This window comes from Parus major, chromosome 20 (genome assembly GCF_001522545.3).
Source record: "Parus major isolate Abel chromosome 20, Parus_major1.1, whole genome shotgun sequence".
NCBI lineage: Eukaryota > Metazoa > Chordata > Aves > Passeriformes > Paridae > Parus > Parus major.
In genome coordinates this window covers 8,703,568-8,759,993 of record NC_031788.1, presented here as the reverse complement: position 1 = coordinate 8,759,993, position 56,426 = coordinate 8,703,568, and the positions used below count along the sequence as shown (strand labels likewise).

At 47.1% G+C, this 56,426-nt stretch overlaps 1 protein-coding gene across 1 annotated transcript; it reads left to right on the top strand.

Moving 5' to 3' along the window:
* Nucleotides 1–2,241: 2,241 nt before the first annotated feature.
* On the top strand, nucleotides 2,242–52,301 carry COL20A1 (collagen type XX alpha 1 chain). The gene is made up of 40 exons (XM_015647221.2): nucleotides 2,242–2,317; nucleotides 5,763–5,847; nucleotides 8,194–8,304; nucleotides 9,842–9,985; nucleotides 10,207–10,365; nucleotides 11,222–11,422; nucleotides 12,643–12,798; nucleotides 13,756–13,875; nucleotides 14,041–14,205; nucleotides 15,448–15,612; nucleotides 16,554–16,726; nucleotides 17,313–17,442; nucleotides 17,931–18,076; nucleotides 19,678–19,801; nucleotides 20,257–20,396; nucleotides 20,993–21,122; nucleotides 21,643–21,785; nucleotides 22,851–22,983; nucleotides 28,010–28,152; nucleotides 28,740–28,869; nucleotides 29,390–29,446; nucleotides 32,412–32,450; nucleotides 34,215–34,353; nucleotides 36,021–36,163; nucleotides 36,510–36,619; nucleotides 37,310–37,468; nucleotides 39,335–39,412; nucleotides 40,030–40,116; nucleotides 42,269–42,322; nucleotides 43,162–43,257; nucleotides 43,767–43,820; nucleotides 44,156–44,209; nucleotides 44,533–44,586; nucleotides 45,960–46,031; nucleotides 46,729–46,764; nucleotides 48,039–48,105; nucleotides 48,945–49,133; nucleotides 50,443–50,520; nucleotides 51,328–51,483; nucleotides 51,968–52,301. The coding sequence occupies exons 2-40, from the start codon at nucleotides 5,775–5,777 to the stop codon at nucleotides 51,979–51,981; spliced, it is 4,422 nt and encodes a 1,473-aa protein (XP_015502707.1). The 5' UTR covers nucleotides 2,242–2,317; nucleotides 5,763–5,774; the 3' UTR covers nucleotides 51,982–52,301.
* Nucleotides 52,302–56,426: the final 4,125 nt, after the last annotated feature.

Below are 56,426 nucleotides of genomic sequence, written 5' to 3'. Positions count from 1 at the left end.
CTTTACCTCAGCAAGGAGGCAGGCAGAGATCCCCAACATCATAGGCTGCTACCAGCCTAATGGGGGGTGGTGGTAAAGGAGGGACCAAAACCAGAGAGTGCCCCAAAGGGAATGCATCCTAGTCTGAATCTGGCTCTGGGAAGGCACAAAAATGACTGAAAGCCACCAAAATCCAGCCCTCTGTTCCCTGCTGCTTTCAGGACAGCTATATCTGCAGCCAGTGCAAAATATGCCTTGCAAAGTACCCTGAAAGTGAACTAAATATAGAAAAACGGGTAATAACAAGATTTTTAGGGAGGTTTCCTTCTTTCCAGTTCACAGAGCATCCTGTTTGTGATTAGCCTGCCGTGCTGTGCATAGACAGGATGATTGCCAGCACTCCTGCTTAGGGCAGGGTCCTCAGGGCAGCCCTTCTGGCCACAAACCAAGCCTTAAAAAAAACCCCAAAAGTCCAAAAATAGTAATTTTGTTTTGTGTTAAAATGGGGTTGACTTTTTGGGGGAATCTGATGTCAGGTGTGTATCAGGTGTTGCCGTACTGCTGGCTGCCTTTTTCCCCTTGGTAAAAAGGGAGATCTGCTCCCCCCAGTGCTGGTGCTGAGGTAATGGAGCACAGAATTCCTGGAACAGATTCCAGGCAAAGATGTTTGCATTGATAATTGGGGTCCTTCCAGCCCTAAGTGGAACCAGACCATCTCCTCAGCTGTTTGTCAATAAACTCACAGTCGTTATTTGTAGCATTCAGTGCACGAGTTCAGCAAACTCCATCTGCCTTTCTGCCTTTCAAATTCTCTTTAGGGAGAGTTTGGGTGTCTGTGACGTCCCAAAAGTTTAACCCAAGGTGCTTGGCTTGCACTAAGGTCTAATCCAGAAAATTTAGGCATGGTGTGGTCACCTTGGGAAAGGCAGGTCAGGAAAGAACACCCTGAACATGAGCACTGAAAACAGCTTCAGATTTTTCTGTGTCAAAGCAGGAATTTTTAATTCTGTATCTGAATTCCTTGAAAGCTCAGGAGATAAGTGCTCATTTCTTTCTCTCCTATTTTTAAAGAAAACTGTAGCAGCTCTGAGCAACATCAGAAACCCATTAGGAGTTACAGAAAAGGTAATTAGTGGTATTTGCACATAGGGCAGTGACAACCCTCTCTCCATGGGGTACAAAATGCTCTGTGCTTTGCTTTATTAAGATTTGTTGCCCACTTTTGCCCAGGGAAGCTGTGGCTGCCTTATCCCTGGCAGTGTTCAAGGCTGTGTTGGATGGGGCTTGAAGCCACCTGGGATAATGGCATGAGTTCCTTCTACAGGGGTTGGAATAACATGCTCTCTTATGTCCCTCCCAACCTAAACCCTTCTGTAATTCGATTATTTAAGTGCTTCCTTTTGGTGTTATCCTTTGGTCTGTATTTTGTGATGCTTTTAAGTACTTACAAAATAATATAATAAAACTGCAAAGAGCTAACAAATGTTTGTTCATTGTGCAAAATATTTTGAAAACGATGACTTTTTTTTTTTTTTCCCATTTAACTCAACACTTCCAAAGGTATCCGTGTTTCCTGCTGAGTGGCGATGCAAATTGTGACAGGAGACTGATGCTGTCAGTCCCTGCAGACACAGCTGAAAATCTGGCCTCTGTAACGAGAAATGTCACTGTCAGTCATTCCATTCCTCGTGGCAACGAGGACAAAATCTGCCCACAAGAAGTTTTGGCAGGGAGCTGGGCGCCTCTCGCAGGTGCTCCTGGTGTTCGGATCCCCCCGGCAGGAGCTCGGGGCTGGATCCACAGCTGAGGAGCCCGCAGCACCGTCACGATGAGCTCCAGTTCACCACTCAGCCTCTGGCCCTGCAGAACCTACAGATGTGTTTCATTTCCTTCAGCAAAGGACGCACAGCTCCCCTTCAGCGCTCGCAGCCCTTCCATGGGATGTGATGAGGCTGCACTGACTCCATCCCGGGCAGCCCGAGCCTGGGAGGGAGCCAGCACTTGTTGCTACCCTCTAGGAAACCAGCCTGCAGCCTCCCAGACAGAGATTTTCTTTTATTTCATTAGCAAAGCCCCTAAAAGCCGTTCGCTCCTGCCCATAGAAGCAGCCTCTTGCCTTTCACGCTTTATTTGGCGGCGCGAAGGGGCCAAGCCGTGCATGTGGAGGGGGAGGTGGGGGAATCCCATCCCTCTCCCTCTGTTCTCCCTCCCCTTCCTTATCCCTCCTGACGTCTGGGAATTGAGATCTTTAATCTCGCCGAGGAGCGGATGAGGCGCCAGGGCAGCTTCTCGCACGGCTTCCCGATGTAGCCGGAGCCGTCCCGGCTGGCTCCGAGAGGTCTGTGCTCCTTCCCCTCCGGGCTGGGGTGGCAGGGATGCCGAGGAGGGGCTCTGCTGTTCTGGGGCATGTCTGCCTGTCCCAGAAAGGGCATTTCTGCAGGGTTTTGCTCTCCGGGAAGCTTGGAGCTGGTGCCGGGCAGCGGGGACAGGTCCCGTCCTCGTACGGTGAAGCGGCATCGGGACATTCCCTGCCCGTCTAAAAACTGCCAGGACTGCCTGGGCGACTCTTCAGGGGCTGTGGGCGTGAGAAATGCACTTTGTTTCTTGGTTTGATTTCTTTTTTCCCTTCTGTTTTGTGGCTGATGATATAAAACTGCAGGGTATTGCTGCCAGAGAGGATTTGGAAGGGTTTGTTACCTGTGTGGGTTTTTCCCACCTGGAGCTGTGGGTGAGTTCAGCCTGATGGGCTGGGGGAGCTGCAAAAGTTCAGCCTAGAAGTGAAACTTTTTCCTGACTTTTTTTTTAATGTTTCTGCTATGTTTGAGACCTTTTGTTCAACGGTGGAACTGAAATAGAGGAACTTTTCAGGAGAAAAACATAAAGGGGTGGATGAATTTGTGTTTTTTAGTCTGTTTTAGGTCCTTTAACCAGCAAAGCACTTGGGAAATGTGGGACAGATTTATTCCCTGCAGCTGGCTGCCTTGCTGGTCCCTGTCTCTTCTGCAGGGCTGTCCCTGGAGCTGCTCATGTGTGAGTGGGACATGAGGTGACATTGCTTCTGCCAGCACTTCTGTGCAGAGGCAGTGATGACTTCTGGCATCATGAAATGTCCCCAGACTGTGACTGTGGAAGATGGAAATAAATCACACTGCCTCCAAATCCTCACCTTTAGTTGTGCTGATTTAAATATGTGGCAGGCACATTTTTTTTTTCTTTAACTAAAGCGACTACTTGTAAAATTTCCTGTACAAAAAAGGAGATCTCTGACTGCCTTAACCTCCAAATCTCCTCTGAGCACACGGCTGGAGCAAGTGGAAAGTGGTGTGTCCCCCACACAGCCCTATTTTCCAGGCCCTGGAAATACTCACCACTTGCTCCATGTGCTGCTGTCTCCACATTCCTTCCCTGGGGTGAGTAACAGGAGAGAGGCTGCAGCGTGCTGTGGGCTCCCTGCCTGCCTGCCTGTCACCAGGGTCCCCTCAGCCCCAGGTCCACACTCAGCCTGGCTGGCTGGTGGCACCACTGATGGCAGAAGTGGATGGGGAGGGACCACAGAGTCCTGGGGTTTGGGATGTGGCAGGTGAGCTGTGGAGAGGGAGCTCCTCCAGATGTGTGTCTTCCACCACTTCAGACAGGTGCACTTGTTATCCCTGATTTAGGATTTAGGTAGGAAAATGAATGTTGGAGAAGAGGCAGAATGGTGATGGGTTTGCCTCTGAGATGGCAGAAGAGATGAAGACCCTGTTTCTGGCTTTAGTCACAGATCCACACCCTGGGGTCTAGCTGTGCCCAGTCTGGGTTAAAACCAGAATTAATGTGAGGGTGGGAGGTCCTGGCACAGGGTGCCCAGAGCAGCTGTGGCTGTCCCATCCCTGGCAGTGCCAAGGCCAGGCTGGAAGGGGCTTGCAGCAACCTGGGACAGTGGAAGGTGTCCCTGCCTGTGGCAGGAGGATGGAACACAACCCTGAAGGTCCCTTCCAACCCAAACCAGTCTGTGATTCCATAATATTGAACTCATCCTTACTGACAGGACAGGGTGGAAGCTCCTGCCTGAATCAGAGCCTGGATCAGTGCAGGCTGGAGGAGTTTATTTTTCTGGATTTTGGATCCCAAATAACTCTGGTTAACATGAAAAGATGGCACACTACCTTTTTGCCAGAATTTGGCATCCTGTTTGTCAGCAGAGCTGCACAGAAGGACCTCAGGAGCAGTTTGGTGGCATTGCAAAATGGCCAAAATGAAATTTTAGTTCAAGGAATTTGAGAAATGCTGACTTTTTGCTGCTGTTTGGCACACACACCTCTGCAGCCAGGGCAGGCTCTGCTTTCCTGGAGGTGACAGCCAGAGTCCTGAAACCCACCTATAAAATGTTTGCTCTTTTTTTATAAACAATGACCTCATTTTATTAGCTGGAAAAATAAAGCAAGTGTTTCCCATGGCTAAAGGCTTCGGTTACACTGCAGTTGTTCCATTCATCTTCAATAATCACAGACAGAAAAGGGTGGTTAACAACTCCCTGTTACAACTTGCATGTTTTTCCATTCATTCTTCCAGCAATTGAGATCTGCTTTCAACAGATCATGCCTGGGTCACTCATGTGCATATTTATTTTTTCATTGAAATCACTACAAAGCTGCTGTCCTTGAAGGGAAACAGGCATTTGCCAGGAGCCTCTGCATACCTGTCCATCAAGGTGAATAGAAAAGGTGAATGGAAGTGAAATGTCACTGCAGGAGGGGCAGGGGCTGGTTCTGCCAGAAGCAGTGAGGCTGAAATGTGGAGCATGGAGATGAAAAATGTCCAGCATTAAAACCTGGTTTGCTGAGACCCAGATGAGGTTGACAGTGCTTCCATCAGGGTGGTTTTCTGCTGACCTGAAGTTCCTGACCCAAACTGAACAGCACTGAAATCCAGGCTGGCAAAGCAAAGCCCACTACAGATGCTCAAGGTCCACGGGCTGAGGCTGGCAGTCAGCTGTGGCCATGCTGCAGAGGTCATTTCTGAGTCAAACTGATCCTCTGCCATGCTTAAATCTGCCCTGCCTGCTTTCAGTCTGTTCAGCTGAATGAATTAAAGCAAAATTATCCCAGCAAGTCCTGGATATAACTTCTTGGGAATGAAAGAAGTAATAAACCCCTTCTTTGTAAACTGTTCACATACAAACTCCACTGGGTCTGTGGATCCCTCCTGCTGCAAAATTGCTTTATCACAGCAACTGATGTCTTTAAATCTGTGCTTTGAGGAGCCTGGCTGCCACAGAGTGCTCCTCTCCATGATTTTCCCCTTATGACTGGTGTGTGCATCCCAGGAACACGAGAATCGTGCTGTCTGTATACCTGTAATGATCGTGGTCATGATAATCAGAACTAATTACTTCAGTACAGTTAAAACAAAAGTCACTCTGGGATCTATCTGTCCAATCATTGGCCAGTGTTGATGACTTCCATGATCAGAGCAGAGCCCATCACTGAGTTCCACTCCTGAGATTGTCCTGCCCAGAGAGCCCAGCCCCAGGCCCAGGCAGGAGGAGAGGAGTGTCCCCCACCAGGTTTGTAAACACAGTTTAGTCCAAGGCACTGAACAGCTATATTGGAGAGACCAAAAAGATTAAATAGTGTGTAGGGATTGCAGGAAAATCTGTGTGTTCTTCTCCACCCACCCTTTCAGTGCCATCAGTGATGTCCAGAGCTTGTGGTGCCTTAAACGAGGACAGAAAAAAACTGGATTTTGATGTGGTGAAGTACAACTTTTACTTCTCCTTCCTGACATTTGCACTTTTGTAGGTCCTGGTCACAATGCTGATTCACATTTGGTTCTTTCTTGCCTGCCTGCCTGTGGTGAGCCATGTCTGGGGACGAGTGGGCCAAGGTAAGGAGCCTGCCTGCCCTTGTGGGGCTGTTCCCTACGGTTTGTCTGTCCCCTGGGATACTCAGCCCTTCCCACTGGCAGTGGCAACACTGTGAGGGGCATTCCCAAAGCCAGGCAGGATTCCAGGGGGCTGCTCTGCTCTGCTGTCTGCTGGTGAAGCTCCAAACAGCCTTTCCCAAGCATGAAGAGATGAGGGGTCAGGGGGCCCATCTGGGGAGAGCCCCTCCATCCCTCCCCACCCCACCAGGCCTTTCCTCATCTCTGGCAGCAGTTCAGCCACTCCCTTGCATCAGGGATGCATTTCAGCCTGTGCAGGCAATGAGGGGCTTATGTGATCTGTGGGAGCCTGAGAAATAGGAAGGAAAAGGCTGTTACTTCTTTAGACACTGCACCTTCCTGCTTTGGGTGTTTGTGGTGAGACGTGGTGCAACATCTGTGTCATCCTCTATCATCATACCTGATTCCTCCTGTATCATCCTGCTCCCCAGAGGGACCAGACAATCCCTACAGCACCTCAGCACAGCCTTTCTGATGTGGAAGAACCACGTTTTTGTTATGTCTGAGCGCTCTATGGAAGAGCACAAGGGTTTCTAGAGAGGTGGTGGCCCTGCAGGGCTGGGACAGATGTGTCTCCCTGCTGTGTATCTTCCAGACTTCTACAGTTAAGCCTGGGCTTATCTCTCTGTGAGCTGGAGAGCAAGGTTACAGCATCAAATAGCACATCTAACGCAGGGCAAGGAAACAGTGGAGCTTTCATGGCACTGGGCATCATTTGCATCCAGCACATAATGGTGCTTTAGAGGATGATGTCCTTTCTGGTCTATCCGGGGACATTCTTGTCTTTTTAGCTTCTGGGCTCCTAGAGTGATGCCCAAGGAGCTGGACCACACTTGGCCAAAAGAAGACAGCTCCATGTTTAATCTAATGATGAATTCCCCTCTTTGTTCCATGATCTTTTACCATTTCTCTTAGGCATGATTTTGGGATTTGCTTTTTGCCCTTCACCCCTCTTTCCCCTGTTTTCTTTCTTCCTCTTCAGATTTGCCTGGGGTGAGATGTGAATCTGAGCTTTGTTTCCCCAAAATAGTTATCTGCTTGTTGGGCAGCCTGCAGGAAGTCTCTGCAAGGAAAGGCACAGATGTTGGGCTGAGACAAGCAGGAACCTCACTGCCAGCTCTCACTGCTTTCCTGGGTGGTGACATCATGGCAGGGATGCCAGGAGGTGTCTGGGCATCATGCAGGGCCAGATTAGGGAGCTGAGGAGCCCTGGGTGGTGACAGTTTGGCAGCACTGAGCAAAAAACTCCAGGTCACCCTAAGATTTATTTTTTTGTGAGTAACTGTAAAGGGAAAGAGATTGGTAACAGCTGCAAATGAGGGGGAGCTCTTGGGTGCAGATGTTTACATCTTGCTCACTCACTGCAAATTAGGGCATCCTGCTGGAAAGGCAGCTCTGGGCACAGTGTCAGAAGGAGGGGAGAGAAATCTGCTGAGTTGCCATCCTGCATCCAGCCGAGTGAAAAAGTTTCATATGGTGACATCTGTGTGACAGGAATGGTTGATTCCAGGAGTGACACATGAGCTCAGACATCTAGCTGGGGTTAACAGATAGCTGTGAAATCTGGAGATGATAAAGGAATGTGCTGTTTCTTCTCTTTACCTCCTTGTCTGATACTATTCTTTTCCTCAGGATTTGTCATTTCGTTTGCAGCTCCCTGCAGCAAACTGATACAAGCAAACTCTGCCCATGAGTTATGGTCCTGCCAGGAGCTGTTATTTACACTTTATCAGGTTTTCTTTATTCCTTTTTTTTTTTTTATCTTCGTTCTAAACCCATCTGGTCCTTGGAGCTGCCTCTGAAATGATCTTTCTGCAGGAGTGTGGGATCCATCACCAGAGGAATTTCTGTATTTCTCAGCAGCCCAAGCCTATTGAAGAGCCTTGGTTGAGCCCATTTATCTGTTTGCTGCCCTCCCATTTCAAATGTTTGCACTGAACACACCTCCTGTAAGAAAACACTCAGCGTGAAAGCTCTGGGGAGAGTCCCCCAAGACATGAAGGGTTCAGACAAAGCCCCCACCTCTGGGGAAGCTGCTTTACCTTTCTGCAAGGGTTTAAAATGAGCACCTGAGGAACTCCCCTTTGCACAGGAGGCCCCAGGCCTGCAGAGGTGCAAGGGGACTGCAGGAGCTGCCACACAGCCCCAGGGGATGCTGAGGACTTGCCTGGGGTGGGGAAGGTTCTCTTTGTACTACAACTACTCCCAGGTCCTCAGAGGAGAAGCACATGTGGGTTTGGTGGGAGGAATTGCTCCCGTAACAGCATGGACACATCTCTTCCTCCCCAGGGTCAGGCCGGCTGAAACTCACTGTCCTTTCGGAAGACAGGCTCCAGATGAAGTGGAAAGAGACTGAAGGGAACATCAGTGGCTACAAAGTTCGGGTAAAGCCCATGGCAGGTAGGTGCTGACAGCCTGGACACGAGTCCCAGCACAGATTCCTGTGTGAGAGAGGGACCGAGCTCCACCTTTTGTCTGCAGCACCACAGGACCTAAACACGAGCACTGCTTAGACCTTCAGGGAATAGAGACAAGGCAGAAGGAGTTATCCACAGCCTGTTCTGCTCTCAAGTGTTGGTTTCACTGAGCTGTGGGTGCAGCATTGCCAAGGAGCCTCTCTGTAGTGCCACCCCATGCACAGGCCATTTATCACTCATTCACAGGAAAGATGAAATTCAGCTCTCTTCATCCTGGGGGAAAGGTTTAGCCAGAAACGCTGTTCTTTGGGGCTCTGTGAGACAAAACTGTAAAAGCCTCATTGCCTGGCTCTTCTGTGGGAGCTCCCAGCTCTCCCAGCACCTGCAGGGACACGGAATGGGAAGCCCTTGACCCTATTTGTGTGGGTAGGCTCATCCCTCTAGCTCCCTACCCCTACTCCCTGATCTGAGATGTTGAACCTGGTGTTGTTGGAAGGACACGATGTCCCTCAGCAGGGAGGGAGCATCCTCGGTGGTGGCTGGCATTCGGTTCCCAGTCGCTGCCGCTTTCCCAGTGAGGAAAAGGGATGTGCAGGGCAGGAGTGCGGGCGGCAGCTCCTGTGATCATCCACCCGTTTTTAGCTCAGCCCCCACCTGTTTCCCAGGCTGGAGCAGGAGGTTTCTCATTCCTTCCCTTCCCGGCTCCTCCCCAGAGCTCCAGCCCAGCAGAGATTGATGGGCATCCCGGGAATGCAGGGAATCCCTGGCGCTCCCAGCACATGCCTGAGGCTTTCCCTCGCAGGCTGGGAGTTTACAGCCCTAGGCAGGGGCATGGGATGGCTGGGTCACAAACAATCCGTCTCCACAATTTAAAGCTTGCAGCCCTTTCCTGGTCGGAGGGGTTTAGGGAGCTGCTGTGTCTGTTTTGTGCAGCACAAAGCCCATGGGGCAGCAATCGCTGCCTTGCTCCCTCTGCTCACTGTCCTGCACACACAGAAACCAGTTCTTGGCTGGTCAAGGCATCCCCATCCCAGAACAGGGTCCAGCAGCTCGGGACATGGCTGTGGAGGGGTCTGGAGGTAGTGGCAGCCCCAGAAATGAGCTGTGCCCTGCAGGCAGCAGCTGCCCCTGGAGACAGATGGGGCAGAGACAGCACAGCTGGGATAAGTGAGAGGAGTCCAAGTGCCAGTGGTGACATCCAGAGACACCAAGTCACTTCCTCATTTTGTCACATATAACCTCAATCACTTGTGTGTTTCCATAAGCGGTTGCCAGTCTTTACACTCTTTTTTTTGCACCAGCTTTTCATTCAACAACTCCTTGGGAAGCTGGTGAGAGCTGCACTAATACTGGGTGGGAAGTAATTTTCTAATTTGGGCACTCCTCAAAATTTAAAACGTAAATAGGAGCTGACTGTGGTCCCTAGGCAGACATTCCCTGCATTTCAGTGCTGCTTTTGCTACTGTCAGCTTAAATTTAAGCTCTGACAGGCTCTGAACTGTGGCTTCATCCCACCTCAGGGGACTCGGAACAAGAAGTCATGCTGAAAACCAAGACTCCCAAAGCCACGGTGGGAGGGCTGAGCCCCACCAAGGAATACACCCTGCAGGTCTACGTGCTCAATGGCTCCCAGGAAGCCCTGTTTGCCAAGAGGAAATTTGTGAGTAAGTGCAGAGGGCTAAATTTTACCACTGAGAGCTCCTGAGGCTCTTGGGGCCCATCCTCTGGCACACACCCTGCAGACTGCTTGGCAATTACAGAGCCTGGTACTATTTTGGATGGAAGATTAGAAAGGGAGGTGGGGAAGACCCAGGGGATGAGGGAGGCACTGTGGCTCACAGGCCTCTCTAGATGTGCAATTTCTCTGGTTTTGGTCTTCTTACAGTAGAGGAGCTCAAAAATGCATCCCAGACTAGGAATAACCGGAGGACTGCAGGAGATACGTCAGGAAAGAATCTCACCTCCTCGGGGAGCTCGGCAGCTGAGCACAGTGGGGTGGAGGAGGCCACCCCACCACCCCTGAACACTGCCCTGTCACAGACAGGTGGGTGCTCTCACCATCCTGGAGTCACACAGGATGGATTTTGAGCCACAGCCTGTGCCACCCTACCACAGCTGGCTAAAACCATTCCCATTTTCTCCCTGCCATCTTTCTTACAGAGATATTCTTTCAGTGAGTCTTGCTGTCCTGGTCTCATTCTTTGCATACAATTCTTAGCTACAGGAACACAGTAAAGCACCTAAAAAGATTTGCCCCTCATTCCAGCCAAGCTGAAAATGCACGTGCAGGTATCCAAATTCAGCAGATGCAAACTTATCCTTCAACTGAATGTGGATCCTTGGAGAACAATCTGCTCCCTGAGCTTTTCCCTAAGCTCTGTGTCCCAGGACTGGCTGCAGGTGCTTTACAAGAAGGATTTCCTCAACCTCCCTGGCTCAGGACTCTCTGTAACTACAGAGTCTCATGTTTCCATGGCCTCAAAAGGGAATTACACTTGTTAATGGAAGGAAAATCCATCAGTGCCATTATCCAAAAAGTCTTGCACTAGCTCAGGGTGTTTGGAAGTAACAGATTGGTGAGCTCCAGAGAACAACTGGGTATGAGGTGCCATGGGATGTTTCCCCTGATTTATATTTTATAAACATTCATTGTTTTCCATCATTAAATTAATGGGAAGGACAAATTTGCTGATGTGATCCATTTTTAACATTATCTCCTGAGCAGGCATGCAGCCCTCTCAGAGAAGTATGAATGAAGGTGGTGTCAGTCTGTCCACCCATAAACCTGTAGGAATTTTACCCCTACACCTGTGCCAAATGTGGCTTCAATCAGCTGAGGAGTGGGGCTGCATGGGGGTAACACAGTTAGGGACAATGGAATTTTTCTCTTTCGAGCACAGCAAAGGACAGAGCTGAAAAGAAAAGGCAGAAGGGGATTCAACCAAAGAGCTCAGGAGAAATGACAAGAAACCAGCCCAGTGTGGAGGCCAGCATGACAGAAACAACATCAACAGCCCCAAAATCATCCCCGCGCACTCCTGCAAGCACGGAGCCAGAGTCTCCAGGAAAAGAAAAACCTCCAAAGGATTCACTGAGGCGAGGTGAGAGGGGGTTCAAACATGTCTTGCTTCTTCTTCCCTGCTGATTTCCCTAACACTCACTGAATTCAAGCTTTCCAGCCCATTCCCTGCCCCCCCAGAGTACAGTGCTGCTGGTTGTGCTTCCAATCACTAGGTCATGCTTTGGGAGCTGACAGAGCTCACTGGAGAAATTTGGAGTTCTGTAGAGCAACATGAATTCTCAGGAAAGCTGGAGTTGGGCCAAAAATTCCTTCCAGATGATTTAATTTATTGATTTTAATTGATTTGGCTCCATTCTCTCTTCATGTTGTCATCTCCCCCTGCTTCTGGCAGATTCATGTAAGCATTTGTGTTCTTCAGTAGAGCACCCCCAGCCATGGACCTTTCCAAGGTGTTTTCTTTCCAGACACCAGGGGTGTCTTTTCCAGGGGTGTTTGTTACCTGGCCTGCTCCTCCTTCTGGACTGTTTCACAGATAATTGATCCATGAGGACCCTTCACATTCAGCTGAGATTGTGATGGCTCCCAGCTCTGCTGAAAGGGTGGGAATGGGATGGGCCAGAGCATCCCCTTTGTCCCAGCAGAAATCCCTGTCTGTGATAGGAGACATACCTCCTTGGAGCCTGATAAATCTTAATGGGATCATCTGTTTCCCCCTCCACCAAGGATGGAAAATTCCCCATCTGAGAAATACTCAAGGAAGATGCATTCAATTAGCAACATGCCTTGTCTTATCCTCTGTTAAGCTGAAGGCCTGGGGTGGGGAGGAAGGCAGAGCTGGAGTATCCATGGTGCCAGCAGGTTTTTACGGAGTGATTTGATTTAATATAAAGCCATGAAATAATTGTAGCCCACAGGGGATCTCGTGATGGAATGGAATTAAGCAATCACCTGCAATTCGTGGAGACTTAGGCTAGATAAAAGGAAGCACTGGGCTGGGGCAGAGATGGAATGGAGCTGACAGCTTGCAGAGAGCAGTGCTTGGGTTAGCACACGCTTCCTGACAGCTTTAACCCCTTCTTTGCAGAGGTGCAGCTGCACACCACTCCATTTCGAGGTGCTGAGATGGGTTATCCTTGGCTCCGTGGTTTTCACAGGATGCTGGCACGTGCCAGACTGGCAGATGGTCTGTTCCACCATCCAGACAAGGCCTTGCACAGCACAATTGCTTTTTATCTTTAAACTGAAGCGGGTTTTCCTCCTTACAATTGCTTCTCTCAGTATCAAACCTTTTCCCTCCAGGCCCCCAGTTTCAGTGTGACACTCCTGCAATGATCGATATTGTCCTGCTTGTGGATGGCTCCTGGAGCATCGGGCGCAACAATTTCAAGCTCATTAAGGAGTTCCTGAGCAATTTGATTTCCCCATTCAATATTGCAGAAGACAAGATAAGAGTAGGTAGGACATGCTCCAGTTTCCTGACCTTGGGATGCTGATCTCTTGTCCCTGTGGTAATCAGCTCCTCTTGGGAGCTGTTATCTCTTTAGGATGGGCTCCTAGAACTGCTCTTGGAAACTTTTCCCATCTGGCAGCAAGCTCTGGCCTCTAGTGGCTGTGAAAAATATCTGCACAGTGAACAGAAGCGCTGTCCTTGGGCAGCCCTAGGTCTGGTGGTGATGCTGAGATACTTTTGTGATTTGCTGCCATCTCTGACGAGGTGCTCAGCCACCAGAGCACTGGGTGCAGTGGCAATGCCACACTGGGGCTGCTGTGAGTTCAGAGGGGAGTGGGGCTGCTCCCAGCTCCGAGTGATGCTGACAGCCAGGCTGTACATGAAATGGTGTAAATCCTTCTCAGCCCTTGCAGGTGATTGTTTGACCTGGATTAACCTTGACACCTCATCAAATACCTCTGATCATCATGCCAGGGGCGTGTACCCCTGCACCCCTGTCTGAGGCATCACTCTGCTGCCAGCATGGCAGGACTGTAGAATCATAGGATGGTGGAACATCCTGATTTAGGAGACACCCACAAGGATCATTTGGTCCAAGTCCTGGCCCTGCACAGAACACCCTGAGGATCCCACCCTGTGCCTGAGAGCATTGTCCAAACATTCCTGGAGCTCACTGAGGCCTGGGACTGTGACCACTGCCCTGGGGAACGTGTTCAGTGCCCCACCACCCTCTGGGGGAAGAACCTTTTCCCGACATCCAGCCTAAACCTCCCCTGACTCAACTTCATGCTATTTCCTCAGAACCATGCAGAGAAGTGGAGTCACAAGCCCCATCTGCTCTCCCCCAGCCCCTGTCATTATTTTGTGTCATGTTCCCTGCCAGTGCTGACACCAGTTCCCAGAGTGGGCCTCCTGCAGCTCACCGGGGCTGGCTCGGTGCCCAGAGCTCCTGTCTTCCCCAGGGCTGGCCCAGTACAGCAGTGACCCCCGCACTGAGTGGGATCTGAGCGCTTACTCCACCCGGGAACAGGTGCTGGAGGCCATCAGGAATTTGCGCTACAAGGGTGGCAACACCTTTACAGGTAACTCCACCTTGCAGGGCTCTAAGCAGCCACAGTGGGGGAAGCTGTTCCCATGGATAATGTGCTCTGTGGGGTCTGTGGGCACTGGGGAGCAGAGAAAACAGTAAAGGCATGGGGGTTTTTTTGGAAGGCTGTGGAACAACCTCCATCTCTGCCCCTCCCCAGGTCTGGCACTGACCCACGTCCTGGAGCAGAATCTGAAACCAGATGCTGGTGCCCGGCTGGAGGCTGAGAAGTTGGTGATCCTCCTGACTGATGGGAAATCCCAGGATGATGCCAACCTGGCTGCTCAGACCTTGAAAAACCTGGGCATAGAGATATTTGCCATTGGTAAGATCACAGCCATGGATAAGCTCTAGGACAAAGCCAGCCTGTTTTGGGTCATCTTCAAATTGAAGGTTATGTTCCCTCAATTTTGACAGAAGCATCCTGAGGCTGTAGAACTGAGGTAGTGGGTGAGACCTCATTACACTGTGGCTCAGATGAAAATGAACTCATTTGTTCAGCCCAGGCAGTGTCTTCAAAGGATTTTTTATTTTTTTGGAGAAAATATTCACATGAGAGATTTCATACCTCCCTTCTAAAGACCTTTGGAAGCCTCAGGGACCAGTGCCATGAAAACAATAATCTCAGCAGTGGAATTAGGCAAGAGAACGTTGTATTGGGCATAGCAGGAGACCTCCTGTATAATTACTGCCTCTCACAACTTCCCATTTCTCTGAATAACAACATTATCTGCTTTTCACTGTCTGGCAGCACCACCAAGACACAGAATGGCCTTGAGCAGCTCTGGCCTTGAGAACCACAAGAGGTCTGCTGGAGACTGATACATAAGCAATACAGTTACATAAAAACTCTCCTAAAACTGCAGTCTCCAAAAGTTTAAGTGCTAATTTATGCTGGGAACATGCAAGTGAGGGTTCATTGCATAGGGTTATGCCGGTAAGTTGCTTTTATGGAGGGAGGAGAGCTGCTGAACCTCCTTGACCAGTGCTGGGGTACCTTGAACTTAGCTCTGGGAAGCAAATTGAGTTGTGCTGTGGAGCTTGGTCAGCAGAGAGTTAATGAGGAGGGGGAGCTGAAGGATGGGGATGGAGGATGCTGTGTGATGGAGAAGTTCTGTTATATAAATGGGCTGCTTTTTGCTCATCCCTGGCTCTGCTGAAATGCAATGTGATGTTCTGATGAACAACAGGCGCTCTGTGGGGAGCGCTGGCACCTCATAAATATAAAATGGTTGTTTGTTCATTCAGTCCCTCATCCGTTTATGCCAGCTGCCTCTCGGGTTGAGAAATATCTACCTTTCTGATAGCAAAGCCTGCAAGTGATGAGGAGGCAGGAAAACAGAAGGAAGATTCAGCAGGCTGTCTCCAGGCCGCTAAAAGCCTTGTGAGCTGAAAGCTCTTCCCAGGCTGGGCTGAGGTGGCTGCTGCAGGAAAACCCAGGGCCACTAAAGACACCACTGTGGCAGTGGAAAGATGGGGAGCTGTGCTTGGAGAGCAGGGGGGTGGTGAACCCATCTGTGGGAGTCCCTGTGCTCATCTCTGGGAGTTTCTGGTTCTCTGGCCGCAGGGGTGAAGAACGCGGACGAGGCGGAGCTGAGGCAGGTGGCCTCGGAGCCGCTGGAGCTCACCGTGTACAACGTGCTGGACTTCCCCCTGCTCAGCTCCCTGGTGGGCAAACTCACACGGGTCCTGTGCACCAGGATCAAGGAGAGGAGCCACAAGGAACACACAGGTGAAGTGGGACCTCCTCGGAGAGGGCTGAGCTTCCTGCTGCTCATCGTCCCCCTTCCTCCTGGAGGAAAAAATCACCTAATGACAGCAATTACCATTACAGGGAAAAGGGGCTTCCTTTCCCTCTTTCTTTTTCGTGTGGTGTGATAAATGTGCTGTAAATGTCTCCTTTTTCTGTGTTTTTTTCAACCAAAAAAAGGCAGAAAAGGCAGAACTAATATGAAATATACTAGGGAAAGTGTATGGGGTAAATGTGGAGTAGGATGAGGAGATGATAAAACACATGTTTTGTTTTCTCCACTGAACTTTGAATGTTGAATTTCCAAGGCATTTTCAAATTCAAATCAAGCAGCCATTTCTTTCCTTTGCTGGGGAGCAGCTTGCATGATAAAGAGCACGAAGAACCACTCCAGATGTTAGCTTAGATCCTCAGGAGAAATATCATGTACATATTTCCACCTCTTTTTGCTCTAAGATTGACCTAAACAGAATAGGAATATCTAAATTCCAAACATAGTTTTATTTTAATGCTCTGGATGTTCATATAAACAAATTAATTTATTCTTATTTCTTTGTATTTTACATAATTAGACATTTTACAAAGGTGAAGGTTAGGCTGAAAATAAATGAACTTCTCCAAAAAGAAAACAAAGTAATTTTTGCTTGTTAATTTTGGCCTATTTTTATGACTGAGGAACGCAGACTTGTGTTGAATTATTTGCAGCACCCAGCAAAATACACAGCTTGCTCTTTATGGAGTATTTATGTTCTCTGTACACCCAGTTTTTAAATATTTCAGAGCAGTCTGGAACAGTTTCTATACTCTATAGGGAAGGAGACTGCAACTTGATTTGAAAAATGTCACTCATATTTATGAGCTGGAAAGTACGTTTGGCATGAGAAGTGTGAATATAAGAAAATAACAGTGTTTTTAATTCCTAGGCAGCACTGTGAAAGACACCCCTGTGAACACGGGTTCTCAGCTCAGCCCAACTGACCTGAAAATATCTGCTGTGACCTCCAAGAGCATGCACCTGGCCTGGAGCCCTCCTCTGAGGCCCCCAAAGAAATACAGGGTTGTGTATTACCCATCCAAGGGAGGGACCCCCAAGGAGGTGAGAGACCTTTCCCTGGACACCTGAGACTCACACAGCTTCCAGATGGTGGCTGGGACTTTAAGTAGGCTTGGGTGGACAAAAAGAGGGTGGCAGTGGGACATCAGTTAAGCCAGAGATGAGACTGAGTGCACAATGAGTGTAAATGTGATGAGGTTATAGGGTGATGAGATAGAAGACACTGATTTTCCTCTTAGCCAGTGTTATCCCCTCCCTGAATCATGTGTTTTGACTCAAAGAGGACACTCAGGTACAGAGAGCTGTCCAAGGATACTCATCTGTGATGGATATGATTTAAAAAAGCAAATCCAAATTGTGGATGAATTTCCATTGATTTCAGTGAGAGCATGACTAGAGTCTTGTGCTCAGTGTTTGCACAAATCCAGGGCTTAGAGGACAGGAATCCTTTCTGCCTCTCACCTCTATGTTTTGGAGAGATTTTACCCAGCACAGAGCACACCTGGGCTTCATGTTTCCGTGCACAGATCTGCCATGGAGGAGCCACAGTGGCCAGGGATGGCCAGTTCAGCCATTCCATTGCTAAAGAGCACCTCCCTGCCTTGACAGCCCTGCCTTGTGCCTGCAGGTGGTTGTGGAAGGAGCAGTGTCCTCTGTGCAGCTGTCCAACCTGACCTCGCACACGGAGTACCTGGTGTCGGTGATCCCCGTGTACGGCACAGCCGCGGGGGACGGGCTGAGAGGCGTCACCTCCACACGTAGGTCGTGAGTAGAGACAATTGTGCTGATGGCTGGTGGTGGGAGGTGAGCAGAGATCACTCTCTGACCATCTCACACTGGAGCCTGCCTTGTGGATTTCCCAGCTCAGGTTCAGCCTGCCTACAGCTCTCTTTATCTGTGGAGGTGCTCAGAACTCAACCAGACAAGACCCTGAGCAACCTGTTCTTTGAGCATCTGGTTGGGACTGAGACCTCCAGGGGTCATTTCCACCTTTGTCATTCAGCAAAACAGAATGTGGCAGTGACACACCCTGCTAGAAATATATTGCAGCTCTTTGCTGGTTTTTGTTTTTAATCCATGGTCTCCAAGTGAATTAAACTCTCTGTAACATAGAGACTGTGTTAGACATGGGGTAGGTGCCCACCAGCTTGCAGCAGCTGTTGTAAAGCCAGGTTTGTCCCCTGGGTTTTGAGTTGTTTCAGACCCCATAACTGAAGGTACCTTTGTGCCTTATTTTTCTCTTTAGTGCCTTTGTCTTCCCCTCGCTCCCTGCGCGTCTCTGAGCTGAGCCACAACAGTCTGAGGCTGAGCTGGAAAGCAGCCCAGGGTGCCACACACTACCTGGTGCTCTGCTCTGCAGCCCCTGATGGAGCAGAGGACTATACAACAGAGGTAGAGTTTGTGACAACAGTGATAATATCAGTTTTTGTCTGTCTGGGCTGAGTTTAGCGCTAGCTCTAAGCTTTGGCAATTGGTATTGTGGTCAAAGAAAAAAAAAAGTGTCAGAATTATTGCCAGAAACAGCTTTCATAATAGATTTATGGTTTGTCTTAAAACGATTTATAACTGAATGTTAATTTCATGTGGGAAATTAAGGCATGGGAGAAATCTGGCTGCCTCCTGGGGCCCTGGAAAAAAAAGGTACTGAACTCACATCCTTGTAGCCCCAAGTGTAATCACTGTATCCTTGAGGCTGTACATAAACATCTTGACTGTGTGTATCTTTAAATGTTAATTGAAGATGTGTTGGGGCGGATTTTACTGACATCTGAAAACAGCCCTACAACACTGCAGATGAATAAAACAATGGTTGATGAATGGAAAATCCTTAAAAACATCTAAGAACCCTTCGTTGTGCATTATCTGGATGCATGCCTTATCTGGAGTATCTGTAAGCTGAGGACATGAATTTTAAAAAACAAAGTGTGTGGGGAGGAACATTTATTGCCTCTTGACTAAGATTCCCCCTTTGAATGCACAGCAATAGGGGCAATTTCAAAACAAAACAATTAATAGTCTGCTTTCAGGGCACAGTCATGGGTTTTTTCTAAGATTCAGAACACTGGAAGCAACACCAACGCTCAAATTTGTATTTCAGCATACTAAAACATTTCCACAGTCACCTGACCTGCTCCCTGCAAGAGTGCAATGCTCCAGACCTATGGGATGTCTGCAAAACCAGCATTAAAATGTTCCCATCTTCTTACAAGCTGTGCCCCCATGGGTGCAGGCTCCTGAAGGTGCCCGTGGTGTTTCTGCAGGAGCAGAGCTGTGCCCGTGCCGTGCTGGCAGCAGATGGCAGCAGCCCTGCCTCTGCCACAGCTTCCCTTGGCTGGGAAAAGCGGGATCACAGCTCTTGGATACCCCCTGGTCCAAGCCAGAGCAGCAGCAGCGTTTTGGTGTGAGAGGGCTGTGCGGGTTAGGAGGAGGTGCTGTGCATCCCCAGAGGGTTTGGTGTCCCAGGACAAGAGAGGCAGAGCACTGCAGAGCACCTGCCCAGGTGGGGAAGGGGCTGGAGAAGAGGAGAATGAGGGGAGACAGCATCCAGGTCTGCAAATTCCTCATGAGGGGAAGTGGAGGGGCAGCTCCCATCTCTGCCGTGACCAGTGACAGGACCCAAGGGAACAGCTGGAGCAGTGTCCGGGCAGCTTTAGGTGGGATGTCAGGAAAGGGTTCCTTACCCAGAGGGTGGCTGGGCACTGAACAGGCTCCCCAGGAGCCAAAGAGAATTTGTACAACACTGTCAGGCACATGGTGGGATTCTTGGCGTTTTCCTGCTCAGGAAGAGGATTTGTATTCTGATGATCCTTGTGAGTCCTTTCCAGCTTGGGATATTCTGTGGTAATGATTCTTAGACCATTCTGGAGTGGAGATGTCCCCTTAGTGTAACCAAAGGGTCCTTGGCCCATGTCTCTGTAAGGTCCTGCTCTCTTAAGGGCATTGTGACGTACCCTGGAGCTGAAGGGCACCCTAAAACCCCTCTCTGTTGGCAGGTGAAGGTGACCCAGCCCGAGGTGCTGCTGGAGGGGCTGTCCCCCAGCACGGGGTACTCTGTGGCAGTGTATGCCATGTATGGGGAAGATGCCAGTGATCCAGCCAGCATCCAGGAAACCACCCGTAAGTGCTGCCTGCTGAGCTGCTATTAAACACTCAGGGCAGGAGAGATGTGTTAAATGAGGTGCTCCCCATATTGTGCATGTGGCTTGCACACATGCTGCCTCTTTTCTGCTGGATCTGAAGTGAATATTGGTCCCCAAGGGGATCTCTAATTGCATGGTGAGCTGTGAGAAAGGAGTGGTGCTCTCCTGGTAATTAAGGACTTCTGAAAGAGGTGTTCCTTGAAGTCTTTGTTGTCTGGGGAAGAAAAAGGATATCATCTGGCTGTTTCCTCACCTAACTCTGCAGCAGCCCTTCATAACCTGTGTGGTAGTGAATAAAGGGAATATTTTCCTGCATAGTGAATGAGCCTCAGCTGATGGTGGGATCATCTCAGAGCAGCAGGAGGCTGTGGGTGGCACTTCCTTGGTGCAGCCTGTGAAGGCTCGGGGTGCTGTCACTAACTGTTGTTGCAGTGGCCTTGAGTCCCCCCAGGTACCTGAGCTTCTCCGAGCTCAGCCACGCGTCCGTGCGGGTCAGCTGGGAGGCGGCAGCCGCGGCCGTGCGGGGTCACCACGTCACTTATGTCTCTAGCAGAGGGGGCAACGCTGGACAGGTGAGTCCTCAAGGGCTGGGGGGAGGAAGAGAACCTTGGGAAGTTGGATAGTGCCCTGTTCTCTCCTTCAGCTGTGTGGTTCAGGGAGAGCTTGTGTGCTGGCAGAGTTTTAACGCGGAAATGGGCACTTCTGCTGCAGTTATGACCACATGCTGACCTCTCTGCAGCTGTACCCTCTAGAATCACAGCATGTTTTGGGTTGGAAAGGACATCCATAACCAGGCAGTCCAACTCCCCTGCAGTGAGCAGGGACATCTTCAATTAGATCAGGTTATTCAGATCCCCATCCAATCTGGCCTTGCATGTTTCCAGGGATGGGGCATCCACCACCTTTCTGGGTAACCTGTGCCAGTGTTTTACCACCTTTGTTGAAAAAGTCTTCCTTATATCTCATCTGAATCCACTTCTTTTAGTTTAAAGCCAGGAGCCCTTGTCCTATAGCAATAGGCCTTGCTAAAAAAGTCTGTTCCCATCTTTCCTATAAATTCCTTTAAATACTGAAAGGCTGCAGTTCAGAGTCTCTTTCCCTTCAGGCTGAACGAGCCCAGGTGTCTCAGCCCGTCTCTTACAATACTCACACAACTCCCCCACTGCAGGTGGAAGTTCCTGGCACTGCAACATCCACTGTCCTGAGCCCTCTGTCCTCCCTCACGCAATACTTCATCAGTGTCAGATCTATGTACGATGAAGGGGACTCCTTTCCAATTACTGGCAATGTCACCACCTGTAAGTAAGGAGCAGAAACACTTCTGGTCTCAGTAAGAGGTGACAAAATTGGTTTGTGTGTCTCTGAACTTGGAAGTTTTGAAGATTGGCCCCAGCAGCTCGTGGCCTTGCACAGAGCACAGATGGCTGCTGTTCTTTGTGTGTGGAATACGTCCAACTGTGTTATGCTCAAAATGAGCTGGAAGGGATAAAGAAAAGAAGCAAATGAAGAAAAGCATGATGTATCACTAACCTCTGCATCCTTGAGAGCCATCCTAGCCTTCTTCCCTTGATAAAACCAATGTGATATGCGTGCTTTCTGTAAATGAGATAACCTGTCTTAATTAGGGCTTTAGAAATAATTTACAGCTGTCTGTCCTGATGCCTGTTGTCATACGGGTCTGAAGAAGTGACAGACAGGCTGGTCTCAGACATCTGCTTGGTTGATGTTTTGCTCCCCAGCCATCTGCTCCCCACCTTGGCTCTGACATGGTGCTGTCAGAGCCTGCACTTCAGCTCCTGTTCCTTGTGCACCCCTCAGTGAAGGTCCCCCCTCCACGCGCCCTGAAGGTCACCGAGCTCTCCGGGAACAGCCTCCGCCTGCAGTGGGAAGCTGTCGCTGCCTCGGATGTGGTTGTCTATCAGATCAAGTGGAGCACAGCCAGTGGAGAGAAGCCTCAGGAGGTACGAGCCCACACAGAGCTCTGGGGAGGCTGGGCTGGCTCGGAACTCACCTGCCAGAGTGGCAGAGAGCTGTAGAACTATTCAGGGAAAGGCACTCCAGCTATGGAACAGTTCAGCAGGATCCCTCCTGGATCTGGCTTTCAGTGGAGCAGTCACCTTGAGGGCTGGAAGCAGGAGGGACAGCAGGGCAGAGTCCTACAGGCTCTGGGAAGATTGCACAAGTGCTCTGGGAAACCTCAAGGATGAAATTTAATAGGGACAAGCAGAAAGTATTAAGCTTAGGTAGGAATAATTAACCACAGGTATACAGGATGTAGAACAAATAGCTAAGAAGCAATTCAGTAGAAAAAGATCTGGGGTTGCTGAGGATCATCAGCCCCCAATGTCAAGGTGTTGTGGATAAGAAAAAGACAATACCCAAGTATTTATAGATGGAGATCCTGCATTTTAGAAGGTGAAGAATTTTCTCCTGAGTGCTAGGAACCACAGATACTTTTGGGATACTGCTCTTTGGGAAGGGTGAGGTCCAAGTGAGGAGCACACAGAGGTGAATGACCAGAGACAGAGCTGGTGCAGGAGGGGCAGGGATGGACCAGGTGCCCTCTTCCATCTGAAGCCCCTATTTTAGTAGGAGGTCAAACATCAGTTTAAATGGAGGCTTAATACCCAAGTCTTTCCTGCAACGAGTGAGACCAAATATGTTCCATTTGGGCTGAACAGAGGGGTCCTGGGGCTTCTGTCCCCAGCTCCCCTGCAGGCTGGAAACTCAGCAAAGGAATTCTGTGTTCCCAGCAGGCACTGCCTTGTGTCAGAGCTGTGCTGGGGTGCTGAAGGAGCTGCTGATTATAGCTGGGCTGCCATGCACAGTCATCTGCTCTGCGTTGTTCACAGCTGGAATTTTGCCTTTGCTTCCCCGTGTGCACCCCAAGCAGTAAACTTTGTCCCCAAATCCCACTGCTAACTCATTTGTGCCTGGGGACAATCCGTGAGCCAGGCCCTTGGGTGGCATGAACCAGCCTGGGGATGCCTGGGAGTGGGACTGACTCATTTCCTGCCCTGCTGCAGCTCTCCCTCGCTGGAAATGTGGCCACAGCCGTCCTGCCCGGCCTGCAGAAGAACACAGACTACAAAATATCCATCTGGGCCTACTATAAAGATGGTGCTCGAAGTGACACCGTGTCTGTTCACCACAGGACCAGTAAGTGAGCAGTGCTGGCATCCACAGCCCAGGGATGGCTAACAGGGTGTGGGATGCCTCACAACTCAGCACACACCTGCAGCTCAGACTGGTCACCTCCAGCTCTGAAAACCCAAATGCCTGGAAAAAGCTAGAGATATTTAGGCTTCTGTCTGAAAACATTCTCAATCTGTCCTGAGAGCAAGAGGCTGGACAATCACATCAGGCTGGTGCATTTTAGAGGCAACTGATAATCCTTGCACATGTTCCATGAAGAATACATTTCATCCCTCCCCTGCCTCAGTGTAGTGCATGGATGACAATTAATTCTGAGGGTGTTCAGCTGAACATGTCACTGTGCTGCCTAAGGAATGGTTCTTGTTAATAAAATATTGCCTGTAAGGAGGGCAAGGATTTCCTGAGCTATGCCATTGCTGAGCTGTGCCTCACTGAGGGCATTTACAAATATGGGAGGGAATCCTGTAGACACACTCTGCCTTGGAAGCATTATCTAAATCTGGATTTGTACAGGCAGCAGCATATGAGGTTAAAAAGTGGCACTTCCAGAGGTCCTGGTAATTAATATTGCCTGTAAAATGGCTTTGTTGGAAGTGAATGGAACACAATCTCTGGAGCACCAGCAGTCCTCCCTCCCCTCTCAGATCTTGTCCTCCACTGCAGAATAAACTCATTTAGGCTGATGTTGAGCTGATGAAGCTTGAAGTAAATGTAATCTTGGAATAAGAAGCTCAGTTTTTATTAATAATAAATAATAAAAACATTTTTTATAGGAGGCTACCTCAGGCAAGTACCTTGGAGCTGCATACTGACAAAAGGAAAAAAACCCCAAGCATCCTACTGATATATGTTGACAAGAGGACAATTAGAGCTGTTTGGAGGGTGTAGGAAAATTAATTACTATGTTTTAAGCTATGAATTATGAAATGTCAGAGGAGGTCCCTCAGCCCCACAATGACACGTGACAATGCCCTTCTAGGCCCATTTGCACAAAGCCAGTCCTTGCTGCTGCTGGCACCACAGCAGGACAGGGAAAGCAATTTGATTTCTGCTTGTCAGCTGTTGTCCTTGTGCAGGAGCCTTGGGAATTGTCAGGCTCTGCTTTCTGGATAAAGAAAATAAAATTCTCCAGGCAGGCAGGCAGGCAGGTGTGCAGCTGGGCAGCCAACACAGTGTTCAGTGCCTGGCTGCTGCTGGCCCCTTTGCAGGAGCAGTCAGGACACTGCCACACTTCTCCCAGCCAAAATTTGCTCATGAAATCAATGCTTTGGATGCAAGTTCTTCTCTAGTGTTTAAAGAAAGAAGTGCCCACAGTGGCACAGAAGGGGAGGCTGGTGATTTCCAGTGCAGCTCTGGGGCAGGTCAGGGGAAAATTGGGGTTGCCAGAAAATTGCTAAAGGCTTGTGCAATGAATATGTGGGATGATGTGGCACTAGGCAGGACTCTGGGAACTCCTGGGATATGGTTATATTTCAGATCTTCAGTGTTTCAAGCAAAAACTGCCACCTTGTGCTGTGCCTGGTCAGGATGTGCAGTGGTGCTCATCAGAGTTGTGGATAACACAACTCTGGATGGTTGTGGATAACAACTCATTCAGACACAGCATGGAAATCTCTGGTGTTATCTGAAAACCCAGACCCCTTGGTCTGATTTTTGAGCCCTCTCCCCCTTAATTTTCATTATAAAATGAAATTCTGAGGGCTGGAACAGTGATGAAAGCTCTGTGGCTCTCCTCAGGATGGCAGACTCTGGGTTGCAAGGTGGTGAACAGCACTGATCAGGCTGTGCTGAACAATACCAAAAGTGTGTGCTAGAGGAGGCTGTGGGAGGGAAGAAGGGCTTTCTTTTGCTTTCATCATTGCTTTTCTCTTTTTCTCTCTTGGCAACATCCCTTTATGTAAGGATAGGTCAAGTCATGAAGTTTTTCTCAAAAATGTCTTGGTAGAATTTCCAAGAAATGCTGAAGTTTAAGGGCAATGACTGAAGTGAAACTCAGCAGGAACTGGTAACACAAGATTCTCTCCCTTGTCCTTCAGCCTCCCTGGAATACTTTTTTCTTTGAAGGTCAAGGGAAAATTTGAGCAATGCTCTTTGCCTATGGTTTTGTGAAATGGAACCGAGTTCCTCCCCTGGGATGAGGTAAAAAACACCAAGTTCATTTCACTGAGGGCCGCTAATGCCTCTTGTCTCACCTGAAACACCCATTTTGTGTGTGAGACCAAATGTGTTACATTCATGGGACCCTGCAGACACCAAACCCTCACAAAATACAGAACATCACCAGAAATGCCATCCTCTTATAAAAACCAACAATGCTTATTGCTGTGATGTGTCCTTTGGAAGGACTGGGATGAGGCCACTAATCTTTCTGGTAGTAAAAAGAGTTGTTTCAAAGCTAAGGCTTGAGATTTGTCATTTTATGAACCCAAAATCAGTGAGTAGCTTCAACTGTAAAAGAAAATTCAGAGACAGTGATTTGGTGCAGGTCCCTTCTTGTCTTGGAGAAATTGGATTTTTAAAATTCTTTGTTTTAACTAGAGGAAAGAAATAAAGTTTGGGATTATTTTTCAGTAACCCAGTTAGCAAACTTTTCCCTGCAGACTTTCCAAGAGGCAGGGCAGGAACAAAAGCATGCTGATGTATTTCCCACAGACAACAAAATTGTCAAAGTGTGCTGCTTACCCACGGTTCTGATGTTTCTTTTTTTCTCTCTGTTATATTTAGACTGAATTCTCATTTGAGTTGAGCTCTCCTTTCACTCTGTTTTATAAATTGTCAAGTGTAGCAAAGTCCTTATCCTTGACCAAAGGCTTTCACAGTGATCACTTGTTATACCAATAAACAACCTTAGTGGCACTTCAAAGCCACACAAACCTTCCAGGCAAGCACAGGGGGGTGCAGATGATGTTTTCCTGAGAGGAATCTGCTGGGAGATGGAGGTGCTGCTGAATGGTGATTCCTGGGAAATGCTGGAAGGGGTGGCTTTGGTCCTGCTGAGAATCAGACAAGAACCTTCTTTTGTACCAAGGGAGAGTTCTTTCATCCAGGCTGGGAAAAAAGGACCTGAGCAAAAGAAAAGAGTCCCTTGATAGTCCTGAAGGACAAGGAGAGGGCAGTTTGGATGGGAACTGCTGCTGAAACTGGGCTGAGCCATCCTGGCTGGCTTTGCACTGAAGCATTTTACAAAGTGCTTGTGTGCCCTGCTCCTCCAGCTAAGCTGTGGGGAAATCTCTTTATCCAGCTCCTCAGTGAACCCTTCCTAGCAGAGTATGCATGGCAAATAAGAGATTGAAATGTGGGAATGAAGCTTCAACCCACATCAGGAAAAACATGGCTTGTAGTTAGTATATAATAGTCATTGCAGATGAGCATTCTGATGGAGTGGAGCCCAGAGTTTTATTATTATTTGAGTATTTGTGTGCCTGTGATGCTGGTTAGACCTGAGAGCACGCAGGGATTGCTCCTGTGGAGGAGCAGAGGTTGGAGAGGTAAACAAAGACACAGATGGTGGCAGAGATGCTTCTATCCTCCAGGGCAGCTTCAGGAGGTGGCCTGTCCCCTGTCTGTCACATACATGCCATCAAATTCTGCCAGGCCTGAGGGCTTTCCAGAATAAACCTGACTCTAAAGACTTCTCCTAACTTTCCCTTTAAAGTTCACTTAAGCAGTCTCACCTCAGGTGAAGGAACCAGCCAGTGCAGGCAGCAAGGATCCATCACTGACAATAAAAGTGCTGCTGAAGTGACTTTATTCCCACTCTTGTTTTCTTCTCTGCTTTGCCTCGTGGTGGTGCACAGCAACAGCCTCCAGCCTGATTCAGCTGCTGCAATCTTGGTACAGCCTCAGTAAAAGGAAGTTCATTTTATAAACAAAAGGGAAGGGGGATCAATGAAGATGCAAATGATCTTCACTCAACCTGGGCTTTAAGGTCACCCCAGGCTTTGCTGGGTGGGCAGAACATCCTTACAGGAAAACTGCAGAATAAATACCTCATCACCTGGGTGTGCTTCTTTGCCTGTCTTCATGGCTCACCCATCACTTTTTGTGTCTTCTGAATAAATTGTTCTTTTTCTGCACCCAGAACTTCTGTGTTTTCACACCAGCATGGGTTTAAGGACAGACACATGCTTTTATGCTTGGAAACAAGCCCCAGGAGCAGATGACCCCATGATCTTGAGCCTCTTTTTGAACTGATTTAGCCCCCTCTGCCTTTCCCTTCCTCCCTCTCAACCTCTGCCCAGAGAAATCCCTCCAGCATAAAAGCCTCTGTTGTCAGATCCAGTTTTCTGCACAGCAGGACCCCAGGGAAAGAAATGCATTTATGTAATTAAAAATTGCTCGCCTTTGGTCTCTGGCAAACTCTTTTCTGGTTGTCTGGCTCAGCCCACCACCTGTTTGGAATCCATCCATCCATCCTAGGACAGGGCCTGAGAAGAGGGGGTAGCTCAGGTACCACATTTGACCCATGCTAGAGCTGTGGGTGTTGGTGTCAGAAGCTCTAACAGAACTCTGGTGTGCTGGATGCTCTGGGATTTTATTTTTTTTAGGAGTAATTTTAAGACAGAAAAAACTGAAAAATATTAGGAATGATGACAGGTTAACTCTGATGTGTGATCCAGGTTTAATTGCTGGTAAAGCTGTTTGTCCAGCTTGATGAAATTTAATTCCAGTTGGAGCACCCCTGGTGTTTGTTCATGATGTGCACAATGGGTCTCTTTGCCTTGTGCTTCCAGGACTCTTTCACCTTTCCCATTTTTCCATTTCACTTTTCCATTTTTCCCATGTCCTAGGCTTGGCATTGCTGAATGCTTGAGTTGTGGTGTGTTGCATTTGGGCAATCCTCATCCCTCCAGAATCTATTTTCCCTCTTGCCTGGTGCCCAGGTGCCTGTGTCTGCTCTGAGTGTTGGTTCCCTGCACAGCAGAGTTCTGTGGTGTTCAGAAATGGGCCTGGAAGCAAACGCTGCTGGCTCCATTTACAGAGATTTCTCCGTGCTTTTTATGCTGCTCACCTTCCACCCCTGTCACAGATTCCCGGAGCCCACCCACCAACCTCCTCATCGACTCCGAGACCCCCAGCAGCCTCCAGGTGCACTGGACCCCTCCTGATGGCCGTGTTCAGCACTACAAAATCACCTACAGCCCTGTTTCTGATGCTGCTGCCCAGCAAACTGTGAGTGTCCAGCTCCTCTGTAGGAGACAGGCCAAAGGCCCATGGGGACAGTGTGACCAGAGGAACTCTGCTCACTCCACTCAGGTTTAGCATTAGGATATCAGGACTCAAACCCAAACCTCTTCTTGCTGATGTGTTGCTTTGTAAACAGAGCTCCAAGACTCCTCTGTAATTAAGATATTTTTCTCCATCAAAGCCACTAATCAGCTTTCTCTGCTTCCTGAACTGGGGTGGGGAATTCTTGGAGGCAGAGGGGTGTGGGATAAACCTACTGCCCCTCTGGCTTGGGGAGGTGAACTATTATCCTTTTAAAACACAAACTCCCTACTTAAACAGCCTGGTTATCCTGTTATAAGGCACTTCTGCTGCATTTCCAAGGGGATTATTGGGAACTTTGTATGGGAAAATGCTTTTCCTCTGACCATTGCTAGTCCAACAGCAGCACACAGCCAAGCTTCCTGGGCTGGGCTGAGCAGGAATGCTGCTCTGAGCCTCACACCCCTGGAGCCAGCCCCACTTACTCTGGGCTGTGAGTGAGAGCTGGAATGAGAGCCCCAAACACCGGGATATTTTTCCCCCTGTTGTAGATCATGGCTCCTGGCAGAAGCAGCAGTGTGACCCTGCAGTCCCTGCTGCCTGATCGAGCCTACAAGGTGACCATTTCTGCCATCCACTACACGGGAGAGAGCGAGAGCACATCCACAACAGGACGGACAGGTACAGGGATCAGCTGGAATGTGCATGTTCTTCATCACCCTCCATCTGTCAGCCCCGAGGCAACCTCTGCTGGGACAATAATGGCCTCACTTGCCTGAGGCCAGGGCTTTGCTCAGAAATAGAATATTAGCCTTGAAAAGTGAAAATCCTGCCCCAATTTCTGTAATCCTGTGAGTTACTGGCAATCCTGGGATGAGTGTGAAGGGCTGGTGGCCCCTTGGGTTTCGAGCCAGGCATCACAATCTTGAATAACAGAGCTCAAGCACAGCCTCAAGTTGGACCAGGAGAGGTTCAGGCCAGATATTAGGAAACATTTCTTCACTGAAAAAGTGGTTAAGCATTGGAAAGTGCTCCCCAGGGAAGTGCTAGGGTCCCCCCACCCAGAAGTGTTAAAAACCAAGCAGATGTGGCACTTCCCAACGTGGTTGAGTGGATGTGGTGGTATTTGGTCAAAGGCTGGACATGATGATCTTTTAGGTCTTTTCCAGCTTTATGGTTCTATGATTGCTTTCTCTTTCAGCTCCGGTGCTGTCTAAATTCCCTTCCATCCGAGGATTCATCCCACCTAAAACAGAGGGTAAATAATCTCCTCTAAAGCCCTGCTTTGTTGTTGTTGGTTTGGAATTCAGTAGCAAACAGCACAGTGTGGGCTCTGCAGAGCAGCAGGAGGGGTCCATCAGCTCTTGACAGATGCCCTTGGGGACAATCCAAGGACAACCAGAAACCACAGAACTTCTTAACATCAGGTTCAGTAAAGAGACCGACAGCATTTTAGAGGATTTCTGCACAACTTGACCAAAATGTAGTGCAGGGAAGTGTGACATGTTTTAAATTAAAATTCCCTGTAAAGTCCCTTATTAAATTTAATGAGCATATGCTCTCATGGCTGATAGAAAGCAAACTATGAAATGGATTAGTGAGAAGCGTTGAATTAATGGGGTTGTAAAAAGTTTTTAATAAGTAAATATTAGAATGCAGATATTGTGGCAGTGCTGGCTTTTCCTAACTATTTGAAACTATTCCAAGGAAAATTTCAGTTTTAAAATTTATTGAGTGAAGTCAAGATTGAAGAATAAGGCAACTTAGATGAAAAAAAAATCGTTTATAGCTATCAAAGGACATACCAGATTAAGTTTTCAAGCGGTTTATTGAGGTGCACAGATCACAGTGGAAAAGTCCTGTGAACTTTCAAGCAGAAAACAATCCTCTCAAAAGGCCGATGAGTCACCTTGTAAAATTTAATATAGCAGTGTGGCTATGGTAGCTGAAAACACAATGGAAGAAATATTAAATTCTTTAGGTTTTATAAAGTACCTTTTTTTTGAAGAAGGAAAGGCAATATGTAACAATGCTGGCAAAACAGTTGGATATGCAATAAAAGACTCCTATATTGATATATAACCAAATTATTGAGAGAAGTGGTCTGAGGTTGAAGGACTGAATGCTTATTGAACAGTGAATAACTGCATTGGTCTGGGATTTGGTGAGAAAGACAAAAACCAAAGAAAATAACAAGACAGCAGGAATCTTAGGCTGGAAAGTCTAGGGAAAAATCTTCAAAGCAGAAGTGAAACTTCCAGTCAGGGATCCTTGCCCTGACTCTGAGAGGCTTCACCCAAGCTGAGCGTGGCCTGATCAAAGAGCTGTGAGCAATCCCAGTGCTGCCAGCGGGGAAGGAGGGGAGAATTACCAGGGATGTAAGCAAGAGGGACTCTGGGGCCTGGGCAAGGGTCAGGAAGAGCTCACTGACTCCTAAACAAGAAAGTCAGATGCCTGGAAAATGGACAAGATTACAGCCTGCTTTGGGAGCATTTTATTTTGTTTTTCATTCACCATGCTTCAATTCTGAGAGAGCTGGAGAGGGACTTTTCACAAGGGTGTGGAATAATAGAACAAGGGGGGTGGCTTCAAACTGACAAAGAGCAGGTTTGGATTAGATGTTAGAAAGAAATTCTTCCCTGTGAGGGCAGGGAGGCCTTGGCACAGGTTTCCCAGAGAAGCTGTGGCTGCCCCATCCCTGGAAGTGTCCAAGGCCAGGTTGGATGGAGCTTGCAGCAAGCTGGGGTAGTGGGAGGTGTCCCTGACCATGGCAGGGGAGTGGAACAGGATGAGCTTTAGGGTTTCTTCCAACCCAAACTGTTCTCAAAGCTTTAGAAAAGTTGGTTTCTGGAAGGAGCAGGGAAAGAGCAGTGTATAGGTTGAAGATCCTGCATCCAAGGGCTGGATCAAGCTCAGCATTGCAAGGCTCAAGTTTCAGAAGCTGATTTTTTAATGGATTTCCATAGGTCCTTTCAATAGTTTTACACCCAGTTCTACAGGAATTATGGTATATAAAAAATTAAGCATTTGTTGGAACAATGGAGGTCACAGCACCTTGTAAGTCTGTGATTTAAATCCTGGCTTTAGTGGTCCTGTGGCCATCAGATTCATAGGTTTGGGTGCCCTTTCTTCACCACAAGGAATGGCATTGAAACTCTTACAGGCTTTGGAATCTCAGGTATTTCAGAGCGAGTAAGTCACCTCCTTTAAATGTTTTACACATTTTACAAAAGTTGAGCTGCCAATAAGGTAGGAAATGGCATTGACACAAGAATGGCAAGGCTGTGCTGAAGCCTCAGTACAATGATCTCTTAGATTCTATTATCCTGATGACCTAGAAAAGCCCTTGTGAAACAGCCCATCCTGCCAAGTATCCTTGGTTTTCAGGGACATTTCTCATTTTGTGTCAAGCATTCCCTTTGTCCCAGCTCCATCTGGCATCCATAGCCTGGGATGTACACGGCAGCAGATGATTGAAAGTAGCATTCACGAGCTGTTTTCTAAAACACCCCTTTACCTGAGCCTTTAAAGAGCGTGCTCTTAGCCCTGGTGCCTCTTGTTCCAGCTTCACATCCCTGCCTCCACATCCCTCCCTCCATCCACATCTCTGCTCTTGTTTCTTGTCCTATGCCATCTCAGAAGATTCATCAAGACAATTTCTGAAAGACAAACTGCAAAACTTTTCAAAACTCTCTTTGTTTTCTGAAAGAAATCAAAACCCAGTTGAGATACATTTTTTTATTATTTATTTGTATTTTTAATTGCAAGTGCAGAATTTGAAACGGCATATATTTTTATGTGTGTATCTTTATTTTACCACACCACTAAGGTATTGTTAAAAGAAAAAAAAAAGTTTTGATGCCTGTTTTTTAAAAAGACTTGATAAAAATGATGCTGTCTTGTATTTCATATCATCAGGTGCCAGGCGAGTTAGTCAAAAGAAAGTGATCATGGAGATGTTTGATGATGAAAGACACTATTTTTATTTTGGTGACAGGCAAATCAGGAAACAGCTTTTATGTTTGCATAAACATCAGTTCTCTCTTTCTCCATATATATAAACAAGGTTAAAGTCCAAGCTCTGAATGAAGCTGCAGGATATTCTAAGTTTTGCTATGTTTTCCCTTTGCTCTGCCTAAAGGAACTGTGTTCATTTTGCTTCCATAATCCCCTGCTGTCTTTTTTTCCTCTAACAGTTTTCCCCTTTTATTCTGTTCTCACAGCCTGCCCCACCATCACCTCCACGGAAGGTTCCATAAGAGGTACAGTAGCAGATCCAAGCCCTGGTGCTGCTGGGCTGTGACTGAAAACACTGCCTGGTCTTGATTTGGAGACATGCAAGAGCTGAGTGTAGGGGAAATGTCCCAAGGAAAGGGGAGAAGTGTGAGAACCAAAATTGGAACATATCTTTTATCAGGTAGAAGAACATTTTGCAGTACCTGAATTGTTATGCTCTGCTGCTCCACCAGCTCGTGCTCTCAGCTGTTAGTGCTTAACACCAGGATTTTCACCAGCCTTAAGGAGGTGAAGCTTCAAACACCCCTTGAATTTCAAGAGGATTTGAATTCCTAACTCACAAAGGCTCCTCAGGCTGGCAAACTCCAAAGCTCTCAGCCTGTCCCTGGGATCACCTGTGCATCCTTCAGAGGAGGTCTCGCTGCCCCAGGAGCTCTCTGCACTCAGGCTGTGCAGATTTTGCTGGGGCTGGAATTTCCCCTTTCTCCTGTCTGTGCCATGAGAGCCGTTCATGCTGCTGGGTTTGCTGCGAGTGTTTGTTACTGAGAAAGCAGTGAGTTCTGCTTGGGAAGGGGCATCACCTCCTCCCCTGAGTTACAGGTGAGACTGAGGAACTGGCTGCAGTTCTCAGGTCTGGTTACTCCAAGGTTCAGTCACTTCACCCCTGCCCAAGGCCAGGCTGGATGTGGCCCTGAGCAAACTGATCTTGCAGGTAACATCCCTGCCCATGGAACCAGGTGGTCTTTAAGGTCCCTTCCAACTCAAGCTGTTCTATGATTCCATGACTCTGTGAGAATAATGGGATTGTATTTCAATATGTGTTTAATTGTGACTCAAGCCTTCTCTTCCTGTCCATTTTAAAGGAAGTATCAGAGTCAGAAGCTCTGTACCAGTGATAAATGGGCCTCAAGTAGGTAATTTATTTTGGCAAACTCCCTTGTACTGCTGGGATATGAAAAAAATAATAAAATAACCGACCCCCAGGCAAAATAAAAACTCAAGCCAAGAAACTGCAGAAGATTGTGAATGGTGAAGGGGTGAGGGAATCCAGACTGAAAGCACCACACTGAAATGAAGCCCTTCCCTTTGCTCAAGAAGGACCCATTTCCTTCATCCCAGTCTGTTGCAAATTCAGATAAACTCAAACAGAATCCAAACGGTGAGATCTTGTCGTACTGAACAGAAAACTGAAATGGAAATGACTTAGAGCTTAATGATGAGCTGGGGGCGAAAGATGAAGCTGAAAGAGCCAGAGAAGATGTCAGAGGTGTCAGAGGAGAATCTTTGTAGCCCACATAAGGCAGGTCAGCCCTGGGTGTCTCCTGAAAATAGAGAGAAATGGAAATGTTCACATTTTAAAGTTTTTTTCCTATTTTTTTCTGGCTCTTACACATAAGGCATTTCAGAGTAGAAATCATTTTCTCTCTCTGCTAGCAATTACTGGACTGATTCCATGCCTTTTGAAGATAATACTTTGCGTGTAGTTGAAAGGAAGAAATCGTTGGAGTAACATCTTTCTCATTCGGGTATTTCTTTTCATTCTGAAGATCTGAAAACACAGTTGTGAAAGTCTCCATCTTTTGTCCACTCTCCTCCAAGAGGAAGATATTACAAAAAATGTGCACAATCTTATTTTCCTTGGCTGCCATTTGAGGGGTACACTCGAGCTGATGTGTCATTAAGGGCTTTTTCTCCTGCCGCCTTCTCTGTGCTAATTCAACCTGCTCTTCAAACCCACTTCTTTTGCTCTCCTGCCTAACCACTGATTTCTCTGTTTTCCTTTGTTCCAGGATTTGATATGATGGAAGTTTTTGGCTTGGTAGAGAAGGAATATTCCTCCATTAAAGGTGTAGCCATGGAGCCCTTTGTATTCAGCGGCTCCCGCACCTTCACCCTGTTCAGGGACATTCAGCTCACCCAGAGGAGCAGGTGAGAGCAGAGCTGTGGCTGCTGCCATCCTCATCCTCACTCTCATGCCATGTGCATGGCAAAGGAAGGTTGTTTTGGGGAGGAATGGTGCAGCTCCTCTGGCAACTTCCAAATGAAATGATAAATATGATGAGCTAAATCAAACCATTGGTAGGTTGAAAAAATAGCCAGAGGGTTTTTACTTAATAAATAAACCCCTGACTTTCCTCAACATGAGTTGTCATGTAGAAATTAAGGGGAGACAGTAGTATTTATTATACATTTGTACAGCCAAATATTTCCACAGTGCTGTTCTTGGTTTCTACAGAATCACTTTTTTCCAGCTTTTTAGTTGCTGTGATGGACATGAGGGTCACATCACGTATGGACACTGCACCAGTCTTTAGGCATTCCGCCCACAGCCACCTACGCTTCAGGGATGGCAGTTTGAGGTCACATTTTCATCTTCAACACCTTCTCACAAATATCTGGTTTGGGGAGAGTACTTTGCTGTAGAAAATATCACTTGTAGCTGCTCTCTGCAGCCTGGGCTGCATTGATGAGAGGGAATAACCCTGGCTCTGGGTTGTGGCTTGACCCCATTCTGTTGCATATGAAGCTGCTCCACAGGGTCTCAAGCAAGCCAGGCAGCTCCTGTGACCTCATTCCTTTTTCATGATTGTGAATCAGGAGTGATCTGACTCCTGACATTCATTGCTACTTTGTTTAAAGCCTAATTACTGAGCCACTGACTCCACTTAATCTCCATGAAAGAAGCAAAGCTTCTTAGAGTAAACAGAGTGGGGGAGATTCAGAGAACCCTTTGGTCTAAATACTCAGGAAATGATGGGCAAATCCTTTTGTTCAGCTCTTATAGATGCCTTTCCAAGGACACTACCCCTTCAGAAACAGAGAGAAAGAAAAAACCTTGTATTATTTATGAATCAGTCTTGAAAAGATGCCTGATAGATTGTGTTTATGCCATGCTAATGTGTCCTGTTTCAGATTACAGGAGTGTTTCAGGCAAAACCAATTTGACCTTCCCTTATTGCCTTGTGTTCTCTCACTGCTGCTGAGCCTAAATCCTGCAGCTGGCATTGGGGACCCAAAGGGAGATTTTCTGTGGGCTCAGTGCTTATCCCTGAAGGGCATTTACACTGATTTAGGATAATAGAATCACTTAAGTTGGAAGAATCACCGAGTCCAACCACTACCCTAATGCTGCCAGGTCTGCCACTAAACCATGTCTCTAAGCAAAGAGTTTTGTGCCAAAGTTTAAAGATTTACCTCGTGATATATGGCAACCATTCCTCTGTCTTGAAGAGGAGACCTGGGGGAGTGCTTTGGAACCTGGCAGGGATATTTTGTAAGCCTCCACTGAGCTCTCATCTCAAAAGCACTGAGGCTGCACTCGCTGTGGCTTGGCATTCCCTGGGGCAGCTGTGGCAGTGATGGATTGACACCAGCTGCTCCAGCTGAGCATGCCCCAGGCATGAGGAGAAGGCCCACGAGTGCTCATCGCTCACCACAGACTTCAGCAGCTCCGGGCTCTTCCTGGACATATCACCACCAGCTCCTGGGAGCAAAGCTTGTCCAGGCCCCCCTGCCCAGCAAACACCAGCATGAGGCTGCAGGATGTTGCCTGGTGATTTAAATCACTGATGTTTCCTTGCTTTGTGCCATTGCAGTGATGTCCACCTGTTTGCCATCCCACCTGAGCACACCATCGTCATCCTCCTGCGCCTCCTGCCCGACACCCCCAAGGAGCCCTTTGCCGTGTGGCAGGTCACGGACGAGGACTTCCAGCCCCTCCTGGGTGTTAACCTTGACCGTAAGGTTTCTTGCTAAATACATTAAATCTGTGTGTTTCCATACATCTTGCAAGCAGCAGAACTCACTGGGAATGTTTCAATGGTTTCCTTACTCAGCAGCAGTTTCCTGGGAAGCTTTGTCGTGGCTGCCAACCTCACATTTAAAACACTGCCCAGTGCAATTGAAAGACTTCATTTTCATTCTACTTGTAGTATAGTCTTTATTTTTACATATTTTTTTCCATTGTTTAGAAGTACTTCTTGATAACATAGGAAATCTTCCACCATGTTTAAGCCTAATATTTACTATTGTATATCTGTGTGAAATCAATTTCTAAGCTGTTATTTGTCTTATTTTCCCTGCAGCCAGTAAGAAATCCTTGACCTATTTCAATCATGACTACAAGGCTGATTTACAGGAAGTCTCCTTTGATGAGCAGGAAGTGAAGAAGATATTCTATGGGAGCTTTCATAAGGTCCTTATCAAGAGAGGGAGAAATGTGGCTCATGATCTCACTCTGGTCAAGGAGTATTGTTCAAACTGAGGAGTGATCATCCAAATGCTTTGTCTCCTGATTGTAAGGGAAGTGGCCAACCTCTTTGATATGCTGAAATTCATAATTGTAAAGAATTGAGGTGGATCTCATGATCAAAATATGATTTCCACATATTGATTTTTCCCTTTTCCCCCAGACTCCAAAAACTGAGGTGTTTTTTAGGTCTTTATAATCAGGAAAATTGAAAAGTAATTAAGTTTTTTTTTAGACTTTAGAATTTTGGTAACCATTTAGTTCTGGATGAAAGGAAAAGAGAACCCAGCCTTGTGAGAAAGCCACATTTTATCACTCATAACAGGGTGGGGGGTTTTGGCTATCTATGTCCTCATAGCAAAGAGATTGCACTCAAATGAGCAATGAGCTCTTTCTGTGGGTATCCTTGGGCAGGTTCATTACTCAGCTCCGGAAAGGCTTCTCCCTAGGAGAGGTGAGGGGATCAACAGGGGAAAGCACATACTAAAACTTACTCCTGAGCCCCCCTTCACTCATTAAAAACACCCAAGCCATGCCAGCAGCAGGCTGGGGATGGGACAGAAGGTGTTACTGGCACTAGAGACCCCCTCATCCCACCACGGAGCTCCAACACGGCTTTTTCCACCTGCTGCCCAGGTGCACGTGGCTGTGAGCCACTTCAAGGTCAAGCTCTATGTGGACTGTAAGAAAATAGCAGAGAAACCCATCAACACCCTTGGCAGCATCTCCACCGCCGGCTTCATCATGCTGGGAAAAGTGACCCGGACCAGGGGGCCCCGGAGCGGCTCGGTGCCGGTGAGTGCTGGGACACGCTGCTGGAGCTGGCTGGGGCAGGAGTGTCTCATCACCCTCAGCTGGTGCCTCCCAGCACTGGCAGAGAGATTTTGTCCCTCCTGCCTTGCTGTGGGGACTGTGATGGGGGTGGCAGCAGGAGAGTGTCCCAGAGGAGCCTTCTGCTGGTGGCATCCCCCGGGCCTGGGGAAGCACAGCTCCTGCACTGAGATGCTGAGGCAGACAGGAGGGTTTGGGAATTGCTTCTGCAGGAAAGCTTGGGCACATCAGCCCACACTGAGCGAAGTCGGGAAATGCTGGTGGCTGAAGGCAGCAGAGCTGGGTGTGCCTCAGTCTCCAGTGTGTTTGGATTTGTCTATCTGAATGCAAATGAGGGGAAAATAATCTCCAGTAGACAGGCTCTTTATCAGCTGCTACTTGGAAAAAAACCTCAACCCAACAGTGAGTGGCCTGTGGGTATGTCCTCCCTGCTTCACACAGCTCTGCAGGGAGCTGCTCCCTGCAAGGGAACAGGAAAAGGGGATGGGTGGACTCGGTGTCCTGGCCTGTGCACAGTCCTCAGGGCAAAAACACCCTTCTTCTCTCTGTCTGTTCCATTCTTACTCCCCAAAGCAGGAGAGTTAATCGTGTGCAGAATCAGTGGCAAGTTCATCACTCACAAGGCTCTAGTGGGGCTGTAGGAAATCATTCCCCACTGATGTGAAGATCTTGCAACTTTGCTCTGCTTTTAGATCTAGAAGTCCAGGGGAAAACAGCTCATCAGATGATTTATAACTCCCCTTGCCTCAAAGCAAACTCTGTCCCATGTGCATCCCCAGTTGCAAACTGAGGGGCAGAGGTCTGGAACACACCGGGAAAAAAGTGGAATTGCCTGTAAGAAATGGGGTCTGCTATGTAACAAACCAGGGGACAGTGTGTTCAATCTGTATTTACTTGTTTCCTAAATAAATTCTCTGGCAATTTGATCACAAGCCTGTGGCCATCAAGCACGAATCTGTGCTTTCCTTGTCCCTCCCAAATTCTCTCTGCTAGCAGCTTAGCTAGGCAGGTCTGGCCAAATAATAAGCAGCTTTATGCCATCCCTACTCCTGTTGCCTTTCAAGCACAGCAGCTTTCACATGTTCTGCAGCTCTGCTGTCCTTGAGAAGACAGAGTGCCTCATTATTGGTTATCATGGAACGTTATTTAATTTAAGAAATCTTTAAATGCCACTTGATCTGCAGGGCTCATCTGTATCCGTATGCTGCCTGTCACCCTCCCTGGGCTGTACAGCTCGCTCCTGGTTAAATGCATGGAGTGAAAGAAAAAAAAAAAAAGAGGAATGGTGTCAAGGAAAGAGAAATTAATCTTTGCCTCATTATTTTGTTTGGCTTTGTGCAGTGTGCGCTTTTTTGTTAATCAAAATGGGAAGATGTGGCTGTTGCGAGGGAGGCAGTGAGAGACTGGTTGGGCTTTCTGGGGGAGGAGGATCACATCTGCCTTTGGAAGCGTTGTCACCACATTTACCCTTTTCCCCATGCCCCCAAGGGGAGCAAATCAAAGTTTGCTTTCACATTTTGGTGGTGCTGAAGCCCAATTAGTTGAGAACCTGCTGCTATCGAAGGGCTGTGAGTAAATTGGAGATGATGTGATGCTGCTTTGTTGACTTGCTTAGAAAGACAGAGACCTGTGGGCTTGTGGAAAGCTCAGTCTGGGGGTAGTTCTCATGTTGTGGCTGTTTTGGGGCACAGTTATAATTGGGATCACACAGAAGACTCCTGTCAAATCATACCTGAAGATTATTTTTATCACTTGAACTTCACAAGGCTTGGTGATGGGTGGTGGGAGCCAATGCTACTTTCTCATCAAACTCTCTTTTTCCTCCCCCAGTTCCAGCTGCAGTCTCTGCAGATCTTGTGCAGCAGTGTGGGGGCAGAGCAGGACAGATGCTGTGATCTCCCTGCACTGGTAAGACAAGGGCACTGCTCTGCTCATCGACAGGAATCTGGGGAGGAGGGGACAAGTCCATGGCACTAAGGTGACACTTGAGATGATTTTGATAGACTCAAGAGGGAAAGCATTTTTTTCCTCTTGGGAATAACATCAGTGTGTTTCTTGGTGAAGTAAACAAAACTATGTTTGCTTCAAAAAGAATGAAAACTTACAGTCCTGGTGCAGTGCATATTTTTCCGGGCATGACCTCATCCTGCCCTGTCCTACAGCTTTGCTGCCATCTCAGCCCCAAGGCACAACATCCCCCAGTCTTCCTTTCATTTCTCTTCTCAACACAGAGAGCTGCTATGTGGGGTGTAAAAATATGTAGAAAGGAGAAAATTATCTTCCAATATGTGTTTTGCACATTGCAGGCAGGGCTGGCTCATAGCTTTTTCTGTCTACATTTGTTATTCAACAGAAAAAATAAAGCACTTGATTGCTCACAAAAATCTCTCAGTGGAGTAGAAAAAAACCTCTGCTTTTCTTCAAGTAAAAGACTGAATTTTGAAACACTGAGTGTTGTACTTGTGATCCATCCTGCTCTTGCTGTGCAGCTGCTCATGACTGGTTTTGGCTTGATTTCATTTCAGAGGGATGAGGACACCTGCCCTACCTTGGCTCCTGCCTGTTCTTGCACTTCTGGGCGCCCAGGCTTGCCAGGACCCCCAGGGCCCCCTGTAAGTTCACCCTCCCACCCAGTGTATTGCATGTGCTGCTGCTGCTTCATCTCTTGTGGTGTGTTGGGCCTGTGGGTAACACTCCTGGGGCTCTGTGAAGTTTCAGAATCATAGAACCATTCAGGTTGGAAAAGACCATAAAGACCATTGAGTCCACCCGTTAATCAGGGCTGCCAGGCCCAGCTCTAAGCTATGTCCCCAAGAGCCACATCTACACCTTTTAAATCCCTGCAGAAATGGTGACTCCACCCCTGAGCAGCCTGTGCTAGGGCTTAATTCTTTTGGTGAAGAAGTTTTATCCTCATGTCTAATCCAAACCTCCCCTGATTCAACTTGAGGCCATTTCCTCTCATCCTAACTCAAGGAGCTTTTCCAGGGCAAGGCTGAGAGTTTCCCTTTGCATTTTGGATGGTGATGAAATGGGGAGATGGAGACTTGGCAGGGCAACAGCTGCAGCTGGGAACAGGCTGAGCAGCTCCTGGTTCCACATTAATCCTCTTAGGAGAGGAGGACAGGTCACCCTCAGTGTCTGCAGAGATTTCATGGATTGGAGGCTCTGAAACTCTCTGTAAATTTAAGACAAAAACAATTCCCCAAAAAAAAATCTTCCTATCTGGATCCTGTGTTAAATTGGAGCCTTGTAGTGTGTGTGTGGGTGGACAGTGTAAAGAGAAAGGGGAGACTTTGCTATCCTGTCTGTCCCCAAAGCTCTCTTTCTGTGCAGTGAATGTCACTTGCAAGAAAACCCTGAAGAAATGAGAGGGAAGAGAAAACAGCCATTTCATATGCAGTATGCTCAGGAAAAAGGGCATAAATTCTACCCTATCCATTATGGATGCAGGAAAGCTGTCATGGGTTTAAATCCCAGGAGAAAATATTCCTGTTAAACACTAGGAAGCAGTTACAAAAAAATTTGCTTTTTGAAAGCCTGGGGAAGAATATTTGATTTGCACAAGCCATCTGAAACTTGACACAGCCTTTCCAGAGCACCTCAGTTCAACTACTCCAGGTGCTTTTCTCCTGGAAAATAACCATAATGGAAATATTTGCCTCTTTTTTCAACCGAAAAGGTCTCAGATCACCTCCTGTACCGACCTGTGGTTTAGCTGTGAGCTGAATTCCGTGCAAGGAGAGTGCCTCATTGCAGAGTAATTACTTGCTCGTTCCAGTGGAAGTTTAATTAACAGCACACTCCACTGTCACAGTTTGCTCCAATATCCTAAGTGTATAATTACCAGCTTGCATTGCCCTGTGGTTTAAGCATGTGGTTTAAGACAACTCCTTAAAGAGCAGGACTCTTTAAAGCATTAGAGGAAATCAGGTTTTGACACATAACCTTCTCCTCACACCACTGAACCCTTGGTAATTTGCTGCAGTTACAACAGCACTCACTGCTATTTTTAAAATTCCAGTTAGCAAGACATGTCCCACCTTGTATTTATCACTGTCCTTAATGAGTGGGTCTGACTAGATCCAGCTAGCTTCCAAAATGAGTTTCTGGGCACTTCTGAAAGCACCTTTCCCAAAGTTCCCTGCCTGTGCTTCTCAATTCAAATCCACAGGGTTTTCTTTGTTTTGGATGCAAGAATAGCTATGCTCAGATTAAGATGTCAAAATTCACACAGAACGAGTTCATGCCAGAAGGCTGGCCTCTTCTCCCCACCCAGAGTTAGGCAGAGGCAGAGCTAAGCCAGGTCTCCCAGAGCCAGGTCTGTCCCTGATCTCAGCACATGTCACTGCTCTGGGGTGGAGAGTGTAAAACCCAACTGAGTTCCAAAGCAGTGTAGATGTGAGCACCCCTTTTCTTCCCTCTCAAGCGTGTTCCCATGTCCATATGAGACATTGTCTCAGCATGGATCCACTGACAGGGACTTGGAGGGAGGTTAAACAGGTTGAAACTTCATCTCTCTCTGCTGAGAATAAGTGCTGTGTTCCCAGTGCTGGTCATGGAGGGACTGGGTTGTAATTTCTTCTTCCCTTTCCCACATTTCCTGGACAACTCAATTAATTTTCTTCTTGTCTCTATTCGTTTCGAGCTCTGTGGGGCAGGAAACATCTTTCAGTGGGGCAGTGAAGTACACAGAGTTCTGTCCCCCAGGCTGCTGGTTACAGTGCAATAAATAAAATGATGCTCTTTGTGTCCCACTGGCAGGGCAGCCCTGGGAGGAGAGGACCTCAGGGGGAGCAGGGGGAGCCAGGACCCAAGGTGAGTCCTTAGGCTGGTGATTATCTCACTGAAACAAGCTGAGCCCAGAGTCTTAACACATCCAGGAGGATGGGATCACTTACTATTAATTAAATCCTCTGTTAGGCTTTGGAAATTGAGATGATGAGCCTGATTGTGCTGAATTAATGCACTGTACATGGTCAGCAATGTCCTCAGAGAGCAGCTGTGCTGGGACAGGGTCAGGCTTTGTGCTGTGGTTGTTGTTGTTGCTGCCAAATATCCTGACCAGACACACTGGTACTGCCCTGGGGCAGAGCAGTGTGAGGAGGGAGGCAGGGAGGGAACCACAGCCCTGAGGTGAGCATGAGGAATGGCTGGGTCTGAATCCCCCAGCCCTGGGGACTGTAGCAAACCCTGGTGCAAGTGTTTGTATCTCTGTGGTTCAGCACAGGACAGAGCCAGAGCACACCACACTGTCTGTCCCATTTTTTGGGATGACATTTGGGAAAGCAGCATGGCTGCAGGGGAAAGATTTGGGGGAAGGAATGAGAATGGACACAGACCTCAGAAATGGGCTAAGGAACGCTTCCCTTTGCTCTCTGACCACCTTGAATAACAGGAATAACTTCTTGAGAAGGTGAATTGTGCTCTACAAAGCAGCCTCTGCCACTTTGCTGTCTGATTTCATGAAAGATGAACACAAATCTTGGACCTAAAATACAAAGGCAGCTGAGGTTACTGGAGATGCCTTCAGTGCCCCAGTTTAATCTTGAGTCCTGTGGATGGTTCATGCTGATCCAGGCCATGCAGTGCAGCCCATGAGGAGAGCAGGCACCAACCTCCTTCCCCTATGATTGTTTCCTTGTCTTTGCTTTCAGGGTGAACCAGGCCCACCTGGACAAGTAGGACCAGCGGGTCCCAGTGGCCAGCAAGGGTCTCCAGGTTCCCAAGGAATCACAGTTCAGGGCCCTGTGGTGTGTAACCTCTTCCATTGCCTTTTTGTCACTTGCTCTTCACATTTAGAACCTGTCTCTGAAATGGGTGGCACTGCTGGGATTTGTGTTTTTACATCACCCTCACGAACAGCTGAACAGCTGCAGAGGGAGAGATGACAATCAGTGTGGGTTTTATGCTGACGAGGCCCTGCACTTAATCATTCTGGCCAAAGCCTGCTTTTGTCCAGACTCTCCTTAATGGGCTTTTATTGAAAGCAGCCCAGTGGGGTCCCTTCCAACTCAGGATATTCTATGAATATTCAGTCATTTCTCTTTCCAGTCATCATCATGGCTTGGCAGGGAGTAGTGGCAAGGGCTGCCACATGTCTGGGATGGCAGAATCCCTGTGCACATGCTGTGGCTGTAAATTACCCTGGAACACTGCAGGGAGGAGGAACAACCTGGGACAGGGATGTGGAGCAGCAGGATGCTCTTTGCCTTCAAGTGTTCTGCCACACCCCCAACTGTGTGCTTCTGTTTTATCCAAGGGGCCACCAGGAATTAAAGGAGAGAAAGGAGACACTGGAATCCCTGGCATGCAGGTAATGGTAAACACCACTCTTACTTGTCCCAAAGATTGGCCTTTTTTATTCTCAGTAACTACTTTAAGCAAGTCAGCAGAGTTGTTGCTCTTGTCTGCTTGGGAACTGTCATTTTGGAATGCCAAAGGGAAATGGAGTCACTTGGTGTAAGAGAGATAGACCCATCTGGAAGCTGAATATTATGGAATTAAAGCTGGGATAACAGCCTTTGCTCTATGCAATGAATAGAGCAAACTATCTCTCTTCTTTGACCTTTCTCTTCTGTCCTCCGTTACAAGATGAATTAGGGCAATGATAATCAGATGCTGACTTTACCCAGCATTTCTGATTTACAGGGCATTCCTGGTGTGCAGGGAGCTCCGGGCAGGGATGGACTTCAAGGCGCAAAGGTAAAACACCTCACCCCTGAGGTTTTATGCATGAGTGCCTAAAAATCTGCTAGGAGTGTCCCAGCAGAGACCCAAAAACATCCCAATGCAACTCCCAGTGCAGAAGTGAATGATCTTTTCACAAAGGGATTGGGGAAGAAAAATGGGATAATTTCATGTTTGGCCAAATTTGAGCAGATGCCACCCTTCCTGCTGGTTGACAGATCCCTTTTTCCCCATCTTTAGCAAGCTCCTGTTAAAAGCAGGACATGGAAAAACATCTCACTGCTTATGAGGTCTCCTAGAATCCTCTCATCAGTAAATGACTGGATTTGGCTTTGCAGGGGGTGAGGGGACTCGAAGGCACAGCTGGGCCTCCAGGACCTCCTGGACCAAGGGTGAGTACCTCCTGTGAGTGATGCACTCTGAAATCTGTTCCTCAGCAGAGTTTTGGGATTTCACCTGGAAGTGTCAGGGCAAACCCCCTTCCCAGGGTACCACGGGGAACACCTGGCACATCCTGCAGGTGCCTTCTTTCCCTGCCACTCTCAGTGTATGAAGAAAATCCTTGGCTTTCTCTGGAAAGTCCTGAGGAAGCTTCATCCCAGCAGGGAGATTCTTATTTTGCTGTTTCCTGGCACTACTGTTTTCCAACTGTTGGTTGAGTTGGAGGTGATTTGGCTTGTTAGACTGAAATCAACAGGAGCTGAGGATGCAGGCAGTGTGAAAGGTTTTCTCCCCACGTCACTGCCAGTATCTGCTGCCAGGGCTGGATGGAGATGGGTGTAGCTGCACTCTGTCATGCCCAGGGTAGCAGAACTTTAAGATCTGCTGATTTACAGCTCCTAATTGGAAGGCACAGCAGGAACACTTCATTTTACTTGGGAAACTGAACCAAATTTGGGTTTAGTTGATGGCTGGTGGACCTGATAAGTTACTGATTCTCATAGCTGAATCTCACAGCTGAGTCTCACTGCTGAATTATAAAGAATTTGGCAGTGGTTGTGCTAAGTTATTTATGGGAGCCAAGGTTGAATTAGGCTCATAACTTTGACTTATTCATCCTGGGAATATGTGGAGCTGGCAGGATTGAGCCTCAGCTTTTTAAATATGAGGAAAGTACTGTCACCTTCAGAGCAGGCTCTGAAAGCTGTTCTGGTGCTGCCTTGAAAACTTTCCTCATTTTGACTGCTCAGAAAAGTTGCTAATATCTACTGAGTTCAAGTATAATAGCCAGAAAATTCTAAAACAAAGTATTTCTGCTAGTTGCTTTTGGCTGATTTTTTTCTTCCCTTTATGGCTCCAAAAGGCACAGATAGTTCACAAAGAGGAGATGACCACAGCAGGCACTTCCCACTCTCTAAGCTGCTGTTGATGTTGTAAAGTATTAGAGGTCAGCAAAGGTTTTAAAGGAAAAAGAAAACAACCATGTGGTACTGGGAGGCTGAAGAAGAGGGCTGTGCTCTGGGCTGTGTCTAAATCTGAATATATAATGAAAGATCAAAAGCCTGTAGGATGTAAACTACACTGCAGTTTGCTGGCAAAACCCAGCTTTGCTGGCTTGGCCATAATTGAGATGGTGATGGGAAATGATGTGAGCATGACTCACACACAATGTGCTATGAACAGTGGGCTCGTGGCTGGACAGGAAACTTAAAGCTGCTGTTCCCTTGCTTGAGTCCCCTAAACTCCCACCACGGGTGCCCCTGGAGCCCTTGAACAGAAATAAACGTTAGGAATTAACTGGATTTTTAATCTGTAATGTCTGCAGGGTTTCCAAGGAGCCGCAGGTGCCCGAGGCAGCAGCGGTGAGAAGGGACCTCCAGGTGATGTTGGGCCAACAGTAAGTTTCTGCTTCTGGGTCTCGAAGGCCAAGACATAAAATAATTGAATGGAAATGAGCTGTTCCCCCAGCATCTCTACCTCAGAGTCTGAAGAATGGTTTAAATTCACACTCATCCTTCTTAAGGAGATGTCTGGGCATTCAAAACCCAGGCTACTGATCTGTTGATAAAGCACTCAACAAATCCCACCTCCCTTCGCCCTCTGCAGATTCACCTGCTACACAAAACCTAAACAAATTTCTGGTGTAAGACTCTGAAATAAAGCAAGAAAGTCTCTCCTGAGCTGGAGCAGCCAGCAGGGCTTGTAGGTGAAAACACAAATCTAAATGCCACAGGTATTTCTTCTCCTCAGATGTTAAAAACCATCGTGTCCTGTTGGGAAATCTGTTCTAAGAGCACATCTGAGAAATTTCTGCATCCCTGTTGATGGTGCTTATCCCATGCTCCAGTTACTGATTCATTACTCTTTTTCTTGAAAAACAAAGTTTTTGGGTACGAGTTCATACTTTTAAATATGGATTTAAAGCTCTTACAATCACTGCCATGAGGTCAAGGAAACAACAAGAGTGTGAGAAACAAACTTTGTGCTCCATGTCCCACTAATGTAACCCACATCCCAAAAATGTCTTTGTTTGCTTGTTTTCTGTTCTTCCTTTCCTTAAACTTCTTTATTTTTAATTTTTTTCCCCCCTTTAGGGGCTGCCAGGTCCCAAAGGAGAAAGAGGAGAGAAAGTGAGTTTTTCTGGTGCTGGGTGACACTGTCAGTGCATCATACCCACAAAAGAGGGGATGTGGTAACCTGAATTACAGCCTTTGCTTACAATTCCAAACCAAACCTCTCCAGTGTTGGTTGTACCTATTGCTTGTTGCCTTTCCTTTCACCTGCACAGGCTGGGCTGGTGGGCTATAAATAATCCCACAGCAGTCAGGAGCTCCTTAGTATCACTTGAAATGTCAAATGCAAATCCATTCTTTGCTGAGAAGGGAAAAAACAAACCAGCTTGGCTCCAATTTCTTCTGGTTTAATGTGTTACAAAAGGGGAGTAATTTGTAATACTCATTGTCTGTGCCACAGGACAGAACCCTGGCACTCAGGACATCCACACTACCTTGGAAAGTTATTTTGTTAGGAAAAGAAGGTTTTCAAGTGTTTTTCATCCTGACTTCTGGTTAAATCAAAATGCCATGACTTTCTAGGAGTCATTGCCAAGACTGACTTATGCAAATTCTTCTTCAGATGGGGATGAGGTGCTTTTGTCTCAAGTTAATGCCACAGAATTATAATTTTTAGGAGCATTCTCCTACCAGTCCCACCAACTTTTCCTTTTCTAGCCTTTTTTTAACACTGGAACTTTCCATTTCCCGCCTCCTTTGGGTGTTGAACAGAGCAGTTTTTTAAGCCTGGATTACCTGCACTGTGATCCAGCCAGAGATGTATGTTTTATAAACAGTTCTGGAAGTAGGTGCATTAGGTATGAATTTTCACAGTCAGTGTTTATTTTCAAACAGGTTTTTGCATTTTTATGGCCTTTCTCTACTTTACTAAAACTTTATGAAGGGCCTATCATGTATGATTTATTCAAAATAATACAGTAAGAATCAATATTCATAGAAGATGGAGTCAAAGATAGGACAATGTAATATCTGATCATACTAAATGTTTTACATATCACAGAACACTGAGTTATAGACTTAGCATCTTTTCTGATAAAATTTGAGGGTGAAATTTGCTCTCCCTTTTTTGGTAATTATTTAGATTCGGTCTGGGCCTTTTGATGTGCAGGAGAAAAGCAATTATTGATGTTTCCAATTTCAATTTTCTGGTTTCAGAGCTTCGTGATAAATAAATAGAGCTGCATTTCACAGTAATTAATATCTCTGGAACTCAAGCTGAGAAAATGAATGGGCTGAAAGCTATCATGCATTATGAGATCGATCCTTTCTAAAAGATATTAATACTTCCTTTCTTTCTTAATTAAAAAAAAAAAAAAAATGCTTCATTTTAGGGGGAACCACAGTCTTTGGCCACAATTTACCAGCTCGTTAGCCAGGCTTGTGAGCGGATGATTCAGAGTGAGTATAACCAACCCAGCTCCTGAGTCTGTTCATGTTGTGATGGGACAAGGGCATGGCTTTAAGCTGAAGGATTGGATTTACCTTGGATATAAAATTTTTCCCTGTGAGGGTGCTGAGGCCCTCACAGGGTGTCCAGAGAAGCTGTGGCTGCCCCTGGATCCCTGGAAGTGTCCAAAGCCAGGCTGGACAGGGCTTGGAGCAGCCTGGGACAGTGGAAGGTGTCCCTGCCATGGCAGAGGTTGCAATGAGATGAACTTTAAGGTCCCTTCCAACCCAAACCAGTCTGTGATTCTATGATCCTGTGACTCTCCAGAAGTGGAAAACCAGAGGGGAGGCAGCCTGTAGTGATCCCAGCAGCTCCATGACCCCATGCCCTGCTGAGCACCACAAACAGCAAATGTCCCATCTCAGGCTCTAAGTGCTACTTTGGCTTTATTGGGCGGCATTAGCACAGAAAATACATGCAAAATATTTATTTGAAAAACCCTTTGGTGTTTTGCAAAGCCTCCTTTATTTCTTAAATGGAAAAGCTTGAAACTAATTTGAGAGAAATTATTCTTTCAGCGAAATGTGCTGATTCCTCCCGAGACGAGGCAGTTTTGTAAAGCTCCTGTGCTGTGACGCACAAAGAGAAGCAGTGCCTTGTCCAAGGTCAGGCAGCAAAGTCATCACTCAGCTGCCCATCTTCATCTTCTGCCTTTCTCAGTTTGGACTGACAGCTTTTTAGCACTAGCTGATCATTCTAAGTGCCTTTTTAGACAAAATCCTTTGATTTTTGATCTCTCTTCTGAATTTCCCAGCCAGAGAAATGTTTATTTTCTGTCTTGCCTTCTCAGCTCATGTGTTGAAATTTGATTCATTCATACATGAACACACAAGGAAGCCAGTTCCCATTTGGGAGGAAAGGTTAAAACCAGGAGAACCAGGACCACCAGGTCCTCCAGGCCCACCGGGGAACAGTGGAGACAGAGGAGAAAATGGCAGCCCTGGACAGCCAGGCAAAGATGGGTACCCAGGAGAGAGAGGTATGGACAGAAGTGTTCATAAGCATTTTTCACTGCATCTTTAATACTTTAACTAAACATCTCAGTGCCTCAAGCAATACTGTATAGATAATCCATGATAATATCTCATTTCATTGCTGTTTTCCTTTTGGACTTTTCCATTCTAGGAAGAGACACCCAAATTATAAATCTGAACAAAAAGGGAGAAGCCAGATGGAGACCACTCTATTTTCAAACTCTGCATGGAAGGAAAGGCCAGTTTAGCACCATTTGTAGGTTTGGGGGGGATGAAGAGTTTAATTTTAGAGGGCAGGAGGCTTTTCCTACAGAAAAGCAGCCATTTGGGTGAACACATGGTGGTGGAACAGATCAGCTTTAGGCAGAAATGAGGAGTGTTGGAAAACACTGATTGAAGGCATGAGGCAACTGGAGCAATCTTTAAAGGGGAATTAAGTTTCTGGAGCAGTAGTTTCAGCAATGAAAGTCTCAGACATGACTGAAGAAATAGATTAATGTAATCTGAGAAGTGGCCTCAGTTATTGCACATGAATGAGTGAAAGGTGTTTTGCTTGGATTCACAGACAGTGTTTGTCAGTGGCTCAAGTAATTGTCTGTCAAAATAAAAAGAAAAACATTGGTTTCAGCAGTGTCCTAACACCTCTGAGTAACTGGAGTGTTCTGTTTAACTCCTTCCTCCTGCAGTAGTCAGTCTTGGCTGGTATGTGCAGAGTTTATCAAATTGTCACTTCAGAGAGAAAGGAAAAAGGAGTAACAACCTGCAGATTTTTCCAGCCTGTCAAGCAGGAGAGGGCAGAAGATGGATCTCAATGAAAAACCACCTGGAGGACATGGCTGATCAAAATATTTTCATCTTAAAACAATGAAAAAACATATTTTTTCAAAATGTAACTGTTTTCTCTGAGAGGTACCGGTTTAATGAGTAATTTAACAGGGAAACATCAATCCTGCCTAACCAGCACCTGGTCAAAGAGATAGTTCAGCTTTGTGATTTGTTTGATCCACATGAAGAGCACAGAGGTGGACCTGACCCTCAGGCTGGTTCAGTAACACAACTGCTATGAATTTCTCTGTGAAAAATGTTCATTCCCACCCCTATTGGGCTACAAATCAGTGCTGCTTGGATCAAAGAAATCAGCGCCCTGCTGGTCACAGCAAGAGTAGGTGCCCAGACTGAATGAAAGCAAATGGATGTTTCTCTGTGTTGCCAATGGCTGTGACTCCACTTTGACACATGGAGACTGCAGGAGCCTCCGTTCAGGGTGAAATTTGACATAAAGTGAAGAAACACTTATCTCTTATCTGTGAATAGGTGCCCCAGGGCCCAAAGGAGAAAAAGGGATGTCTGGACCCAGTGAGGAAGGGAGCCAAGGACCCAGAGGCAGAACAGGTAGAGTGACCACAACCTCTGTCTATTGATCCAGCAAAGCCATGTGATGGCCACCAGCTCTCAGATTCAAAGCATCATCCAGCTGAAGGACCTCAGTGGTGGGGCTGGACTCACCTTCCCACACAGCCCTGTTGGCAGCATCCTTGATGGTTCCTTTCTGCTAAAAGGCAAGAGATTACTCCAGGCAGCTTCTTCTCTCTGGTAGCCATTCCCAGGGGATGATGTATTTTGAGGACCTGAGACACATCCAGGGAGTTTTACTTTTGCTGCCTTTTTGCATGCGAGACCAGATGCTCGGGGGATAGAAGCTCTGAAAATTCAGCTCGTGGAACATAAGGGTTTGTGAGTAATCTGAGGATTTGGTGTACTCCTCCACCCTGATCCCTGCTACTTGGGATCTGTGGGAAGTTTGCCACTGGCATAAGAAACCAGGAACTGTCAAGAGAGTGTGGTCAAACACATTCTTCATTTAATCTTCTATCGCTGAGATGTAAAGACACAAAACCCAGTGACTCTGGATGGGTCCTGGGGTTAAGGTGATTCTCTGCATTAACATGTAGTGGATTTGGGCTTCTCATAACCAGGCTCCACTTTCAGCCAAGCTGGGCACCCTGAAGGTCAGGACTACTGGGATTCAGGTACTGGGATTACAACAGGTTTTCCAACAGGCAGGTCCTATCTATCCACCTAAATGAGGAAGCCACGTTCAGAAAAATTACCTGCCATGTAGGATGGAGGAAAATACAGAAGAGGTATTACACTGCTACAGAGAATGTGCTACAGCTTACTGTGCTTCTCCTTCTGCAGGCCCACCAGGAGAAATTGTGCAGGGAAAACCAGGTCCCAAGGGTTACCCTGGGAATGCTGGCCCTCCAGGTTTTCCTGGTGTCAGAGGGCAGCCTGGGCAGCCTGGACATCCAGGGGGCTGTGATACCTCTGGGTGTTATGAGGCCGATAGAAGAGGTAAGTCCCAACTATGTCAGAATAAAAGTTATGATTTCATGGCTGGTCTTTGGTTACTTCTCTTGAGCCAGGCAGAGACCTCTGTTCACCCTTCAGGCACCATCAGTCCTGCAAAGCCCCCTCTGCAAAGCAGTCAGGGTGATCCCCACAGGGATAAAAGCCAGTTCCAAGGGCTGTTCCTCAGCTGTCCTCCATGGATTAGCACATAGCAGCAGTAGTCAAGCAGGTGGGCAGTGATCATGGGGGATCAGTTCTTCATGTCCCCAGCAATGTTTCCATGGGGGATGGAGACAGGAACAGTTCCTCAGTTCCTACATTTACATTCTGTGGAGGCTCAGTGCAACAATGACCAGGGTGATGAAGAAATTCACTGGCATGGAACAAAAAATTTACAAGGGAAAGGGTTTAATTCTGTGCCATTCCTTCTCAGACCCTGACATTGATTTATTCATTTGCTCAGTGGCCTCATCCTTTCCACACACAGATTTTGTCCCCTGATGGCTGGGGCAGAGGCAGCTGAAGACATCACTTTTCCCTGGAAATCTCTGGAAGAAAACTCCACAGCTCCAAAAGAAGCAGCAACCCAAATAGCAGATGTGTTATGTTTTTTTAATGCCCCATCATTTCTGTATGGACAAGTCAATCAAACTCCTCAGCCACAGCCTGTGTCTGGCTGAGCCGTCTGTCTGCAGTGCTCAAACTCACATCGAATGTCCCACAGCAAGACAAAGGCACAGCTGGGCACTCAGGCTGACAGACTTGTAAGAAAAAGAAATACTGTATTGAAATGCTCAGAAATAACAGATAATTTCTGCCCACTTGTCTGCTTGTGGTTTCTTTTTGTCAGATGTTGTTCTGTGTCCCCAGCACAAAGAAAAGCAGCACCTCGTAACCAAAGAAGCAAATCCACTGGAGCAAAGCTGCATTTTCTGTTGGCTGCCAAGGTAACAAAGTCTAGCACCATCTTGGCTGTTTCTGCTTTTGGCAGAATGCTGATGGTTTCCTTGCAGGGATGTTTTGTACACAAACATTGCAGCCAGAGATTACCTTACTGTGATGTGACAAACTGCTGTTCAGCTCCTCTGGGGCTTGGTAACTCAGGCAAAGCCTTACATGAGTCACAACCATGTGCTGAGAGGAGCTGGAGATTAACCTACTGCCTCTTCCATGTCTCCTTCCTGCAGGCTGAGTAGCTACTTTACATTTAATCAGGTGGAATATTGAACAGCTCTGAGTCTGGCTTTTACCCATATTGACAAAGAGGTAATTGTCATGTTACACCCCTTCCCATGCCATCAGCTGAGATGTGTCTGCAACAAACCATGCAGATATTGATAAAAATGTTCCTCCTTCTTTGTAATCACTGCTTTAGGCTGTGCTGGATCATTGCCTGTAACTTGTCCCTGCTTCAGAAACAAGATGAACTCTGAACTCTTATTTAAACCCTAACTCTAAAGCAGAGTGGCACAAAAAATATCAGTACAGATGTGTCAAAGCTGTTGAGAGGTAAAAGATGGAGCATCATGCACATTCCCCTGCATTTATTCTGGATGTGTAATTTCTTCAGTTATACACAGGCTGACAGCCTGGGTGTTCATACAGCCAGCCTTTGAAAACTGAGCAGCAAATACATCACACTTAGAAAGTAGATTGTCACATCAACACCAAGGGGAAAGAGGTTTACCTTAAGAGAACTGTCATTTTTAGACAAGGAGTCCAAATATTATTTCTTCTTGTCATTAAGGAAAAATCCTATAGAGTTAAGAAATTCTGCTAAAGGAACATTGGAACATGTCAGACTCGTGTGGGAGCCGACTTACAACAAAAGTCAGATAAAATATGGTTAGTGCATCCTGTAAGTATTTAAAGTAGTCCTTGGCTTTATGTGTGTTCATTCTCTAGAAACTCCCAAGAATTAATATTTTCAGCATGACGTATATTCCCTTTGGAAAATGTAGGAAAATGCATAGAAATGCCACTCTGATAGAAGTAACATTTCTGTTCACTGTGGAGCTCTCCAGAGTTGCCTTGACATATAAAATGAAAACCTTTTAGCTCAGATGAAATGTTGTTGCAGACAAAGCTCCAGTCAGAAGAAAAAGGAGAGGTCAGAGGGGCTGAAGGTTGCAGCACAGAAGGAACACAATGTTTGGAAGGGACACATTCACAGGAGAACCTTGCACAGGTGTTGGGAGTTGCAGTGTTTATACAGGTCAAAGGGCTTTGGAACTGTTTTTTACAGATTCCTCGGAAAAAAACCAAAACAACAAAGCCAAACCTGCATTAAGTTGGTTTAGAATAGCTCTGAATTTAGCACTGAGTATAAAGTCCAAAGCTGTGATAACTGGCAGGTGAAAGCAGTGGGCAGCAAAGGCAAGGAGGCAAAAGGGGTACCTACACAGCAGACCAGAAAATTCTTACCATGAAATGCTTACAAAATGGGGAAGGTGAGCAGTGCAATGAGGACATCTGCATTTTCAGGTTATTCTGCTCCCTTTCTGACTTAAAGCAGTGCAGCCAAATTCCCAGTTCTGAACTTGCTGTTCTGCCTGTTCAGATTAGTAACCGCAGGTGATTTGAGAAAGAGCTCCTTTATGTTTCTTTATCAACTGTTTTTGAAAATTCTCATATCCCCTCACTGTTGGGATTTGATATATTTTGATGGAATTTCAAGCAACATGTGCTTTTTTCTGGTTACTTCAGATACAACAGGAACAGTCAGACTTGAACAAAATTGGGTCCCAGCAGGGCTATTGATTAGGAGACAGACAACCTGCACAAACAACTTGTCCATTTATCTTCCTAAACTTTGTCCCATGAGTGGTTTTATCTACTTGAAATCAAGGATATTTAGTTCATGTAGTGTCACAGAGCCTGTGCCAGTGCTTTGTAACCCAATTCCTCGAGCCCAGGAGATTTTCTGATGCGAGATTTTAGGCACTGATATTTTGACCCACCTGGTATAGGTAGATTCTGGCAGAGGCTGAGGACTTTTCAGTAACGGATATTTTTGCAACAAGCATCTTTTTGAGGTGTTATCTCTGTCTCAGGAGCAAGATACAACCACAGGAACAACCAGCAATGCCATTAAAAAGCAGCAGAGCTTGTTATGCCCTTTCTCCATGACTCAACAGCTTGGCTGGACCAGAATTAAAGGGCTGGAAACAAAAAGATATCCTGGGAGTGGATAAAGTGTGATTAATGGATATCACTGCAGTGGGAGAGGGCCAGGTGGGACCATCGAGCCAGGTGGGGCTGTTATGGAGGTATTTTTCTTAGGACTGCCCATGAATCTTACATCTCACATCTGCATCTCTCTGCCTGTCTGCCTCTACACTAGTGAATTTCCTTCAGTCAAGTTTCTTGATAAATGTCTAAAGAAACTTCTCCAAAAGGGAGGTGTTGTAAGCTATGTGGATTAACTCATTGGGGAATCAGCCCTGGCAATGCTGGGGAAATGGGGATTGCACAGATCATCCTACCAGCCAGCTGCAGACAAAACACCCTGCATCCTCTTTGGCTGGGAAGATGATCTGCCCAAAGTGAGCATTAGGGAAGCAGGAGAAAGGAGATTTAGGGAAAAACAGAACAATGGAGGTAACAGAGGTTGTTACAGTCAGTTTTGTTCCATTCGTGCCCAAAGGAGCAGAACTGCAGGGAAAGCATCAAACACCATGGTAAGGATTCAATCTTTCCTGCACAAGTAAAACAGAAAAGATCAACATCCATATCTGCTGTCTTTGAAGTTTTTGGGGTCTCTGAGCTTAGTTTTGCACTCCTGGAACCTGAAACCATATACTTAGCTCTGCATCCCTTCCAAGACAGTTTCAGAGCTCTTGTTGTGTCCCACTCTTGCTTCCTCACTCTTTTTCTGATGTCAGCTTGTTCACTCAAGTCCTGGGAATCATTTCTGAGCTGGGAGCATTACAAATGCCAACAGTCTGGCTGCATGCATTTTCCTGGAGTCTTTCATATGCTAAAAACCTCTCTTTGTGTTCCATGGGTTTGAAATAGCACAATTATTCATTATTCCACAGTTATAGTCTGGTTCATGTCCCAGTTTTATTCCAGTTTCTGATCACTGAATCCTATGGAGGGATAGCATCCTCCTCAACAACCTCTAAGATGGAATAACCTGCTTAAGAAAGAGCAGTAGATGCTGTTTCCTAATTTCTCCCCTTAGACTTTAAAAGGAGGCACATCAGAAGCAAAACCAAGAATTTATTTGAACTTTAACCTGAGAAACTGCTCATGCAACATGTGAAGAGATGTAGTTATCAGTGTATGGAAGCTGCTATGACATTAACAAAGCAGAGGATGCCGGGGACCTGCCCTACACCAGTAACACCTTTGTATGGGGTTTCAGCTGTCACTTCTCATCTTGTCCCACCAAACCCTGTGATCCTGCAGCAGCACTGACTCTTCGGGGACACAATCACATCCTTGGCACTCCTGGTCACACCTGATACTTCTGATGTGCTAGTGGAGCTCTTTCCTCCTCCTCCTCCTGCATGGCAGGGCGGTTCTGCCCGGGATTTCATGTCCTGCTCCATTGCAGTCCCACCGCCACGCTCCCCTTCACAGTGTGCACTGGCCACAACTTGGAGCAGAAAAGGTGAAAATTGGAGATGAGCCCTTTTCTGTGAACTGTTTGTGCCTGTCCCAATATGTCACCTTGAGCATTTGGCTCTTATTCTGTCCTTAAATCTTTATCAGTTCTCCTGGTGCCTCCAAGCCATTCCCTTCTGCCCCCCGGTCAGTTGTAGTTTCTTAGATGAGGCCTCACAGGCTGATCAGTGGCTCGGCTTTGGCTGTGGCTCGCGTGTTTGCTGGGAGCTGTGAGCAGAGACTCGAGCTGCTGCTGACTCCATCCCAGTTGGAAACTGCTGGTTTTACTGCTGAGAATGTGCATGCACAGCCAAGCCTCCCACCTGCTCTGCTGC

Bases quoted from the DNA above. Each gene is read 5' to 3' on its own strand.
- COL20A1 (XM_015647221.2), top strand. From the start codon at position 5,775: ATGCTGATTCACATTTGGTTCTTTCTTGCCTGCCTGCCTGTGGTGAGC. The intron at 40,117-42,268 runs GTAAGTTCACCC...TCCCACTGGCAG, and splicing joins CAGGACCCCCAGGGCCCCCT to GGCAGCCCTGGGAGGAGAGG. The intron at 43,258-43,766 runs GTGTGTAACCTC...GTTTTATCCAAG, and splicing joins TCACAGTTCAGGGCCCTGTG to GGGCCACCAGGAATTAAAGG.